Source organism: Euprymna scolopes, chromosome 46 (genome assembly GCF_053919585.1).
Source record: "Euprymna scolopes isolate OS-2025 chromosome 46, ASM5391958v1, whole genome shotgun sequence".
In the NCBI taxonomy this organism is placed as follows: Eukaryota; Metazoa; Mollusca; class Cephalopoda; order Sepiida; family Sepiolidae; genus Euprymna; species Euprymna scolopes.
This window is the reverse complement of record NC_136527.1, coordinates 170,300,211-170,372,299: the sequence shown is the minus strand read 5'-3', so window position 1 is coordinate 170,372,299 and position 72,089 is coordinate 170,300,211. Positions and strand designations below refer to the sequence as shown.

Sequence of the window (72,089 nt, the reverse complement as noted above, 5' to 3'; positions counted from 1 at the left end):
TCATCCGAAAATGTCGAATTTCAACTGCAAAGCCCGGACGTCAGTTTACACACGTACAACACTAGGCTACCACGTGCGATGTTAAAAATACTGCCCGTTCAACAGAGATATGTTCATATTCTGAAGTTACAATAAAGGCTTACAGGAAAAACTTAACACTGAACCTAAGTTCAGGACAGGGCGACGTACCATAGACATGAAACAAACTAAACACGCTTAACAGTAACGATAGGTGTGTCAGAATTTGGGGGGAATTTTTGACACCCCTAACAAAAAACTGCGAATAAAATATTAAAAAAAAAAAAAAACTCGTAATTTCTCTTTATAAAATGGGTTGTTTATTTTCTTTAAGAAATATACTTCCACAATAAACTCTTAAAGTCGTTTAAAAAATAATAGAAATATTATTCTTTATTTTCTCAAAAACAGTGTTTTCAAAGTGCCTTCGCGCCTTTATGCAGCCATTTTGTTTACGTAATGACATTAATTGAATTTTACGAGTTAATTTTTTTTTCAATTTGAAAATTTATCAAAATTTTTCTATTGGTTCAATTTTTACGATATTTTCAGGTTAAATGTGAAATTTTATGCTCTTTCCAATAAAGTGAATACAATCTTCTAGACAAGCGTTTCTTTTTAATTCACCCCCCCCCCATTTGGAAATGTCTATTAAAATGAAAATAATTCATTTTCTCACCTCCAATTTATAAATCACAAATTTAAGATAAAAGATCAATAATTTAAAACAAAACAAACAAAAAAAAAACAGTTATTTGCAAATTTACCTGTAAATTCCAAAGTTTAAAACCTTTTTTAACCACGTTGATTTTTTTTTAAGTGAAACCTTTTAATATTCTTATACTGCAGAGAAAAGTTTTGTTTAATTACGACAATTATTTCTATTTCATTCAATTTTATTTTTTAGATATTAAAAAATAATTCACTCCATAAAGGAGAAATAATATGTATCAAATCAAAAACTCATGTATTGCTTTGAGAAAAGACAAAAAGTCCTCGACTCGTTTTTTTTAGGCAAAAACACACATGTAAAATGCGACTAGTTTTTACCTATGGTGACACATATTTCTTAACGCACACGGTTAGACGTGTAACATGAACATGCAGTTTTTATGTCATTCTGCCCATCCGTATTCCCAAACAAGAACAAACATCACTTCCGGCGTTTCGCTTACAACGTAACAATGGTTACGTAATAGTGGGGTTATCAAATAGTTGTTTAAAAAATTCTTTTATTTAAAAATACATGGAATTTAAAATATAAACATGGGTAAATTCTTAACAATGAAGAATGGAAGTATCCTTAGTATTGTTTTATAGGTAAGTGATTTTTTGGAATTTATATATGCATATATTTATGAGAGCAAGTTAAAATACGTTGATTTTGTAAAAATCTTTTTTTAAAGAAAACCGATTTAAAAACACAAATATTGCATAATTTGCTATTAAGCCTGTTATTTTTTTAAATTTTGGTCTTTGCCCCTTTAATTGAAAAACAAGGGTCTGAATTACATTTTTCAAGTAGTTATAAGCTTTGAAACATAGGAGGTCGAGTTATTCAATTTTTTGCCCGCATTTATAATGTCGGTTTCTGACACACCTACAGTAGCGATGATAACTGCCGCACACCCAAAAATACCATAAAAATATCAATAGCTGTGGTAAAGAAAATTGCTGTAGATGTCGACAGCAAAATAGCTGCCATGAACCCTCAAATACCCGCACACGCGGTAGACAAAAAGATATCGGACAGCTTACTTGCCAATATTATGAATAATTTTCAACACTCAACTTGTCCAGCACAAGGTTAGAATATAAAAAAGGGTAAATGTGTCAAATAGCTGACCCTAATTGGGTTGCCAGTCTATAATAAATATTTGAAGCCGAACGTCCCCCAAAAAAGCCAAATGTTCACAAAGAAAAAAGCAAGAGTGAAAAAAAAAAGAATGAAAAATATATGTATTTTTCATGTAATTATTTGTGTTTTTCGTGGGCATATGTAGATTGGTGATGTTTTAAACCCACGCATTTCACACACACACACATATATATAATATATATATATATATATATATATATATATATATATAATATATAATATATATAATATATATGTGTGTATGTATGTATGTGTGTTTGAGTTAAAAACACCAACAATCTACTCATGCACATGAATAAATAACAATAATCGCGTGAAATGAAATCAGAAGCTACCAATCACATGACGACATAAGAGGTTAAACCGGCAATACACTCTCCCTTTCTTCATGGTTCCTGCTGACAGCACATCCCTTGTCATTGGAACGTGATAAACCATCCAAGATGGCTATCTCCACATGTGATACACAATTGTTTACCTCATCCATACATGGACGCACGCTCCAACTACGAACTTCAACACGTATCCACTGAACACTTTTCATCAATGTTTCTACACAGAAACACTTTTAACTACTAACCAGTTTCCTTTTTTATTGCGTTTTTACCCCAAACAAAGCAATTTTCATGTAGGGCTCAGTTCCACTTTGATGTAGGTTGGTTGGCTGTTTTTGTTTTACGGCATATCAACCGTTTTCAGGTTATTTAATGCCGAATCCAGTGATTCAGAAATTGTTTTTAATAAAATATATATTTTTTCAAGTCGGTTTCTATTTAATCCAAAGTTGGGACCCTAACAGGTACTACCACTCCGGGTCAGAGTGGACCTGGGAGCAATGGCAATTAAGGGGTGGCTCCACACTCCCCAACGCCCGCAAACTGGGGCCTTACTATCGGATATAGTTTAAGGTCATATCCAGGACCATTTGATGTAGGGGGCTACTATCTGGGACATAATTGCAGGGATACTGTGTAGGGAGTTGAGCAGTACAGTAAGGGTGGCATGCACCCGGGAAGGAATTCCAAAGTCTAGCAGTTCTGGGGACGAAACCATTAGAGTAGAAGTATTTCTGATATATGGGGAGCTCTACTGTGAAAGGGTGGGATTTTGCTGTTTGACGGGGGTATTTACGTCGAGGGTACAAGGGCTTGCAGTTCGTCAAAGCATATACCGTTAAGATACTTCTTAAACGGGCAGAGGGATGCAGCATTTCCTCGGTGGGATAGAGGCTGAATCTAGCTGAAATTTAGGAACCTATTAGGTTGGCGGCTCTCCTTTGAACCCTTCTAGGAGTAAGAAACTAGTAGTAGATGCACCACCCCAAATACTCCATACATGGACGAATTGTGACCGTGTAGATTTACAGGATACATTTAGGTTTAAGTATCTTTATAGCATGGTAAAGAGAGCCTAGTTTCCTTGGAGCAGCTGCGGCAATACCCTTGATGTATCTGTTCGAGTTCAGGTTCCCTTTGAACGTTAAGCCGAAGAGTTCGAACAAATTACTTTCAGGCAATGTCTCATCAGTCACAACTATTAATGGGTGAAAAGGCTTCTTGTAATCATAAAAGAAAAGAAACTTAGTCTTGCAAGCATTGAATGTTACTATCCATTTTTGTCCCCACTACAGTCTGGAGGTCTTCCTCTAGGATTTTCGACATTGGCGTAGATATGTGTTCGTACATTTTCCCTACGTGGTGTTATCAGCAAATATACCCATTCCAAAAACAATGTTATCATGGGTGTCGTTTATGATTACCACGAATAATAAAGATCGACCCTTGAGGTACACCCCATTTGCATCATATTGTTCGGACGACCTCGATTCCTCTCTTATGTAAAAAGGATTTAATTATGTTAAGTATTCGTCCAATGAGTCCATATGATCAGATTTTCCTGAGGAGAGCCTTGTGCCATACTCTGTCAAAAGACTTAGATATATCCTCTGGGATTTTCGACATTGGCGTAGATATGTGTTCGTACATTTTCCCTACGTGCCATTATAGAGCGTGGTGTTATCAGCAAATATACCCATTCCAAAAACAATGTTATCATGGGTGTCGTTTATGATTACCACGAATAATAAAGATCGACCCTTGAGGTACACCCCATTTGCATCATATTGTTCGGACGACCTCGATTCCTCTCTTATGTAAAAAGGATTTAATTATGTTAAGTATTCGTCCAATGAGTCCATATGATCAGATTTTCCTGAGGAGAGCCTTGTGCCATACTTTGTCAAAAGACTTAGATATATCTAGGGCTTCCACCCTACCTTCCCTGCCTTATCTAGTGCATGGCAAATACGTTCAGAGATTACAGTTAAGATATCAGCAGTAAAACAGGCTTGCCTAAATCCATATTGTTCGTCTCACTCTAAAGTGGTGGGCAAGGGCTTGATCAATTGTGGACTCATATTTTGACGAAAAGAGGGAGGGGATGAATGTGGCAAGAATTTATTGGGCCAGTTCTTTCGTCAGAATTCTTGTAAACTGGTACCACAGAAGCAGGTTTCCTGCAGTCAGAAAAAGCAAAATTTGTTAAGGCATTTGTTAAAGAGTTTGAAGAGAACTAAATCAATCTCAGCGGATCATTTCTTGAGAAGTAAAGCCGAAATGAGATCAGGTGCAAATGCTTTTGATTGTTGGATGTTGCTTTATATTTTTTCAGAAATCTCGACTTCCTTATTTCTATCCTTCAATGCCTTTTCTAATGATTTCTCTTAGCTGTCGCTATTTCTTTTTTGCAAATATTTCTATAAACTTTTGTCTGTGTGTCCTGGACTTGTGTCAGATAAATCTGTCGCATGCATGCCGCTTAAGCAATGGCAGCTACGCAAGTAGAAGTAAAGAGAGGGGTTTGCTATAGAACTTCTGTGTGCTTCAATTGCCGCTTTAAATCTGTGACATGCATGCTACCTAAGCAATGGCAGATGCCCAAGCTAAAGTATTTCATTGGAGATGTAGAGTTTGCTATAGAACTTCCGTGTGGGAACATTGATCTGCAAGAAGAGAACAGATTTTTACCCGATGGCTTTCCAATCAACTTTCTTCTTTGCCGTTTTGAGTAATGTCTCTTCAGCTTTGTGTTGAGAGTTTAAAGTGATTTCTACCATAATCACAGCATGATAAGCATTCCGACCTGGGCTATGGGCATTTCAAAGTAAGCTGTGTTATATCGAATTCATTTAAGTTTTATTCTAATGTTCCAGTAAGAATATTTTACTTGGTATAGTTTACAACGCTTATAATCGAATTTCATAATAAAGCAAATCTAAATTTATGCATTTTCATATTTATACATTACTAGCGGGGGTTACCCAGCGTTGCCCAGGTGTTTGGAGATGTGTGTGTGTTTAAAAAAAAACGTTGCAAAAGAGAAAAAGTTTTAGTAGGAAGGTAGGGTTAACCCTGAAGCCTTGATGCGAAATTGAAACGAAAGGGGAAAAAGCCAGCCACGTAATTATATCGGCCATGAGGGGAAAGGATTAGATAAGCGTGTTAAGTTAAGGGTTAAAAGTGAGTCAAAGAGGTTTAATTGACAGTTAGCCACTTAATGAGGACATCGCGGGAGCATTACGATGACGTGGCCGTTTTTTATTGACTGCAGGACTGCTTTTTGGTGTTTGTTTACTTTGTTTCAATGCTGAGCAGTTTTGGCTTCCCCAAGATGATGGGGGAAACTAGCTCCTCATTTAAAGGGGATTGTCCAAATTGAATAGCAATTGTCTGATATAAGGAGAAAGTCCACTTTGATCAAAGCTGATTGTTTTGGACGTTCCCGGCGATCGCGACCGGAACAATGACGCCAGCTCAAAATTAGTTTAGCTTTTATTATACGAAAAAGCCGAATTCACATGCGGCGGTCCAAATATTTAGATTTTCAAAGTTGGGGAAATTAAATAGACAGGCGGCCCCCGTTATTAACTCGTAAATATTATGATTTCAACGTGATATATAAAGTTGTAAGAACCCGCCGGAAAAAAGCCTTTTGTAGACATACACAAAAATGCACACACAAGCACACAAGGTTGAAAAAATAAATACAAACTATGTATATATTGAATATCTTTATGTAATGAAAACAAGGTTGAAAATAAAAATAAATACAAACTAAGTATATATTGAATATATTTATGTGATAAAAACAAAGGTTGAAAGTAAATACACCAAAACCAAAGTATATATTCTATATCTTTTTGTGATAAAAACAAAGGTTGAAAATAAATAAACCAAAACCAAAGTATATATTGAATATCTTTATGTGAGGAAAACAAAGTTGAAAACAAAAATAAATAAACAAAAATAAGTATATATTGAATATCCTTATGTAATGAAAACAAGGTTGAAAATACAAAATAAACAAAAAAATAAGTATATATTGAATATTTTTATATGATGAAAACAAGGTAAAAAAGCCAGAGCCAGGAATAACGTTTGTTAACGTTGAACTGATTTCCAATATGACACAATCTTTGCATAAACTCCCTACGTAATTTTTGGTTGAAGACGCTGGCATCACTACACAGTTTCAATCGACGTTTAATGAATTGTTTTCCTATCATGTTAAGATGAGAACAGTAATTGTATTGTTATGAGGTGTCTGTCAATGACAACATGAGCCTAACAGGAAGTAATTAGTGGCGAACTCCCCTGATGTATAAAGTATCAGCGATACGAGCAAACAGTAAATAAAACATGTTAAAAAATACTTTGAAATGAGTTAAAAACATATTTAATCTGAAAAGGAAACACTAGATAAGTGGATAGTCCTTAATCCGTGGAGTTTCGAAGAAATACATTCCTTCTCATCAGAGGGTAGGAATTAGCAAAATACGGGATCGGATTTTGCATGCAAAATATTTGATGAAACAAGTAAGTCAAAGATTTTACTTGATCACAAAAAAGTGAAGTAGAGGGAATATGGTGAAGAAAAAGTTGATTACATATAAATATATATATATATCGCAGACATTTGCATTTTGTTTGGAGCTGGAAGGATACCTTTTCTTAATGCACACTACCATTATAATCCACTACGAACTTTAAACAATTTAACAATTCGTGTAAATGACATTGGTCATATTGGAAATATTCACCACCAAAATAACCTGGGACAAGAAAGTGTGTTTTTATGGAAGCAACTTGTCGAGCGTCAGAAAGAAAACTTTGAATTAAGGAAATAGATTGTTTGCAGTCGTCCCAATATTATTTATGGACACCTGAGCTTGATACAAAGAGGTATGCAAATTGGAAGAAGTCAATCGACAGAAATTCCACTCCATGAATCAGTAAGTAATGTCTTATCGAGAGTGTGGCCAAGACAAATTTTATAAATTATGGATTATTTAAACGATATGGTTGCCAGGAAGATGATGGGCTTTAAAATACCGAACACCAAAGAAGGTAGCACCAGAGCAGAAGTTTGCACTGGCAGAAAAGTCAAATCTCCATTTTAACGATTCCACACACGCTACTAGGCTATCTGGTGTACAAAGGCCGAAGCAAGAACAGCATTTTGTGTTGAGCACAGCAGGAGGTGGAAGGGTACATCAGAAAGAAAAAAAAGAATTGGAGAAAGCGGTGAATTCAGTTAAGTGACAAAAATACATTATGAAAGTTGCAAATTATCTAACTTGATTAGAGTAAACTTACGTGACCTTATGGTTTCAAACGTAATCCTGTTAGGCGTATAAACAGAACCCAGAGAACAACAACTAACGTGTAGTATCTGTTCCTGTTTTGAGGTCTTGTGTGTGCCATGATTCGGGTTATCATTATTCTGGCGAGAAAAACGCAGTCGTTACTTGTCATGAAGTGCATTCTCCCATGCATTTACTTCTCCATTGAAATAAGTAATGTCAACGTGTCTTTCTCGGTGATTTTTATATGAGAGTGACCCCTCCATAAAGTAGTTTTTTTTCCATATAAAACGTGTTAAATCTTCGCAGAATTGTAAACTCGTAAAAACTACTTGTTTCTACTTTTTTTATTAGCTTTTATTCTTTATCAATAAATTCGTGTTTATGTTTTTATCTTTTTCATATGTTTCATCCTTATCATAGCCATTAACTTGTCTAAAAAAAGCTTTTTCGACAGTAAATTAAAATGAAAGTGTAGTACCTGTTTCTCGTTTGTGCTGTTATACCTTTCGTGTTTATGTACTCATAACAACCATGTTTAGCATTATTATTATTAGTATTATCATTATTATTATTATTATCATTATTATTATTATTATTATTATCATTATTATTATTGTTATTATTATTACTATTATTATTATTATCATTATTATTATTATTATCATTATTATTATTATTATCATCATTATTATTATTATCATTATTATTATTATCATTATTATTATTATTATCATTATTATTATTATTATTGTTATTATTATTACTGTTATTATTATTATTATTATTATTATTATCATTATTATTATTATTATCATTATTATTATTATCATTATTATTATCATTATTATTATTATTAATATCATTATTATTATTATTTTTATTATCATTATTATTATTATTATTATCATTATTATTATTATCATTATTATTATCATTATTATTATTATCATTATTATCATTATTATTATTATTATCATTATTATTGTTATTATTATCATCATTATTATTATTATTATTATTATCATTATTATTATCATTATTATTATTATCATTATTATTATTATTATCATTATTATTATTATTATAATTATTATTATTATTATCATTATTATTATCATTATCATTATTATTATTATTATTATTGCAAGTTAAATGCACGTTTTGCCTGTGGGAATGAAGTATAATTTGTCTGTGTCTCATGAGTTGCATTATTCCATACATTATTTCCTCCTTCAAAATGAATGCTGATGTTCCATTAATGTTCATAAAGAGTCATAAATATTCGAATATTCCATTAAAGTTCTTTATCTCTCAAACACTGAGTTAGTAAAGGAATGGAGAACATAATTTCCCTCTCCCCAATTAACTATTTTTATACATTGTAGTACATCTTTCATTTTGGTCTCTTGGTCTTACTGGATTCCAGAACAAGAATTTATCTAGTCTGGTGGAGTATCCAGCTTTGTGCTGTTACTTGAGGTAATATCACTTGGAGAAAGTGCACCATTCCTCGTAAAAGCTAATGTGGATTAACCATACTGAGGATATCTAATTTGGGCAGAGAATACTATGTGATTTTGAATATTTGGTCAGGGTTTACTTCTATTGAAATGTATCCTCATACCAGGTTGTTCTGACAAACCCCTGTACAGAGAGACCTTAGACATTCGAGGATAGTGTCTAGTAGGCATTCAAGTTCTCAGTGTGAGTTCTCATATGTTTCAGTAAATTTGTTTTTTGAATAGCAGAATATTCACATATTTTACAAGCATATGGTTTTTCACCACTGTGAATTCTCATATGGGTACGTAAATTTGATTTGAAATAACAAGAATATTCACAAATATCACAAGAATATGGCTTTTCCCCAGTGTGAGTTCTCATATGTCTCACTAAACTTGATTTCGCAGAACAAGAATATGCACACATTCTACAAGAATATGGTTTTTTCCCAGTATGAGTTCTAATATGTTTCACTAAACTTGATTTCGCAGAACAAGCATATGGACACATTCTACAAGAATATGGCTTTTCTTTAGTGTGAGTTCTAATATGTTTCACTAATTGTGATTTCCGTAAACAAGAATATTCACACATATTACAAGTATATAGTTTTTCGCCAGTGTGAATTTTATTATGCATCACTAAATCTGGTTTCCTAGAAAAAGAATATCCACACACTTCACAAGAATATGGTTTCTCCCTAGTGTGAGTTCTCATATGTGACTTTAAATATGATTTTCTAGAACTAGAATAACACACTTCATATAAATATGCCTTTTTCTCTGTGTGAGTTTTCATATGTGTTATTAAATTTATTTCATCAGAACAAGTATATTCACATTTTTCACAAGAATATGAATTTTCTGCACTGTGAGTTTCCATATATGTTATTGAATTTGACTCATCAGAAGAAATATATTCACATATTTCACGAGAATATGCACCTTCTGCACCGTGAGTTATTATATGTATTACTAAATTTGTTTTATTTGAACAAGTATATTCACATTTTTCACAAGAATATGAATTTTCTGCACTGTGAGTTTCCATATGTGTTATGAAATCTGATTCATCAGAACAAGTATATTCACATATTTCACAAGAATATGAATTTTCTGCACTGTGAGTTTCCATATATGTTATTGAATTTGACTCATCAGAAGAAATATATTCACATATTTCACGAGAATATGCACCTTCTGCACCGTGAGTTATTATATGTATTACTAAATTTGTTTTATTTGAACAAGTATATTCACATATTTCACAAGAATATGAATTTTCTGCACTGTGAGTTTCCATAAGTGTTATTGAATTTGACTCATCAGAACAAATATATTCACATATTTCACGAGAATATGAATTTTCTGCACTGTGAGTTTCCATATGTGTTATGAAATCTGATTCATCAGAACAAGTATATTCACATATTTCACAAGAATATGAATTTTCTGCACTGTGAGTTTCCATATGCGTTATGAAATCTGATTCATCAGAACAAGTATATTCACATATTTCACAAGAATGCATCTTAGCACCAGTAAATGTTTATAAAAATAATGATCAGTTCAAATACCTCTTTTCATCAGTAAATGTTTAGACAAATAATGATCAGTTCAAATACGTCTTTTCACCAGTAAATGTTTAGAAAAATAATGATCAGTTCAAATACATCTTTTCGTCAGTTAATGTTTAGAAAAATAATGATCAGTTCAAATATCTCTTTTCATCAGTTAATGTTTAGAAAAATAATGATCAGTTCAAATACATCTGTTAACCAGTTAATGTTTATAAAAATGATCAGTTCAAATGCATCTTTTCACCAGTAAATGTTTATAAACATAATGATCACTTCAAATCCATCTGTTGACCAGTAAACGTTTATAAAAATAATGATCAGTTCAAATACGTCTTTTCATCAGTAAATGTTTAGAAAAATAATGATTAGTTCAAATACCTCTTTTCATCAGTAAATGTTTAGAAAAATAATGATCAGTGCAAATATATCTTTTCACCAGTAAATATTTATAAAGATAATTAGTTCAAATGCATCTGTTTACCAGTAAATGTTTAGAAAAATAATTAGTTCAAATACATTTGTTGGCCAGTATATGTTTAGAAAAATAATGATTAGTTTAAATACAACACCAGTAAATGTTTAGAATAATAATGATCAGTTCAAATAATCTTTTCACTAGTAAATGTTTAGAAAAGAAATGACCAGTTCAATGTCAGCAAAATTGTTCAACCATGAATATCTGCAAATAAAAATAAATTAAATTAATTTTTTTTTGTATTTACATTCAGTTTGTTTTATTTTAAATTGTAAAATATTTCTAAAATTTCAGACTTTAAATTAATTCATTTTTTATGTTTTAATTATTCAAATAAAAATTGTCTCCGTTTACATGGTATTCGTTATCGCACGTTAATATGTTTTACATTGAATGAGAATTTCAAACTGAGATTTGATTCATTCTTTTGACTGTCATTATCATTTACATGAAATTGACTTTTTTAGTGAACGTTTTCTATCCAAATAACGAAAGACTGGTTCAATTATACTTTGATACGTAGAGCTTTCAGGAGTGATACACCTAGCGGACTGTACTCTAAAATAGATAGGATCAGGAAAATATTCATTAAAATTGTTATCAAGATCTTATAAAAAAGGGAGGTCTTAAATTATGCAAAATAAATATGTTTTTAAAATGTATACTTTATTTCAAATTACATTTTTGAGAAAAGTGTATAATTGAAAGACAGATTGTAAGTATTATCATAACTGGTTTCCATTTTGTTTTTACACAGGCATCACCACATTATCAAGGTCAAGAGGCAACTCAAGGATAGGGGTTAAAGAATGTACAGTAGAAATTGGACAATATAGTAATCGATAGTAATGAAAATTCGGTAAATTTGATAACTTATATGGAACGGTTCATCAAGAGCTTATTTACGTTAGACTTGAACACAACCATATTGAAGTCAGCCAGAAAGCAGGAAAACGGAAGACAATTCCACAGGCGTGCAGTTCTAAGAAAGAGGCTTTGTTCATGGAATCTACGTTTAGGTTTAGGCACAGATAAAGAGTGGGGGAATTATTGATAGTGTTTTCAGCTAGACGAGTGTTTCTTGTAAAAGTTTGGCGAATGGGGGGGACAATAGACTGAAGTCGAACACTTTCCATAAAAATAACGATACATAAGAGACAAACTCGCAACATCTCTTCTGAGATAGAGGTTGCAGGGAAGAGAAAAGGACATCTCCTACAAGGCTACGAAGTCTATTTTGAACTCTATCAAGGCAGGATAAGTCCTTTCTAGCAGCTCCTGCCCAGATGTAGCAACAGTATTCCATCCTTGGACGTACCTATCTCTTATATAGATAGAGAATTGCATCCCTTAAGTTTGGTATATACTATGAGACCTACCTGTCTTTTGAGCAAAGAGAGTGTGCTTTATATCAATTGCGGTAATGTTGTTTATAAGTTTAAATTCCAATGAGATGCTGATTATGTGGGGTGTGCTTTCATGCATTTAGAGAGTTGTATAAAGCAAAACAATCCATTTAAAATTAAAATGGATTTGCAGTCCCCCTTCGCCTTCGACTCAAAACTTTGCTATCGGTCAGCATTTGTTTGAAAGTCAATGCTGTGTCAGTAAGTATAATAAAATAAAGTTGCTTAAGGTCATACATTGAGCTGAATTTAACAAGGCCAATAGCCACTAGTTGCATGCTCTCGTGTAATGAATGAATGTGTGAATGTAGGATTGACATGAAATTCTTAAAGATAAACTAAAATGACCGAAAAATGGGCTGAAATGACTTCAGTAAATAAAAATTTCAGGAAAAACTAATGGACGGTTATCCGTCAATCATCCAGACTACGGACCCATTGAAAACATAGATCCCTCTTTGATAAATCGGGAGAAAAAAATGGTACTCCATACCCCTTGCTTAAAAAAAATAAAATGTAAATCTGTTATAGACCGACATATGGAGTGACTTGCATGTGACTAAAAATGCCTTAGCATGGAAGCGTTTCCCCTTCCATTGCAAAGGAAAAGTTACAAATGTAAGTGCAGCATCTGTTAAGAACATATACTACACTTTAATCTTAGCCATGTGGCCAAGGTACAGTTGCAAACGTAAGTACAGCATCTATTAAGAACAGATACTACACTTTGATCTTAGCTATGTGGCCAAGGAAAAGTTACAAACATAAGTACAGCATGTAGTAAGAACAGATACTACACATTGATCTTGGCCAAAAGGCCAAGAAAAGCTTCAAAAGCTAAGAATAGCATTTATTAACAACAGACCTTTGATCTTAATCAAAAAGGCCAAGCACAAAAGTGTTATGGACTGACCGACTGACCGACAGACAGACCGACGGAGTGATTTATAGACTTGCTTGCACGCAACTAATTCCTGACAAACCGCCCCCTTAAGTAAGACACTCTATCAAATCTCCAATACTAATGATTACTACAATACTATCTCATTGATTCCTGTACACGCAATAACCCTTATCCCTGAGTGGCCTCCAGGCCTTGATAAGTAGTGATCTACATGTAAAAAAATTGAAAAAAGGCTCCTAAAATTCGTACTAGAATTGTCCGCAAGGACTTGTGGCGCAGTGGTTAGAGTACTTGGAAAAATCAACTGTAAAAGTGATATTCTCGTGAAGGTTGAAGGTTCAATCCTCAGTGTGGGCGACCGAATATACATTTGCGAATTACTTAGGACTTCAAAGTAATGGCTGACAGAACAAGACCATGCTATCCACGTGAAGTAAATAAAGGTTTCCGCTCGAAATTCCGTCCAAATTCCCGAGTTCGACAGAAAGATTTCCGAGTTCGACAAGACACACCTGAAGAAGGAAACGTTGTGAAAATCACACACAAGATGAGAACAATAATCCGATGAATAATAATACATATAATTAATTACTTCTATGTCAATCATTTTTATATTTTAATATTTTCATTTATTTCATGATCGTTCATATTTATTAAATTGTATCAGATTTAATTACTTTATTTCAATCATTTTTATATTTTAATATTTTCATTTATTTTATGATCGTTCATATTTATTAAATTGTATCAGATTTAATTACTTCTATTTCAATCATTTTTATATTTTTATATTTTCATTTATTTTATAATCGTTCATATTTATTAAATTGTATCAGATTTAATTACTTCTATTTCAATCATTTTTATATTTTTATATTTTCATTTATTTTATGATCATATTTATTAAATTGTATCAGATTTAATTACTTTATGTCAATCATTTTTATATTTTTATATTTTCATTTATTTTATGATCGTTCATATTTATTAAATTGTATCAGATTTAATTACTTTATTTCAATCATTTTTATATTGTAATATTTTCATTTATTTTATGATCGTTCATATTTATTAAATTGTATCAGATTTAATTACTTCTATTTCAATCATTTTTATATTTTTATATTTTCATTTATTTTATGATCGTTCATATTTATTAAATTGTATCAGATTTAATTACTTCTATTTCAATCATTTTTATATTTTTATATTTTCATTTATTTTATGATCATATTTATTAAATTGTATCAGATTTAATTACTTTATGTCAATCATTTTTATATTTTTATATTTTCATTTATTTTATGATCGTTCATATTTATTAAATTGTATCAGATTTAATTACTTTATTTCAATCATTTTTATATTTTAATATTTTCATTTATTGTATGATCGTTCATATTTATTAAATTGTATCAGATTTAATTACTTCTATTTCAATCATTTTTATATTTTTATATTTTCATTTATTTTATGATCGTTCATATTTATTAAATTGTATCAGATTTAATTACTTTATTTCAATCATTTTTATATTTTAATATTTTCATTTATTTTATGATCGTTCATATTTATTAAATTGTATCAGATTTAATTACTTTATTTCAATCATTTTTTATATTTTCATTTATTTTATGATCGTTCATATTTATTAAATTGTATCAGATTTAATTACTTCTATTTCAATCATTTTTAATATTTTCATTTATTTTATGATCGTTCATATTTATTAAATTGTATCAGATTTAATTACTTTATTTCAATCATTTTTATATTTTCATTTATTTTATGATCGTTCATATTTATTAAATTGTATCAGATTTAATTACTTCTATTTCAATCATTTTTAATATTTTCATTTATTTTATGATCGTTCATATTTATTAAATTGTATCAGATTTAATTACTTCTATTTCAATCATTTTTATATTTTTATATTTTCATTTATTTTATGATCGTTCATATTTATTAAATTGTATCAGATTAAATCACTTCTATTTCAATCATTTTTATATTTTCATTTATTTTATGATCGTTCATATTTATTAAATTGTATCAGATTTAATTACTTTATTTCAATCATTTTTATATTTTCATTTATTTTATGATCGTTCATATTTATTAAATTGTATCAGATTTAATTACTTCTATTTCAATCATTTTATATTTTCATTTATTTTATGATCGTTCATATTTATTAAATTGTATCAGATTTAATTACTTCTATTTCAATCATTTTATATTTTCATTTATTTTATGATCGTTCATATTTATTAAATTGTATCAGATTTAATTACTTTATTTCAATCATTTTTATATTTTAATATTTTCATTTATTTTATGATCGTTCATATTTATTAAATTGTATCAGATTTAATTACTTTATGTCAATCATTTTTATATTTTTATATTTTCATTTATTTTATGATCGTTCATATTTATTAAATTGTATCAGATTTAATTACTTTATTTCAATCATTTTTATATTTTCATTTATTTTATGATCGTTCATATTTATTAAATTGTATCAGATTTAATTACTTCTATTTCAATCATTTTTAATATTTTCATTTATTTTATGATCGTTCATATTTATTAAATTGTATCAGATTTAATTACTTCTATTTCAATCATTTTTATATTTTCATTTATTTTATGATCGTTCATATTTATTAAATTGTATCAGATTTAATTACTTCTATTTCAATCATTTTTAATATTTTCATTTATTTTATGATCGTTCATATTTATTAAATTGTATCAGATTTAATTACTTCTATTTCAATCATTTTTAATATTTTCATTTATTTTATGATCGTTCATATTTATTAAATTGTATCAGATTTAATTACTTCTATTTCAATCATTTTTATATTTTCATTTATTTTATGATCGTTCATATTTATTAAATTGTATCAGATTTAATTACTTCTATTTCAATCATTTTTAATATTTTCATTTATTTTATGATCGTTCATATTTATTAAATTGTATCAGATTTAATTACTTCTATTTCAATCATTTTTATATTTTTATATTTTCATTTATTTTATGATCGTTCATATTTATTAAATTGTATCAGATTAAATCACTTCTATTTCAATCATTTTTATATTTTCATTTATTTTATGATCGTTCATATTTATTAAATTGTATCAGATTTAATTACTTTATTTCAATCATTTTTATATTTTCATTTATTTTATGATCGTTCATATTTATTAAATTGTATCAGATTTAATTACTTCTATTTCAATCATTTTATATTTTCATTTATTTTATGATCGTTCATATTTATTAAATTGTATCAGATTTAATTACTTCTATTTCAATCATTTTATATTTTCATTTATTTTATGATCGTTCATATTTATTAAATTGTATCAGATTTAATTACTTTATTTCAATCATTTTTATATTTTCATTTATTTTATGATCGTTCATATTTATTAAATTGTATCAGATTTAATTACTTCTATTTCAATCATTTTTAATATTTTCATTTATTTTATGATCGTTCATATTTATTAAATTGTATCAGATTTAATTACTTTATTTCAATCATTTTTAATATTTTCATTTATTTTATGATCGTTCATATTTATTAAATTGTATCAGATTTAATTACTTCTATTTCAATCATTTTTAATATTTTCATTTATTTTATGATCGTTCATATTTATTAAATTGTATCAGATTTAATTACTTCTATTTCAATCATTTTTAATATTTTCATTTATTTTATGATCGTTCATATTTATTAAATTGTATCAGATTTAATTACTTTATTTCAATCATTTTTAATATTTTCATTTATTTTATGATCGTTCATATTTATTAAATTGTATCAGATTTAATTACTTCTATTTCAATCATTTTTATATTTTTATATTTTCATTTATTTTATGATCGTTCATATTTATTAAATTGTATCAGATTAAATCACTTCTATTTCAATCATTTTTATATTTTCATTTATTTTATGATCGTTCATATTTATTAAATTGTATCAGATTTAATTACTTTATTTCAATCATTTTTATATTTTCATTTATTTTATGATCGTTCATATTTATTAAATTGCATCAGATTTAATTACTTTATTTCAATCATTTTTATATTTTCATTTATTATCATATTTTTATATTTGTGATTTCAATTTTATATCCTTTACCTTATTTTTTGATGGTTCATATTTATAAATTATATTACATTTAATTACTTCTATTTCAATCATTATTGTTTTTTATTTCGTGATTTCACTTTATAATCCTTTAATTTAATTTTTTATCGTTCATAATTATTAAATTATATTAAATTGAATTATTTATATTTCAATCATTATTATATTTTCTTTATTTCGTAATTTAAACTTTTAATCCTTTAACTTAGTTTTTAATTGTTCATGTTTAGTAAATTATATCAAATTAAATTATTTATATTTTGATTATTATATTTTTATATTTTGGTATTTCACTTTTAATCCTTAAACTTATTTTGTGATATTTATAATTATATATTTATTAATCAAATTGTATAAAATTGTATTCTATTTTAACTATTATTCTATTTTTATAGTTTGTCATTTAGCTTTCTAATCCATTAATGTATTTTTTATCGTTCATATTTATTAAATTATTATATTTTATAGTAATATTGTTACTATTATAATAATCAGCATACAAATATATTCTTATCAATGATATTCATATGATAGATAGATAGCATAACGTGTTCATATATCATTCTGTTTATAGGTTCAATATTATTTATATCTAATATATTTACCAGCAAGTTTTCATATAGTTTACCACATACATTTTAAATTACTCATATAGAACAAGGTTGGAGAATAAAGTTGTTGCCGTAGAAAAGACGATATGATTCCATTTCCCTTTGATAATAACAAGTTTTCTTTTTTTGTTGCAAACCATTTACTAGTTGGCCAGTTGTGTAAAAATCCAAAGGCCAATAGGAACCTTCTATTATGTCTGAAAGTGACATAAGGTTAAACGAATCTACATTGAGGCAATAGGACTATATATATATATATATATATATATATATATATATATATATATATATATATATATATATATATGAACAAATGATTAATAAAACATGTTAAAAGACATTTTGAAAGAGAGTTACAAACATATTTAATTTTAAAAAGGAAGCACAAGATAAGTGGATAGTCCTTAATATATATATATATATATATATATATATATATATATATATATATATATAACTACTTCATTTACTCACATAAATTTAATATACGAAAGTATAGATTTATGCGTAAACTTTAAGTATTTACTTCAAAAGTGCTCAATACGTAGGTAGAGCTAGTTAGTATATATATATATATAGTTAGTATATATATATATATATATAGTAATTTATAAAATATATATGGCGATTAAGCTATTACTATATATATATATATATATATACACATATATATATATATATATATATATATATATATATATATATATATATATATATATTAGTTTTAGATTCCGAATATCGAACTATACTGATTAGTTTTTTTAATTGATAAATTATTACTATTTTGATTATATATTAATTTGATATATATTATTTATTTTTCTTTCCTAAATAAATTTAACGTAAAATGAGCACCTACTTTATGTCCAATCAGCGCTCAACGAGACATGTAATCGTTCACCATTTCAAGTTTTGAAAAAAAAAGGGAAGGGGGTTTATAATTAGTTTGGCTTTCTGACGTATTTTTTAAGCAGATTAGAATTCATCTATCGTTAATTATTCTGTAATTTCACCAAACAATTTAGTAAATATAAAATACCGTAAATATCTTTATTGGCTTTCATGAATATAAAAAAAAAATCAAAATTAATATGTTTTTAAAGTGTCATTCTATTTATTCATTTTTATATAGATATATATGTATATATAAAACGGGGGTTGTTTAATTATTCTGAAATTTTAATGTTAGATTTGGGTGGGGTCATTTTTTACTCATCCATTTTATTTTTTGTTCTGTTTCAAATGAACACAACCTCTTTTAATTAATAATGTTATTATTTAGAAAGCCATTCTTAGTATGCACCAAGTGTTTTTGTTAATTAGCATTGTTTTGAAGCGTTTATTTTGAAATAAATAAATAAAAACTAGTGCCGGATCTTCGTTCGAACAAGAAGAAAAATAGCTGACATGCAACAGTTACCTCGGGAATCTTATCAATCTCTCCAAAATTGAAAATTAAACACAATACTAGTATAATTCCACCCAATAAAATGTAACAGTGACACTCCTTTGTATATTTAATTGTGAAAGTAAAGAATAGTTTTAAAAATGTAAACTTTTTTCTCCACAAAAAAAGAAAGACGCCAGAAACCAAAAATCAATCGGACGTCCCCTCCTCATCGTATGACAGATTTAGAAACTGGGAATGATTACGTTTTGTTGGCAATTGTCTGGCAATTAAATCGGAGTTCAGTTTACATTAAATTTATAATGGAAAGTGATACCCTACTCTAAAATCTTAAATATTTATTACGGTTTTATTTCCCTTTTGCAGAAAATATTTGAGACATTTGAAACGTAATAAAAAAAGATTTTAAATTCTTAGTGGGAGTAAACTACGGTTGCAAATATTTTACAACAATGTTTTTCTACATTAAATTTCTGTTAATTTGTGATGGCCAATAAATGAGTATTCATTTCATGTCAACTTTATAAAAGAAAGTGATGTATTGTTGCCTGTGCATCTGTTACCGCGCGATATTTTAAATAGTGTGTTTAAGTTAAAACCATCCCCTCCCGATGTTAAGAAAGGATTTTTAAATAATAGCATGATGGTTTCAATACGGAACATAGATTCATACGTATCGTGATTTCTATTTTTAAATGTAAAATACTGGATAAAGCATAAAAGCTCAAACGGAATTCTTTAACGACAATTAAAAAAAAAATATTGTGTTGATGGTAAACATTATTATTTTAACAGAAAATCACATAAGTTTTACTAAAATAAACACAATTTTGACAACAATATAAATCTCAGATTGAAGAATATATTTTTAGGAGATTTTTCAAATCGGAAATTCATATAGTTTATTCACGTTTGTTATAAAGCAAGGCAGAAGCAATATTTTCATAGGATTATAATAAAAAAGTAAACTTATTTTAATGTTTAAGATTAATTTAAAAATGTACTAAATACTAAATACTCACCTTTTATTCCATGAATTCAATACGAAAAAAAAAAGGCGGGATGAATTTGTTTTTTGTTTTGTTCTTTGTGTTCAAAACAGAATTTTTTTTCCTTGTTAGGATTTCTTTAGTAAATTCATACAACTTTTGTTTCGTGTGTCCAATTCATTAGGAAATGAAATATATGAAAATATAAAAGAATAAAAAAATAGAAGATGAAAAACACGATTTAAACGTGAAGTTATTTAAAGAGAAAATCAACTGAATTTAAAGGTCATCGTAATAACACGGTGTCATCATTATTTCGTTCCTCGTGTAAAAATATCTGTTAATTAGTTTAATGTTCGAAATGTTTTACTAACAAGTTTAGATTAAAACTTGTCAATACTCCATGCTTTATTAAATTTCTCTTTTCTATTTAATTTCTTTAGTAGACCTATTCTTTGTATTTCATTAAAATATACAAAATACATGAAGCTTGTGTGTCATTTCTTAGGATGCCAACGGATTAAACACAACACAACGACCGATATGTGTGCGTCTTTATTCTACTCTGTAAACATAAGTCGTCCCAAGGGGCTTAACTCCAAACGGTGAACACCCTGAATAGTTCCTCATGCAACATTCTCCCTCTTCTCAAAGACAAGAACAAAAATTGATAAGAATTAAACTAAAACATATATATAAAAAGAGAAGTGACCTACGTATTCATTTGTCTGACTACCCTCCGCATAACAAGGATTATTCTGCCCTTTTCACTTTTTTTGTGAAATCCTAAAATCTCACAGTATCTCTTACTATTCTTCCCGACCGTGTTGTCCGCACTCTTTTCAGGCTTGGTTTGTCTTGTGCTTATTATTATTGGGCGTTGTGTCGGGTTTCGTCTTTCTTTTATTTTACCTTCATATTGAGGTTAATCTGTGTTATATGCCTCTTCTGTACTGTGACCATTATTCCTGTATACTTCGCTCTGCACTTCATATGAATCAATCATCATCTCCGTCATCCGATTGCCTTTTACCACTTTCTGACCCTTTATTTGTGCTTTCATCCCTTCTACATGCTATAGGTGTATCAGAATTTTTGGAAATTTTTGACACCCTTAACACAAAACTGCGAATAAAATATTAAAAAAAAAAAATATAATTTTTGTTTAAAAGTGGGTTGTTTATTTTCTTTATGGAATATACTTCCAAAATAAACTATTAAAGATTTTTTTGAAAAATAATAGAAATATTATTTTTTATTAAAAAAAAAAAGTGTTTACAAAGTGCCTGCGAGCCTTCAGGCAGCCATTTTTTATGTAATGAAATCAATTGAATTTTACGAGTCAAATATTTTTCAATTTTTAAACTTTAAAAATCCATAAAAAATTTCTATTGGTTCAATTTTTACAATATTTTCAAGGTCAATTTGAATTTTTATCACAAATTGAAGATAAAATATTCTCAGACTATTTTTAAACTATGGGAACGCATATTTCTTTACGGACAAGATTAGATGACTAACACGAACGTGTGGTTTTTTCTTCTTTCTGTCCACCCGTAGTTCAAAACCATAAAAAAAAAATACTTCCGGTTTTTGATAAGAACGTAAAATGCTTACGTTAATGGCGCCTTTTTCAAATAGGCATTTAAAAGTTCTTTTATCAAAAAAACAAAAAACAAATGGAATTTAAAATATGAATATTGATAAATTCTTTACAGTGAGGAATGGAACTACACAATGATTAGTAATTATTATGGGTAAGTGATTTTTTGGAATTTATATCGATTTTTTTATAATCGACACAAGTAAAATTTCGTTGATATTCTTCAAATCTATTTTAAAGAAAACCGATTAAAAATATATTTCATAATTTGGTATTAAACCTGTTATTTTTTAAATTTTGGTCTTTGCTCCTTTAATTGAAAAAAAAAACAGGTTTTGAGTCACATTTTTCAAGTAGTTATTAGCTTGGAAAGATAGGAGGTCTAATTATTCAATATTTTTCACGCGTTCTTAAGGTCAGTTTCTGACGCACCTACTACATCTCCATGGTGAAGTGGTTTTACTATTTGGTTAAAGGACTGTTCTTGTTTCCTGCTGTCTCGCTAAACAAACTTAAAAAATTTTTGGGGCACTTCTGGTTTGAGTAACTCCTCTCTAGTTGGGAGAACTGTTTTTGTTCTTCTTGACATCAGCTACTGGGCTGATGATTAGAGACCTTTAGCTAGTGTATTTCTGTGATCCAACATTGCTAGGTATGGAACTGCCTTATCTTCCATCACTTTCCGGAAAAGGTTCTTTGCCATCTTTACCGCAGATTCCACTTTGCTATTCGCCTTGCTTTTCTATGGACTGACAAGTGTATGTATGAAACACCACTTTTTTGCAAACATAGAACATCTCTGGTTACTAAACTGAATCCCATTATCAGTTACCACTGATCTGGCATTCCATGTCGTGAAAAATGGTGCTGAAGTTTGATGATTACTGTCTTTTCTTCTGTATTTTGAAGATGATTAATTTCGCAGAAATTGCTCATATAATCAAAAGTACGTAGATAGTCTCTATCTGCAAACTTAAAAAGGTCCACTTCCCTTTCGCTCAGAGTCTGTCAGGAACTTCATGTACCATTAGTGGTTCGACTGGATTACCTAATTAGTATTTTCTGCATGTGGGACATTTCGAAAGAGTCTATGATCTGACTGTTCATGTTTGGCTAATATAAGCATTCTCTTTCCCCTCTGCAACATCCTTTTATTCCTACGTGTGTGGAATGCAGCTTTTCTTTTTGGAACAGCCCGCTGGGTCATCGGAACCACTACCCGGTTTCCTCTGAAAATTAACCCATCTTGTACCGTCATTTCATGGTGCATGCTAAAGAATGGTCTCACCTCTTGGTCAAGATGCATTTTGTCTTCTGGCCATCCTTCGACAATTACTTACTGCAACTGCTGGATGCTTTTGTCTTCCTTTGTGGCTGAGCGAAGTTCAAGCACCCTTCTCTCTGTTACAGGAATACATTCAGCTTCCTTGAAATCATCTTCATTGCCCATATATTCGCTGTTCACTCCCTGGATGTATGCTCTTGATAGTGTTTCTGCAAAGAACATCTTACCCGGATGGTACTGAACGGTAGCATCATAAGCCTGTAGTCGCATCAGCATGTTTTGCAGTCGTTTTGGGCATTTTCCCAATTCTTCTTTCATGATCGCTTCTAATGGCATATGATCGCTCAGTACTGTTATCCGTCGACCAAAAGTATACTGAAGAAACCTTTCACTAGCAGCTCTTTTTCAATTTGTACATATTGGGTTTCTGTGTCGGTCAGCGCACGACTGATATAGGCTAGGGGTTAACGTTCTTGCAGAAGTGCAGCCCCCATACCCTTCTCACTTGCATCACATTGAATGATCAAAGATTTGTTGGGGTCATACTATCTCAGCACTGGTGCCTGACTCATTAACTTTATAATTTTACCAAAAGCCTCTTCATGAATTTGGAATCACGTCCATGGCACATCTGCCTTCACAATATTTCGAATTGGGTCCATCACCTCAGGTATGTTTTTTACATAGGCGTCACCACTTATCAACGCCGATAGGCCACTCAAGGATAAGGGTTAAAGAGTATAGAGTAGTCAAAAGGACAATATAGTAATCGATAGTAATGGAAGTTCGTTAAATTTGTAAACTTAAGTGGAACGGCTCATCAGAAACTTGTTCACGTTTGACTTGAAGACAACCATATTATAGACAGCTGGAAAGCAGGAAAACGGAAGACAATTCCACAGGCGTGCAGTTCTAAGAAAGAAACCTTGATCATAGAATCTATGTTTAGGTTTAGGCACAAATAGAGTTGGGGGATTATTGATAGTGTTTTCAGCTATGTTTAGGTTTAGGTACAGATAAAGAGTGGGGAAAATTATTGATAATGTTTTCAGCTAGTCTAGTATTTCTTGTGAAAGTTTGGCGAGGGGGGACCATAGATTGAAGCTCAGTTGAACACTTTCCATGAAAAGAACGATAAAGCAGAGACAAACTAGCAACATCTCTTCTGTGAGATAGAGGTTGCAGCGAAGAGAAAAGGACATCTCCCACCAGGCCACGAAGTCTATTTTGAACTCTATCAAGGCAGGAAAAGTCTTTTCTAGCAGCTCCTGCCCATATGTGGCAAGAGTATTCCATCCTTGGACGTATCTGGCTCTTATATAGATACGGAATTGCATTTGCAGTGAGATATCTACTGGATCGATAGAAGGATCCGACCATTTTTCCAGCGGCCCTTGCAACAGATTGTATGTACGTATTCCATTTAAGATCAGGAGTAAAAGTCAAGCCCAGAAGCCTGTCAAAACTTGAGGCCTCTCCAAGACGAGAGCCATTCATTTTAATTGATGCCAGATGGGGATCAGAACGTTGATGATGTAAAGATAGAAGCTTGGCTTTAGATGCATTAAAAGTAACCAGCCACTCCTTTCCCCATTGTACAACGTGATCAAGATCAGAGGAGAGAGAATCAGAGAGAACTTGGTCGTTTACTGTCTTAGATGTGCTACCATAGATGGTAGTGTCGTCAGCAAAAATGTCTACGAATGATGGTATGTGTGGCAAAAAGGTATGTGTGGCAAAAATCTTGCCAGGTAATTCACGAATCCAACCAATCGTCGTAGTCCTTAAACATCTGTAGGGCATGGCATCTCTTTTATGACATTTACCTTCCCAGGACCAGAAAGTAAAACCTTACTGGTAATCATGTGACATAGGAAAGATATATATGTTCGCCGTAGCTTCAATTTGCCAGTATTTAATCGCATCCCACGATCACGATAACTCTGCCACAGTTTCATGAGTTTTATTCCATGGTCAACTGTTGATTCTTCCATTGTTTTACCCTTCCCAATCACCAGAAGATCATCTGCTTTGATAATCACCCCTTCTAAATCAGATACATTGTTAAAGAGGGCCTTTTTAAATATCTCCGGAGCTGGAACAATCACAAATGATAATACTTTCCACCAAGACCGATCAAATGGTGTAGTAAATGTTGTCAAGCGACTGCTTGTTTCATGCAATTTTATCTGCCAGGATCCATTTCGTAAATCCAGGGTGAAAAAAAAATGAAAAATGTTTGAAGTGTTTCTAACGTTATCGTATTTAAATTTTCTAAATTAAAATTTCCACTGTGTAATCATAGCTAAGCTAACAAGTCTTAGGGACAACAGTCCAATGAAAAGATTCTAATGTGATTGTATGTAAAATATATTAAAACTTTTCAAATAGAATTAAACAGTTTTTTTTCACTGTGAAATCAGATCTCAGTTAATAAGATCCTAGTAACAATGATAAACTTCTTATTAATAATTCTGCAATTATTTCATAGAAAATAAAAATCTTAATTTGATACAAATAAGAAAGTATGTTTTAATCGTTTGGAAAGTTGAAATCTTACGAGATAATAAAATGAACAATTTTATACTTAAAATATACTTAAAATAGAAAATACAACTGCAAGAAACGATTATTGGTTTTATGAACACTTGGTTAACTAACATAAAAATGATTATTAATAAATAATTTAGATGAATATAATACAGCATAATCACCTTGACACACCGGTTCATGATATGAATATCGTGTAGGACGACACATAACGATAATATAAAACGGGGATGAATAACAATAGAGGAAAATACACTGTGATGACGACGACGATGACAATTCTAATCATTCTTAGGGGATTCATGCGAATGTGAAATGGACAGTTCTTGTTACTCACTTCATTATTGAGGGTGGGGACAGACAGTTGAAGAAGGGGTGAGACCGTTAAAACTTTGGAAGAGTGTTACATATGTTCATTTACCAAGATGATAGACTAAATCACATTAAATTTACTTATAAAATGATATTTACTCTTACGGTTGGAAGAGATGTTTAAACTTTGTCTTAAGGAGAATTGCTTCCCATCACCCTGGAAAATCTCACCAGTATGTCCTGTATTTAAGAATTCAGGTGATCGTTCATTCTCCTCTCAGTATAGGCAAATAAGTCTCCTGTGCGTCATTAGTAAGTTGCTGGAATCTGCGTTAAATAGAGAAGTAATCAACCATCGCAACAAAAATAACCTTCTTAGTGACATGCAATATGGTTTCCGTTCTGCTAGATCTACAGCAGATGTGCTTACAGGATTAGTGAATCTCTCGACGGAGGCAACCAATTGCTCTTGACATATCAAAGGCGTTTGATAGGGTATGACATAAAGGTTTACTTCACAAAATCTCCAGTTATGGTATAGCTGGAAATGTCTTCTCAATTATTAAATCATTTCTCTCTGATAGGTTCATAAGAGTAGTAGTTAATGGGCAAAAATCAGAAGCTCACAGTATTAATGCTAGAGTCCCTCAGGAGTCTATCCTGGGACCAACTCTTTTCCTGATCTACATTAATGATCTTCCAAATCACAGCTTTACATCATTCGTAGAGCTTTATGCTGATAACACTACCATATATGGTAGCATATCTAAGACCATAAACGACCAAATTCTCTCCAATTCTCTCTCCTCTGATCTTGAGCACGTGATATAATGGGGAAAAGAGTGGTTGGTTACTTTTAATGCATATAAAACCAAGCTTCTATCTTTACATCATCAACGTTCTGATCCCCATTTGGCATCAATTGAAATGAATGGCTCTCGTCTTGGAGAGGACTTATGTTTTGAAGCTTCTGGGCTTGAACTTTACTCCTGATCTTAAATGGAACACGTACATCAAGTCTCTTGCCAAGGCCGCTGGAAAAATGGTCGGATCCTTCTAACGAGCTAGTAGATATCTAACTGCTGATGCAATTCTCTATCTATATAAGAGCCAGATACGTCCAAGGATGGAATACTCTTGCCACATATGGGCAGGAGCTGCTAGAAAAGACTTTTCCTGCCTTGATAGGGGTCAAAATAGACTTCGTGACCTGGTGGGAGATGTCCTTTTCTCTTTGCTGCAACCTCTGTCTCACAGAAGAGATGTTGCGAGTTTGTCTCTGCTTTATCGTTCTTTTCATGGAAAGTGTTCAACTGAGCTTCAATCTATGGTCCCCCCTTCGCCAAACTTTCACAAGAAATACTAGACTAGCTGAAAACATTATCAATAATTTTCCCCACTCTTTATCTGTACCTAAACCTAAACATAGATTCGATGATCAAAGCTTCTTTCTTAGAACTGCACGCCTGTGGAATTGTCCTGCCTTGATAGAGTTCAAAATAGACTTCGTAGCCACGTAAGAGATGTCCTTTTCTCTTCCCTGCAACCTCTATCTCACAGAAGAGATGTTGCGAGTTTGTCTCTGATGTATCGTTATTTTCATGGAAAGTGTTCAATCTATGGTCCCTTCATCGCCAAACCTTCACAAGAAACACTCGTCTAGCTGAAAACACTATCAATAATTCCCCCACACTTTATCTGTGCCTAAACCTAAATGTAGATTCCACGAACAAAACTTCTTTCTTAGAACTGCACGCCTGTGGTACTGTATTCCATTTTCCTGCTTTCCAGCTGACTACAATAAGGTTGTCTTCAAGTCCAATGTAAACAAGTTCTTGATGAGCCGTTCCACTTAAGTTAACAAATTTACCGAATTTCCGTTACTAACGATTACTATATTGTCCAACTGAATACGGTAAAGTCTTAACCTTTATCCTCGAGTCGTCTCTGGCTTTGATAATTGGTTACGCCTATGTAAAAAACATTGTCTTGTCACTCCTTCTTTCGCTTCCAAAAGGGGCTCATCAAACTCTTCTCTGACTGTTCCGAACTTAACTTAACTTTGACTGAAATATCCTTTGAATCCCTCTTAACTCGATATGTTGTTTCTAATTTTCTTTGTGACGTCAGAAGCGTGTTCAGTTATATCAATGTTTCTTACATTAATTTACATACGTATATGTCCAACACGTTTTTGGCAAAACAAAGACATTGCTTAATTTACATCGTCTGATATTTGACCTGACACACTGGACAGTAGGCGCTCTACATTCCTAAAATCGTATCTAAATAGTAATATATATTCTTTTCAACTTCTGAATACTGGGTTCGATTCTAGCCTTTTCCTTTAATAAATATTATTTTCAAACTTTATTTACTTTGTTTCTCTCATTACCGGGATATGTACCATTCCATATATAACATGAGGTGATTAAACAATTTTTTCATGATTTCAGGTTCAAATAAACAGATACAGCAGGGGATGGGCTCCCACTGGACTGACAATCAACAAGGAATAATATGTTCAGGTTTTAAAGAATTTCAGGAAGAGATAACGTCGAAGATGTCAGCCCTCTTCAAATCGTGCCATTGGCATTTCCACCAGTCAACAATGCAGCACCCAACAGTTCCATTCTTGTTACAGACTATTTAATCGAGATGTGCATCAATACAGTTTTTTATCCTCCCTTTAGTCTAGACCTTTCTCCATGTGACTGTAAGTTATTCCTTAGGATCAAGGAAAACCTTACAGGCTGGCATTATTACATGATTGAGGAGATGAAAGATGTTCTGACAAGGGTCACTGACACGCTCACATAAAATAGATTTCATGGGACCTTCCTAAAGGTGTAAGAACAGTATAACAATTGGATTGCAGCCAAAGGAGATTACATTGAAAGGAACTTGTTTCATGTGTTTACTATCAATAAAAAGTGAACTCTAATAAGTTTCTAATGTCAATATTAAATGAAGTTACTTCATTTGCTTTATTATATTTAGTTAATGCATCCTTTTACAGAGTTAATCAAAAGTTCATTAATAATAATGCAAAAAAAATATTTTAGTTTAGTTTGAAGTTGTTGAAGTCTTATCTTTATTTTGTTTGTCTCAGGCTGATCAAACAAAAACTAAAAATATAAAAAGACCACAGATTTCATGAGAGAGCTCCTATCCAATACATAATATCATGAGGGTAACTAATATTTATTAATAGACACAAAATATAGTTTAGTTTATCTTCTAAAAGTTTTGCTACAGCTTGGTTTAGCAAAGATTCTGTCTAACGTTAAATATTATTTTTCTTACTTGGGACAACTATCTCTACCACAACAATTATATTATTTAATTTAATAATCGTAGAAAATATTTTATGTGAAAGTGTGTTTTGCTGTTCAAAAATACACTGTTAATTTTTTATTGTTAAGTTACTGATGTCATAATTAAATAAAGTTACTTCGTCTGGTTGTCTATTTATTTGATGCTTTTACTGAGTTAATCAAGAAAAATAATTAATAAAAATGACAGAATTAAATTAAAATATACTTTTTTGAAAAGAAACATGTTTTTATTAAGTCATTTCATATTGTGACACATATTTCAATTATTTTTTGTTTAGTTTGTTCGAATATATTAAATGTCTCTTTGTCTGGTTTAACACTCAAACATAGAATAAACAATGAAACGAAAAATATTAATAAATCGTTGATGATTTATAATTATCAAGTTTGTCTCCAGCTGATCAATCAATAACTAAAACTATAAAAAGACATCAGATTTCATAAGAGAGATTCTATCCAATACTTAATATCATGAGTGCAACTAATAGTTATTAACAGACAAAGAAACACATGATAAAAAGTATAATATATCCAATACTTAATATCATGAGTGCAACTAATAGTTATTAACAGACAAATAAACATATGATAAAAAGTATAGTTTTTCGTCTTCAAAAGGTTTTGCTACAGCTTGGTTTTGCAAGGATTTTGCCTTATTTTAATATTCTTTTTAAAATAAGGACAATTGTATCTACGACAACAATTATATTACTTTCCTGCAAGTTTACTTTGTTTTCAAGTCATTTAAAGATATTAAGAGTTCATTTGTAGCACTTGTTTCGCTATGAGAACAATTTAGATCCAAGAGATTATTTAAGGCCAGAATACATTGTTGTCATATTAAATACGGGTTGTCTTTATATTGTATGTTGGTAAATTACATTGAATGCACTTTATATATTATCCGTGAACATTATTTCTTATTATCCGATGCTCAAGCGTTTTTAAATGAACTTACTCCAATAGAACAGTTGATTAACTCTGTTGACGATCTTGACTCAGGTTGAAAGTATTTTAGAAGTGGCAGATTTTTTTGACAGGAAAAATAGCACAGAAATGTTGTTTATTATAAAAGGAAACGGAATGTATTTTTCCAGACTTTTATAATATGTTTTGTCATATCTTTAGATTGTCGGATGGATAATTCGGGGAATCCTAGTAGACACGATTGGGACATATTATTATATTCATTTCGTTAATGAATCCAAGCCATGCTTAGATTTGCTTGCTTTTTTCTAAAACGATCCATGATGGTCGTGTTAATCATCAACTTGCTATTGATACCAACACTTATTCATAGATGGTCATAGAACAGAGAAGATTTATATGTCTCACTTGTTTTGTTTGTAGAGTTTATTTATCGTTATGTAAAATTTAATGCATCGTTGTAGACAAGGGTTGGCCACATGATCTTTTATTTTACAATGTTGACATCACGGACTGTTGTTGTTGTTGTTGTTCAATTTGTGTTCTGAGTTCTCATATGACTGAGTTTTTATTAACTAAAATATCCTCACACTTTACAAGAATGTGGCTTTTCCTCAATTGAGGTACTTGCATACTTTGTTGTGACGAGCAGTATAATGGCCATCTGCCAATAAGATTGGGCATGCAGACATTAGATGGCCTGCGCTTTCAATCGATGAATGGCAAAACCTACACTCGCCATTTGTTTGTAGGCCAGCCACTTTTTGAATCCATTTGTAAGTTAGCCCTGATCTTGCCCAACTACAATAAGCCTTTCCTCATCAAGTGAGTCTCCCACTCTTGAACCATTGGAGTGAAGCATCTTTGTCTATGTACTGCTGGTTCAGCTCCTCTAGGAACTTCCCTGTTCGCTTATTTTGTTTCCATCCTTCTTTTCTTGTCTCTATCTCTATTTCTGTGTATTTCTTTCTTTTTATTCTTGCAATCTGTGTCGGTGGTTTATCGTGTACATCGACTGTGTTCTCCAGTATGACTTGAAAGTTTTCAGCAAGCTTTGTGATTGAGGTTTGTTGTGAAAGATGATTATGATGGTCTTTCACCATTTCCATTGTCACGTGCGTTGAACTTTTAATATATTGGGCCATGCTTACTATAGTGGCTCGATATGCATGGTTGTATATATATATATATGTAGGGATACTTGTTTCCTGGTCTTTGTATCGAGCCTGTTTTTTTTTAATATTGAGGCCAGTCTATAATACCGAAACCGTACGTGATCACATGTATTGGAAGTTGGTTTATAGCCATAATTTTGTTTTTAGGGGTTAGTTCAGATTTGAGGATCTTTTTCAGACGTACTGTATATTCTTATTCTGCTCTACGTCTCATGTTTTCGTGTTCCACATTTATGTTTTCCTCAATGCCAAAGTATTTGCACGTGGAATCCTCTTTCAAATCTTCAATGAGGCTGTCCTTAATCTGAAGATGTTCGGATGATGTTTTTCCCCTTTTTTATTGTGCATTTAGCACATTTGTCAAATCCGAACTCAATGCAGATATCCTCTGAGAACGTTTTCACAATTTCTCTCAGGGAGACAAGGTGTTTTTCTGTCTCTGCATAGAGTTTTAGATCGTCCATGCAAAGTAAATGATTCACTCTTTTACTTTTATCTTTTTTTCTGTCTCTACTGAGATTGTACCCAGCATCACATTTTTTAGAAGCTTGCTGAGTGGATCGATTGCAAGGCAGAATAGTAGTGGTGATAGGCTATCGCCTTGAAATATGCCTCGCTGGATGCTAATATTTAAGGACTGTATTGTCCCTTCCATGTGGCGTAGGGAAATAGATGTTTGCCACATTGTCATTTGTTTTGTAATAAAAGATCTTATGTTCTCATGGACATAATACAGCTTCAGACACCACATTATCCAGGAATGCGGCACACTGTCAAATGCCTTTTTGTAGTCAATCCAAGCCATTGACAGGTTTCTTTGTCGCTTCCTACATTCTTCCAGGATTGTTTTGTTCAGAAGAAATTGATCTTTTGTCCCAAGCTTGTTTTTGTGCACCCTTTCTCCTCCTTCTCAAGGTATTCACCATCAGTCAAATGCTGATGAATTGCATCGGCAATTATTCCAGTAAGCCATTTGTATGTGGTTGAAAGGCAGCAGATAGGCCGGTATTTATTTGGCAAATGTGTTTCCTGGCTCTTGGGTATAAGAGTTGTTTTGCCAATAGTGAGCCATTCTGGTGGTTCTTCTTTGCCACCAATAATTCGGTTGAATGCCAGGGCATAGTGTTGATGTAGTGCCGTCAGCTTTTTCATCCAGAAATTTGGAATGTTATCAATTCCTGGGCTTTTGAAGTTGTTGTAGTGGATTATCTTTTTATTTAAAGCTGCTTTGGTAATTTCCATTTTTCCTTGCCCTTGACTGATCCTTTTATTGTGCCTATCCACTCCCTCTCCCGATGTTGTTTTGGGTCCTCATACACTGGCCTCCGGAATTTATCGATCTGTTCTTGTATTGGTGGTGATGTTACTTTGATATTATTTCTGATGAGATTTCGGTACACTATCCTTAGGTTTCTGTCAAACAACCTGTTTATGGACCTGGACTCAATTTTTTGTTGCTTATTTTTTATTTGTGCAGGTAAGCCCTTCACTTTTGCCTGATTTTCTGCTATATGGGCTCTTAGCTGGTTCGTTGTTTGAAGGGAGTATCGAGATTTTAAAGTTCTTACCTTCTTCTTTAAGTTTTGTCCGGGATTTTTGGTCCGCAGGAAAGAAGATATCTGGGGTATTTCTTTTCTAAGACAATTTATTCTTTTTTGGAGTTTGGTTTTCCAGACTGGTTCATTTGGTTTAGGCCTCCTGTGTACTCCTTTCTGATGTTTGGGGAACGAGTTTTGTTTGGATAAACAATGCAACCCCATATTTTGCATGGTTGATTTCTGTTAACGGAGCATCTGTTGCTACTAACTTAGAGAGGGCGTCGTTCACTTTTACAGCGAGATTTTTGAAGGCCTCGGTCATCTTTATTTTGACCAGTCTGGGTCGGTCTTGTAGTTGTAGATGCCTAGTTCTTTCAATTTGATTGGCCAGCAGGTTCTCTAGCTCAATCTGCTCTGCATCTACCAGTAGATTTTGAGGATTATTTTGGCTCTGTCGTCTCAGAATCTGGTGGTCTTGTTTCTTTGATAGGCCATTAAATGATGAGGAGATTTTGGTGGGTGCTCCTTCTTTCAGTGGAGATCTCTCCATTGTGTCACGTGCCTGTGCCACAGGGTTTGTTGCTGGGCTATATATATATATATATTGGCTGTCTGGTAAGGTTCCTGCATGGGGACGGGGTTGTCGATTGAGCACTCCCCGTTTGTCGCCATCTGGTGGGTGCAGCGTTTTAGTTCTGCAATCTGATCATATGAGAATGTTCCACTCATCAAAAAGTTGGATTTCTGGGAAGTCAGTCTTCCCTTTAGGATGTAATTTTTGTATGGGCAATGGTGGTAGAAAATTCTTTGCCTTCTGCACACCATTCTTTCAGCCCTGTATATTTGGCTTTGGCATACTCCATTGCCCATATAAGGGTCCACTTTTCTTCCCGGCTCCACTGTGTTTCATGGTGTTCTCCCTGGTCTTTTTGGGAATTGAAGTCAGTTTCAGCCACTTTTATGGCTCTCTGTTTTTTCTCATAAATCTCATGTGGATGTATATATTTATCAATTTGTGAGACTATAGAGAGTAATTTTTTGGTTGTAGTTGCCTCAAGTTTTTCTCTTAGTAGATCCGTTTTTTCTATTTAACCTTCGGCTATTTTGTCCTTGCACCTACCCCATTTTTCAAATCTTGAGTAGTTGAAGCAGTGAAAGATTTTGTTCTTTTCCGTAATCGACAAATTCACTGTTTTATAATTGCGTTTTCTTGTGGTCACCAGTGTGAGTCCTCATATGTCTCACTAATACATATTTTTCAGAACAAGAATATTCACACACTTCACAAGTATGCGGCTTTTCACCGGTGTGAGTTTTCATATGTTTCACTAAATTGGATTTTTGAGAACAAAAATATCCACACACTTCACAAGAATGTGGCCTTTCCCCAGTATGAGTCCTCATATGCCTCACTAAATGTGATTTTTGCGAACAGGAATATTCACACACTTCACAATGATGCGACTTTTCACCAGTGTGAGTTCTAATATGTGTCACTAAATGTGATTTTTTTGAACTAGAATATCCACACACTTCACAAGAATGTGGCTTTTCCCCAGTGTGAGTTCTCATATGCGTCACTAAATGTGCTTTTGTGGAACAAGAATGTCCACACACTTCACAAGAATATGGTTTTTCCCCAGTATGAGTTCTCATATGCGTCACTAAATGTGCTTTTGTGGAACAAAAATGTCCACATACTTTACAAGAATATGGTTTTTCTCCAGTGTGAGTTCTCATATGTCTCACTAAATTGGATTTTTGTGAACATGCGTATTCACACACTTCACAAGTATGCGGCTTTTCACCAGTATGAGTTCTTGTATGTGTCAGTAGGTCTGATTTTGTAGAACAAGAATATCCACACACTTCACAAGAATGTGGTTTTTCTCCAGTATGAGTTCTCATATGTGTATATAAAGATGATTTTTTGGAACATGAATATCCACACACTTCACAAGAATATGGTTTTTCCCCAGTGTGAGTTCTAATATGTGTCACTAAATATGATTTTGTAGAACAAGAATATCCACACACTTGACAAAAATATGGCTTTTCACCAGTGTGAGTTCTCATATGTGTCATTAAATGTGATTTTGTAGAACAAGAATATCCACATACTTCACAAGAATGTGGTTTTTCCCCAGTGTGAGTTCTCATATGTCTTACTAGACGATCTTTTCGATGAGACGAATATCCACACACTTCACAAGAATGTGGTTTTTCACCAGTGTGAGTTCTCATATGTGTAACTAAATATGATTTTGTAGAACAAGAATATCCACATAGTTTACAAGAATATGGCTTTTCCCCAGTGTGAGTTCTCATATGTGTCACTAAATATGATTTTGTAGAACTAGAATATCCACATACTTTACAAGAATATGGTTTTTCCCCAGTGTGAGTTCTTATATGTGTCACTAATGTTGATTTTTGATTACAAGAATATCCACAGACTTCACAAGAATGTGGCATTTCCTATCGGTATACTTGCATGTTTTACTAAATTTTATCCTGGTCGAATATTATAAATTTCGTTATAAATACTACAGAATATCACTCTAGCATTATTTTGAAAAGAACCTGTTACACAAGAATACACTATTTATTTTATGAATGTAAGATATTTTAATGGAATCGATCTTTGTAAAATCCTGTTTTTGCAAATGTTGCATACTTTTCAGAAAATTGTGATTATATTGTTTATACCTTTTCATTCATTTGAGCATTAACCACATATACCATATATGTGAATATTATCTTCAAAGCGTGTGTGATTTTCTACACTATTTCAAATATATAATTTTGTATAATAAAACATACTGATCCATAAAAATGTAATAACAGTCATCAAACAGGAACATCTGTAAATAAAAGAAATAAATGAAATTCAATATTTTATTATTATCGTTTAAATATTGTTTGTTATTCAATATTATTGGATGGAACTCATAAAATCTTATTAACTCAAAACTTAATATTATACACAGAAGAAAATAATCGGATGTTTTATAACTTAACACAGGAAGAGTCGATACATGTATTTTCAATATATACTTTAGATACAGTTATACCTAGAATTTTTATATGATATGCATCATAAGGAAAACATAAGAAACATTGATATATATATATATATATATATATATAAGTATATATATATATATATATATATGTATATATATATATATATACATATATTTGACACAGAAAGAGTCGATACAGGTATTTTCAATATATACTTTAGAATCAGTTATACCTAGAATTTTTATATGATATCCATCATAGGGAAAACATAAGAAACATTGATATATATATATATATATATATATTAATATATATATTGATATATATATATAGATAGATATTGATATTGATATATATATATATATATATATATATATATATAGATAGATAGATAGATAGATAGATATTGATATGTATATAGATACAAAGAAATCACTTCCCATAATTCTTGCTATCTTTCTGTCTCTTTCTAGATGATTTTTAAGGAAGAATTATTCGAGCGAATTCTTTAATTGAAGGTTTATTTGAAATTGGACCATATGATAGGGATCCCTGAAATATGACTGAGGACTATTTACGAAAAATTGAATTAATTCTTAAGAAGAAAAATGTTTCCACAGTCTAGAAAGATCTCTCTTTAATTGAAACTTTAATTTTATGAAGCTGTTAACTATACAGAACTGGTCGTTAACTAATGTAACTCCTAGGTGTGGCGGGAGTTTATTAATTCGAAATAATCTTTGTGAGTGATCTTAGGAAGAGGGTTGTTTTTTGTAAATAATAAACTAATTACTTTTAAAAAAAGTTAATTAACGTGAAAAGTTTCTGAATTCGAAATGACCTATAAGAAGAAATAACTTTAAATTTCTTTTAAAAATAATAATTACGAAATGAAAAAGTTGGGATGTCTCTGAATCTCATTGTGAAGGGTTAATTGATTCAAAATTAATTTTCTATGATCTTTTAAGAAACTTAATTTTAATAATGAACCAAATGTTATGAATAATTTTTGAATTTCATTGTGAAAAATAGGTCGATTTTAGATTTATGCTCTTTCGAGAAGATTGTTTTTAAAATAATAAATGAATTACTTTGGAAAAAAGTTAACTAACATAAATTCGGAATTTTTAATGACCCTTTGGGAAGAAAAATCTATTTTAACGATGAAACAAAATTCTTGAGATAATTTTTAAATTTTGGAATGAAATTTTAATGATCTTTTGTAAAGAAAAGTGTTTTGAAAAATAAATTACTTTTTAAATGTACCCCGAAATTTGGGAAAAAGTTATTTATGAATGTAATAACTTGAAATGCGTTTGCATTGTGTAAACACATTCTAATTATAACTGAGGTACTCTGAAATGATTTTTTAAAAATGTTAACACCCTATTTCATTGAGTTAATGTATACCAGGTTTCTGAATTGTTTATTTTTTTAAATTATTTTGCTTTAATTGAGTATTCCAACTCATGAAGCTGAGTGCCCTTCTTTAATTAATTCTTTATATAATTAATAAATATTCCGTGGTACATAGTTTTTATTAGTCGTTCAGAGGCAGACTCCTTGCTCTAACAGAATTAAATTGGACTAGAACCTCTGAAGACTGAGGTTTAACTAAATCCATATAGGTCAGCGTGATGAGGTCACATAACCCCGATTTATTTAAAATACATTATACTAGTTGCCGAGGAGACCATAAGTCTAGTTACTGAAATAATAACTTGAAATACATATAGGTCGGCGTGATGAAGTCACGTAAGCCAGACTTGGTTAAAATACATTATACTGGTTACTGAAGAGAGCCTGAATCTAGTTACTTAAATGATGTTATAAGTTGATGCAGAATATATTAAAATACGTATAGGTTGGCGTGATGAACTCACGTAAAATCCAGCTTTATTAAAAAATATTATACTGTATTATAATATATAAGTGATCGTAAATCCAGTAACTGAAATCATGAGGTCACTGCCTCGATGGAGGGCGAGGATGATTACCCTCTCTGGTATTTGAAGCAGTATACCAGTCTACCAGGTGACTGGCGAAAAAAATAAATTGCTTTACTGAGTTCCTGACAAGTCGTTGAGCATGGGGACATTGATCGCTGACGGCTGGTTGACGCACCATCAGCGGAAAATTAGGAAATTCTAAATTTTATGAATACTCATAAATTTAGGATTGCGTGGGGAGGGATGTGGCACTATTTTCCATGCCACTGTTTCTAACACGCTCTACAACATGCCCGAGCGGTAATTTGGCCATGAGCGTTGAGATACAAAGAAATCCCTTCCTATAATTGCCACTTTTTTGTACAAAGCGGTCATCATTATCAAGGCCCGGAAGCCACTCAGGGATAAGGGTTATTGTAAGTACAGTACGTTAGTGTGGATATTTTAGAGTGTCTACTTAAGGGGGCGGTTCATCAGGAATTTGTTTACGTTTGACTTGAACACATCCAAGTTGTAGTCAGGAGGGAAGCAGGAAGAGGGAACAGAGTTCCACAGGCGTGCAGTTCTAAGAAAGAATCTTTGTTCATGGAATTTACGTTTTGATTTAGGCATAGATAAAGAGTGGGGAAAATTTTTGACAGTCGATTCAGCTAGACGGGTGCTTTTTTTGTAAAAGACTGGTAAGTGGGGACCAGAGATTGGAGTTCAGACAAGCAACTGACATGGAAATAACGATAAAACAAAGATAGGCTTGCAACAGAAGAGAGGTTGCAGGGAAGAGAAAAGGGCATCCCTCACTAAGCCACGAAGTCTATTTTGTACTCTGTCAAGGCAGGATAGGCTGTTTTTAGTTGCTCCTGCCCAGATATGGAAGCAGTATTCCATCCTTGCGCGTACATGGCTTTTATATAGATAGAGAATTGCATCAGTAGTGAGATATCTTCTGGAGCGGTAGAAGGATCCCACCATCTTTCCGCGACCTTGGCAACAGACTTAATGTACATGTTCCATTTCAGGTCAGGAGTGAAGGTCTAGCCCAGAAGCTTGTCAAAACATGGGGTTTCTCCTAGACGAGAGACATCCATTTCAATTGATGCCAGATGGGGATCAGAGCGTTGATGATGTAAAGATAGGAGTTTGGTTTTAGATGCATTAAAGGTAACCAGCCACGCCTTTCCCCACTGAACCACTCGTTCGAGATCAGAGGAGAGAGAATCAGAAAGAGTTTTGTCATTTACAGCCTTTGATGTGTTGCCGTAGATGGTCGTTTCATCAGCATAGATGTCAATGAATGATTAAGTATGTGTTTAGGGAGATCATTGATGTAGATAAGGAAGAGTTGGGCCCAGATCAGAGAGAAATGATTTAATGACAGAGAGAATATTTCCAGTTATACCATAGCTGGAGATCTTGTGAAGTAGGCCTTTATGCCATACCTTGTCGAAGGCCTTTGATATGTCAAGAGCAATTGCCCTGGAAAGGAAACCTTTGTCAAGAGATTAACTAATCCTATGAGATTTGCTATCTGTCTTTTTCCTGCACGACCAGCATGAAGTGAAGACGCATATTCTGACTCCCCGTAAATGGGGGGGAGCGCCCCCTCCCTCAATACTAGTTAGGTTGGTTAGCTTTGAAAAGCTTATTGTCCAGTTTTTAATTGTAAAAGTTTTTGTAAAATATATTTTTTAAAATAAAATAGTTATGCTTTATATATATTACAATTGTGTTGCGTGTCATTTTTCTTGTGTCTGCCATGAATGCCTTCATAAGTGCCTTTATTGAAACAATGAAGCAGTCCAGAAAATGAAGAAAGAAAATTCCATTTAGATCGTCAACAAGGGTGAAGAGGTCAAGATGTTTCCTGGGAGAAGAAGGAGCCACACAACACATTCAACATCTCAGGTATGATTTTCTTGCTACAAAGACCCTAATGACTGGCCCATCTTTACGTCTTCCCGAGACCACTTAAAGACATTTAATATAACATGTCTGTCAGTCATACACCTCAGTGACCGGCTGATAGTAGTATAAGAGCAGCATATCGGTTGCAGCTTTTTACAATCATTTTTTATAAACAAAACGTTTGTTACATTGTTGGGTGATTAGAGTCTACATGTTGTTAACTATTCTGTACTTTCATCTAAGAAATTAATAAACAAAGGATGTGGTTGTTACGTTGTTGGGAATTAGAGTCTTCATGTTAACTTTTCTGTATTTTCATCTAACAAATTAATGAACAATTTAAAAGTCAAAGTGAAAATTCGTTGGATTGTTTATTGTTATCACACAACAAACGTATTTAAAAAATATTCGGTTGAATGTTAAATGCACATTTAAAAGTCAAAGTGAAATTTCGTGGGATTTTTTTATTGTCATCATACAACAAACGTATTTAAAAATTATTCAGTTGAATGTTAAATGCACATTTAAAAGTTAAAGCGAAAAATTGTTGGATTTTATTATTTTCATCATACAACAAACGTATTTAAAAATTATTCGGTGAAATGTTAAATGCATATTTAAAAGTCAATGTGAAAATTGGTCATGCTGTAGATTTTATATACATATTCAAAAGCTGCACTTTGAAAAAAAAAATTGATGCTATTGAGAAGTTAAATATGCATTCAAAACTCGATCTTGTGATTATTTGTCGGACTATAGCGAATTTTGTATTTGCATTTGCAAGTCAAAATTTGAAAATTAAACATTCTATTGAACTTACAATGGTAATCTGAGTGCCTGATGCTGAAATTAGGTTGTATTTGAAAAAAAAGTCGCTTTTGTTAAAAGAACTTTCAATGCGATTCAGTTGACTTTTATCGAAAACAGTCGTCGTTTTCAAATGAGAAATTTAAAAAGAAATTTGGTTGTATTAGCTGAAACAAAAGTTGTTGGTCTTAAATGAAGAAGTACAAATTTGTCGTTCTAAAATGAAGAATTTTGGAAATGTGATTCAGTTTTGTTGTATTTAGGCGTCGTCACTTTTAAGTGAGGACTAGCTGTGTCTAGCCGAGTATCGTGGAAAAGCAGGGATATCTGAGTGGGTTAGGAAGTGAGATTAACTTTGATATCTGAGTGGGTCAGTCAGTGAGACGAGCAGGGATGTCTGAGGCGGCTAGGGATCAATACTAGTGGAAATATCTGAGTGGGCAAAGAAGTGAAACTATCAGAGTTATCCGAATGTGTTAGTCAGCGAGACTAGCATGGATATCTAAGTGGGCTATGAAGCAAGATTTGCACGGTTGTATGTTTATGAGGTGATTTTGAAGGATCAGGAGGGAATGTGGTTTAGTGTGATTTGCATATCAATGAGGCTAGACACTGGAATGAGAGACTATAAGGCCGGCAATCAAGATGGTGGCAGCTGAGTTCTGGAGAACAGGAATGAGCATGATGGAACTTAGAATGTCATCTGAATGTTGACAAGATTCCAGTTTTTTTTAATTAGAATTATGTGGTATTTTTCCACTATAGAGCATCGGTTATCTTAGGTTTGCCACAATGGATTGTTGTTACTTGTGCCGTAGGTAACACAAAAAGTATAACCTCACTGGTCTGGTGATGTTAGAAAAGATTTCATCTCCACTGATCACAACTTCAAAATGATTATCCACACCTTCAGTCTGATCATGTGACTTTTTAAACCCAAATTATCCAATCAAATGAGTCGGACGTAATGGCTACCTCAAGCATAAAAAGAATCAACATTCCAACAAACATTGTCTTTGCTTTAGCTCTTCCAAACAGTCGCAAATAAATGTCGTGCATCACTTTTTCTGACAAATAAATTGTTAGGTGAAAGTGGAGAATAGTTAAAAACATGTGGGTTTTAATCCTACCTTCGTAAAATCAAAACAAAAATCGATACAAGGAATTCCCTCTCCTTTTTCCTGCCATAAAACTTTGAAACTGCGAACGATTACATGTCTCTTTGACTGAAATTTGGACATGAAGTAGGTGCTTTATTTATGTTAAATTTATATAACAAAGTCTTAAATATTTATAATTTTTTTTAATTCTATTTTTCGTGATATTCTTATGGCTTTTCAGACGCAATTGCAAACAAAAAGTAGATTTTCATTTTTTTTAGGATTAAAACTATGGTGGCTTCGATTGTAAACATTTACCAATTATTTTTTTTTACATTAAATTTTAGTTAATTGGTGATTGTCAATAAATAGGTGCTCATTTTTATATAAACTTTATTAAAGAAAGTGTTGCCTATTCTCTAACCTTAAATATTGAATAAAATGGTACTAGTGCACTTATTGATCCGTGCTGAAATAATAACGTTATTATTTAAAAAGCCATTTTTAGCATGGGGAGGGGAGGGTGTTTTGTACCTATTTTATACTTTAACCTCACAATTGAATAAAAAACATATAAAACTTTCATTAAACTTGGAAATACGATCTAAAAAAAATAGCGCGGATCAGTAAGTGCACTATCACCAATAAAACATTACAATTCACATGGAAAACGATTGATTGGAAAATGTTTTTAAAAATTAAAAAAAAAAACAATTAAATATCGAAAAAATAGTTTAAAGCAACTTAGAGTTAAATTATTTTGTTTATGGTAAACATTCTTATTTTACTAGAAATCACGTAAGTTTTACTTAAATAAACACATTTTTGACAAAAAGATCTAATAGTCAGATTGAATACTATATTTTAAAGGGAGATTGGTAAATATGAAGAATTACTCCACTCTCGAAAATTCCTTTAAAATTACCACTCTTATAGGTTTTCGAAGTCGCAGGGTTTCGGGGTTGCTGAAAACGAAAATAATGTTTAAAATTAATTGTCAGATTGAATACTATATTTTAAAGGAGTATTGGTCAATACGAAGAATTACTCTATGCAGTTTAATTAACCGTTTTAACGTAGGTAACACGTCGATATTAACCGAGCAGAAGAACTGTTTAATATTTTACAAAAATTCTATTTGCATTTGGTGAGAGGCGGCAGAGCCACAATACACCTCGCCTTTCAACCGCCTCCTGCCAAATGTATATAAAAAAGAACGAAAAACAAACCAGCAGTCTCCTATCTCATTAAAAAAAAAACACAAACGGTGACCATAAAGTGACTGCATTTCTTCATATCTTGGAAACTACTTGTTTCCTGGAATTTTAAAAGTTAGTGGTAATTTTAAAGGATTTTCCGAGGGTGAAAAGAAAGTCTTCCCGCCATCCCCCGAAAAAAAAAATCATGACCACAAAGTGGGTGCTCATTTTACGTAAAATTATTACAGAAAAGTGATACCGGGTATCACTTTTCTGTAAATGTAAAAAAAATGTTAGTTTTAAAAAGAAAGTAGGGTATACCGGGTATACCCTACATTTTTTTAAAACTAACATTTTTTTTTATATCTTGGAAACTACTCGTTTGCCGTAATTTTAAACGTTTATTTCGTTTTCAGCGTTCCTGGAAACTTATAAGACTGGTAATTTTTAAGGAATTTTCGAGGGTGAAATAATTCTTCATATTTACCGGAATTTAAAAAAAAAAATTATCAGCAATTCATAAATTTTTTTATTCAAGTTTGTTATAAAGTATGGCGGAGTCAATATTTTTATTAGATTGCAATAAAAATAAACTTTTTTTTAATGTTGAAGATTTTTTTAAGACTCAATATTTCGGAGGTGCAAAAAAACTGCTTTTCTGTTTCAGATTATTTTTAAAAGTTATTCAAAGCGAATTTTTAAAAGCGTAAAAATAACTTACCATTCATATTGGATTGCAATAAAAAATAAACTTATTTCAATATTTAAAATTATTTGTAAGTTGTTAAATGATATTTTTAAACATTAAAAAAAGAAACTTACCTTTCATTCAGGAAATTAGATACGAGAAAAGTGCCTCTTATCTTTTGTGTTCAAAACAGAAAATTTGTTTGTTCTGATTTCTTTAGTAACTTGATACAACTTTTGTTTTGTGTGTCCAATTCATAAGGAAATAAAATAAATTAAAATATAAAAGAATCAAAATTAAAAGTTGAAAAACACGAGTTAAACATGAAATTACTTAAAGGAAAAAATCAACTGCTTAAGAACAAAGAAATTAAGGTCATCGTAATAACACGGTGAAATCATTATTTTGTTCCTCGTGTAAAAATGTCCGAATTGTTTTCCTATAAAGTTTAAATTATATTTGTCAATTCTTAAACCTTTTAGGGTATTTCTATTGTAACTTTATATTTCGTATTCATTAAAAAACAAATTATGAAGCTTTAAAAATCAGGTTAATTTTTGTAGATAAAGCATTTCATTATTATTTGGATTAGTCGAATTACTGTTAACGTCCGAAATGAGAACAGTATTCCGAATAATAATCCAAATAATGCTCATATTAAAAATTGTAAAACTAAATATTTCACATAAACAAATTCAATAAGAGGAAGGAATTGCACAAACAGTGAAGTCAGTCAAATGACAAAAGTAGATTTGGTTCAAGAAATTAAACTATGACGTCATGATTACGTAATGGGATTTGCAACTTATTGTTATCAAACTTGATTCGGTTAAACTTGCGATGACCTTCACCTTCGCTCATTATTCCAGACTTAAACCTAAAAATTATTAGTCTGCCTGTTTTACATAAAATCAGCATTAAACGAACGACGATGAAAGTGTAGTACCTGTTTCTAATTTGTTTGCTCATTTCAACCATGTTTTGCGTTATCATCATTGTAGCTAGTTCAAGAGAGGCTTTATTTGTCATGGGTTGTGCCATCCTCCCATGCATTACGTGTCTTTGATAGATAAGTAGTTTAATGTGGTAAAATGATGCACCGGCTCCCGGGTGTGAATATGGTAGAGAATAGAAAAGGACACAAATCAATATTTTACAATCAACTGCTCGCCGTGTAACTTGCTCAAACGCTCTTTTATTTACCTTATACATTGTTTCAGGGGAAGGTAACTCTTCTGGGAGTTATGTCCCTTTAATTGCAAACATGGGTCATCGGATATACAAGAAGAGAGATCCTCCCTGAACTGAACACAATAAACACTACACATTGTCTCTCTGTTAATACATCAATAAACTTTCCTTCTTTTATTTAAATGTTCAGTACATAGTCATCCCTTTATTTCATTCACGGAACACTGTTTCTTGATTATTCCTATATTATCGCAACCACAGGATATATAAGATGTTTTCTAAAGATTAAATTGAATAAAGTTTATTTTTCAAAAATCTTGGATCAAGTAAAGATTAGATACCCCGAAGCAGACAACAAAAATAAGCGAACAATTCAAGAGGCACCGTTTGTTCGACCTTGTTGTAAACAGGTCAAATAGCGGACATATTCGAATGTTCACGAGCAAGATTTTTTAAAAATATATTTACAAAACTTTTAAAGATTTAAAGGAAAAAAATATATTCACAAAACATTTTCTTTAATATTAAATATTTACAAAACTTTTAAGGAAAGACCATGGAGAAATACAACGCAACGAGTGTGGGTGCTGGAATGTCTCCTTGCTTAACACAATTTTCTACTGAGATAGGATCAGCCAACTTTTCCCCAACGTTGATCACAGCCTTCATATCATCGTGGAAGAGCTTTAAGATGGTTACAAACTTGTCAGGACAGTCAAGCTTTTTCAGAATCTCCCAAAAAGCATCCATATTGACTGTATCAAAGGCCTTAGTTAAATCGATGAACACCTGATACAGTCCGTTTTGCTGTTCTATACAGTTCTCCTGTAGTTGCCTGGCTGTAAAAATCATATCCACTATCCCTCGACAAAATCTGAAACCACACTGCGACTCAGGCAAAACATCGTCAGCAATGTGCTCCAGCATTGTGTCTAGCATGATCCTACAGAGCACCTTACCGACTACTTACAGCAAAGAGATGCTCCGATAATTTCAACATTCATCTCTGCTACCCTTCCTCTTGTATAGCACTACCATCAATGCATCCCGCCAATCCTGCAGCATACACTCATCCTGCCAAGCAGTCTGCAACAAGTCCACTAAGCGTTGCATCATCTTGAGTCCAGAACATTTAAAGATCTCCACATGCAAACGATTCAGGTTAGGCGACTTTCCATTTTTCAGCTTATGGACAGCTGCTTCAACCTCCTGGAGAGAAGGAACCTCTGCCAAGATATCCTTGACCAGATTGCTAGGAATCGACCTAACAAACTCCTGATCAACATAAGTAGGTCTGTTCAGGTCATCTAAATGCTCCCTCCATCTATGAAGAATGTCGTTAGGGTCTCGAAGAAGATTCCCATCATCCCCCGAGCGCAGAGGAGTGATAGGTGATCTGGATGGTCCGTAAACGGCACACATGAGGCTGTATAAGACCTAAGCGTTGTTCTAATCTGAGGCGAGCTGTATTTCCTCAGCCTCCACCATTCATCCTGCATGTTACGCAACCTCCTCGGCACCTCATACTTGGTTGTCTTAACTTGTCCCTCAATCGATCTTGCTCATCATCTGTCAAACCACCCCCGAGATAAGCGTGCAATACCCTGGCCTTTGAATCAAGCAGAGCCTGAATTTCAGTATTATTCTCATTGAACATATCCTGATGTTTATGCTCAAAATAACCTAATACTTTCTCACATACCTCATAGACAGATTCCTTAAAAGCAGGCCAAGTGTTTTCACAATCAATCTCTTCCTCCTTAACTAGTTTCTCCCTCACAATATTTTCCCATAGACTGGCAACAGTAAGTCTGTTTGGAATAGCCACACTAGCTCCCCTTTCTTGGGCTTCACAACACACTTAATCTTTGCACGCACCAACAGATGGTCGGTCCAGCACTCTGCACCTCGCATGATACGAACACTGCAGATATCCCTCATCTCACGGTTTTTGATTAACACATAGTCTATCAGGTGCCATTGTTTGGAACCAGGATGCAACCAGGTCAACTTGTATTTGTCCCTCTGCGGAAACACGGTGTTACCGTTTTTAAAAGCCACCTCTGAACAAAACTGCAACAACATCAAACCATTACTATTACACTAGCCCATTCCGTGTTTACCCAGCACATCCCAAGTTTCAAAATCTCTTCCCACCCTAGCATTAAAATCTGTAAGAATGAAGATCTTATCAGCAGAGGGAATGCGTCTAACTACACTGCACAAAGCAAGGTAGAAAGCAACCTTTTCATCTTCTGTTGCATCCATAGTGGGTGCATAGACACTCCAAAAAGTTGTATAACGACCATTTACCAGAGGTAACCTCATAGTCATGATCCGGCCAGTCACACCACAGGGAAGTTCTTCCAGGCTAGAAAGAATTGATGCCTTTATAGCAAAAGACACGCCTGATTGCCCCTTACATCCATCCGCTCTACCACTCCAGAAAATGGTGTAGGCCCCAGCCAACTCAGAAAACTGACCCTCATTAGCCAACTTGGTCTCAGACAGAGCAACTATGTCCATATCATAACGTTGAAGTTTCTTAGATACAAGAGCAGATGTATGCTCTGCACGCATTATTGCTGACGGCAAGTCAAGCAGTGTCTGCACATTCCAACAGCCGATGGTCATATATATGTATATATATATATATATATATATATATATATATATATATATATATATATATATATACATATATATATATATATATAATTTAAAGGAGATTAGAATAATAGTCTAAAGAGCTAAGTGTATTTTAATGTAATAGTGAAATTACTAGTTTAATTAAAATACAGGAAATGCTCGTTGTAATTTAGATATATAATAAGCTCGATAGTTAAATGTCCTAGAGCTAATTCAATATTAAGTAATGTGATTTATAATTTAAAATTTTTTAAAATTTTTAAAATTTAAAAATCAAAATTTAATTAAATTAAAAATCAGTTTCCTAAGAAGGAACAACAACAAAGTCAATTATCTGTACGATAAAGTAGTCATTTAGATGTTTGCTATAGCTTTTTATTTTATTGAATGATGAATTTTAAAAGGGTGACGCTCGTGCAGTAAATTTTAAATATGAAGATATAAAAAGCACAACCAAACTAATAAATTCAAGACACGAGCTTCTATCATGTAATCATAAACGTTGGTTTAAATTTAATAAATATAAACCACCTTAAATCATTAAAAATTACTCATTAGTAAAAATAGCTTATATTTTTTTTTTTTTTGATAAATTAAGTTAAACCAATTACCGCCCTTAGACTCGTAAATCAAATAATAAATAAAGCCATGACAATTATCTCCCCTTAAAAACTTGCAAAATAAATACTCTCTCTCTCTATAGATATTAACTGTAGCGTCTTTAAATCAAAATACGCTAACGGAAACAATTTACTGCACGAGCGTCGCCCTTTTAAAATTCATCATTCAATAAAATAAAAATCTATAGCAAACATCTAAATGACTACTTTAAATGCAGTTCCTGATTTCAAAAAAAGAAAAACCAAAAGGTAATTATATATCTATATATTTTTAAATCAAATTTATTATGTAAATTCAAAAAAATATATTTTTTTCTACTCATTTCTATCTCTAACCTATACCAATTTTCTTATTAATTTTCTTATAAATTTTAAATCCAAACCTTTTACTTCAATTTTTCAGATTCATCTGCCTTACTTTTAATGCTAGATTTATTTTTGGTGTCTTTTCAATTCAATAGAAATCCTCCTAAATTTGCTGATGAGGAGACCGTTCTTACCAAAAAAACTATGTATAATTGTTCTACGTGACTTCATGTATACCACAAATAAAAAGCACGGATTTCCGAAACGATCGTACAGATAATTGACTGTGTTGTTGTTCCTTCTTATGAAACTGATTTTTAATTTAATTAAATTTTGATTTTTAAATTTAAAAATTTTTTAAATTATAAATCACATTACTTAATATATATATATATATATATATATATATATATATATATATATATATATTCTGAATAAAGTTATCTAACAATCAGCTGGTATGGAAACCTGCGATTACAAGATTTACAAAATATTACTAGCCGTAATATTCTATATTATTATCCTATCTAAATAGAAATTGCTCGATATACAGGATAGAGCAAATAAAACAAATTATAGTGATTCAATGAAATTAAAAAAAAAAAACTTTTTATATGAAATAATTTTATACTTTAGAAATTTTGTCTCCTTATCCTATATAGATATTATAGGAGTTAGGCGTCTACTATCTCTATCATCTAAAATTTCTAAAGTATTATTTGTCTTACTTAGAATAATAAACATATTTGATATAAGAAAAAAATTTTTTTATTTCATTGAATCACTATAATTTGTTATATACATAAAACTACATTATTTATTTAAAACAAAACAAAACAAAGGGGTATGTTAATTCATTGGTGCAATAATTTGGTAGTAACATAAGAACGTGTGATAATGGCTTGTACCTGTTGACCTCTGTGGAAATGTGTACAAATGTTATAGTCCATATTTTATATGAGCAATATATATAATTACAGTCTTGAATTGTTCCTTATGTGTTAGCTCTGCATGTAAGAATATTACAGGTAACAAGGTTTATACATAAAAAAATGCAAGTCTTACCACACACGATAATGCATGAAGCACACAAATATTTACGTGTGCAGTGTTTGATGCCAAGCAAGAGAGAGAAGATGAAACGGAAGGCTATGCCAAAGGTCACAGGAAATGCACGCGTATCAATTAGTCAATGCATGTGTATACTACTGCACACATCTTGCTCTGTGTCTGTGTGTTTGATCTACACAAAGCAAATTTGTAGCAGGTATAAACGGTTCGCTGTGAATTTACTGAAGCCAATTTTAAATGAGGTTCATATGTTTATTTTATTCAGAGTTCATGAATGAATAAAGTAAAATAAATGTAAATATTAATAAATTGATGAACACTAGTCAAAAACACACTACATATATAGTTTATCTACATTATTTTTGCTACACTTGCAAATATTTTTCATTAGTTGAAAAGGATAATGCACACTACATATAATATAGTTTATCTACATTATTTTTGCTACCCTTGCAAATATTTTTCATTAGTTGAAAAGGATAATGCACACTACATATAATATAGTTTATCTACATTATTTTTGCTACACTTGCAAATATTTTTCATTAGTTGAAAAGGATAATACACATGCCATATAATATAGTTTATCTACAATAGTTTTTAATACACTTGTAGATTCTGCCTAATTGCAAATATGTTTTCATTAGTTGAAAAATCAAAACCACACTACATATAATATAGTTTATCTACAATAGTTTTTAATACACTTGCAAAGATTCTGCCTAATTGCAAATATGTTTTCATTAGTTGAAAAATCAAAAACACACTACATATAATATAGTTTATCAACATTATTTTTGCTACACTTGCAAAGATTCTGCATAATTTCAAATATTTTTTTCATTAGGACCCCTATCCCAACAAGAATATTTCTTTCGTCATAGTTTACTTTGTTTTCAAGTTATTCAGAGTCCTTCGGTAACACTTGATTCACCAAGATAAATTTATATACGTAGATTCTTTAAGGCACATCTTCTGTTAAGTACAGATTAGTATTACATTTTATATTGATAAATGATATTATGTTGCGGCTACAATTTTCAGGTTTTTCTGTGAAGGCAATATATTTAGCATGTTGCTCAATCAATAATGAAACATCCATAAGAAACGACAGCTTTTGTCAGTTAATTGATAGCATTTATTTTAAGTGATATTTTCGATGAGAGACTTTAAGGCGTTTTATATATTTTCACGAACTTTTATTTCTAAACACGCGAGGCTGATAAAATCTCTCTGAACCTTGAAGTATTCTATTAAGTCATCCATAGACAGCAAGTGATGGAGCTTCTTGTTGCTTTTCTTGCTTCCGTCTCTACTCAGATCATACCCAAGTTGAGTTCTTTGAGGATTTTGCTGAGTGGATGTAGGGCGAGACAGAAGAGGAGAGGGGACAAGTTATCGCCTTGGAATATTCCTTGTTGTATTTTGATGTTTCTTATATTTATATATATATATATATATATATATATATATATATATATATATATATATATATATATATATATATATATATATATGGCCATTTGCATGGTTCAGATAAGGAAGTATTACATAGATATGATTTGACATCCTCGTGGATGTACAGGTTTAGGGATTAAATTGTTCTGCTGTGCGGTACACTGTCAAATATCATTTATAGTCATTAAAGTCCATATTGAGATTCCATCCTTTCTTTTTGCAGTTTTCAAGGATGGTTTTGTTGATCAATAGTTGGTCCTTTGTTCTTACCTGTTTTCTTATACATCCTTTTTTTTACATTATCGAAGTATGTGCGAGAGCCAAGGTGGTTATGTATTTCATTTGTTATACCTGTGAGCCATTTTTAGGTGGTACATGCACATGTTATTGGTCTGTATTTACTATGGCGATGGATTTCTTCGGTTTTGGGGATGAGATTTGTGATGCCGCTAGCCATTCTCTTTCTCTTTCTTTTGGATTCTGCTGAAAGTTAGTAGATAATGTGGATATAGCGATGTTACTTGTTTTTACCAGGGGATTTGAAATTGCAGAATTTCATAATTTTTGTCTTTTATTTATTTCCAAAGTAAAGAAGTTCTGGCATCTGCTGTTTTTTTTATTTTTTTCACACTTTAAATCCACTGTGATTTTTTATGTTGTTTTGGCCCTTCATACACTAGGCTCCAGAATCCTTCTTCATCTTCTTTGCTTGGCGGTGATTGCATTGCGATGCTCGTTAAATTCCAGTCCACTAACTGGGGAGGGGGAGCAAACTGGTCATTGATTTATTTAGCTCTAATTTTCTTGTCTTTAGCTCTGATCTGTTCAGCTAATCCCTAAATTAAATTTATTTTCTAGAAGCACGTGATCTTCAATGTTATACTTTCTCTTCATTCTATTCATTGTTCTTAGGATATATGGGGATCTGGTTTGGTTCACAGTATAGAAAATTATTTGAGAGGCTTTTTTTTGAGAGTATATTCTTTGAAGTTTGATCTTTCAATTTGGTGTTACGGTTTTGACTCTCTGCCTTATCATTTCCCATTTTGGTCTTTTAGTGAGTTCTGGGGCTTGCTTACTTTGCATATATTATGTGCACAGGCATTAGCATGGTTTATGTCAGTTAAGGTGAAATGACGCGATGTTATTTAAGCAAGTCCGACGTTAAATTCCTTCTCGGTTTATACATTCATTAATTTGGGTCGCTTTTCTATCTCTATTGTTTTAAATGTATTTTGCAAGCTTTTATTTTTCGATTTTTGCCAGTGTGAGATCGCATATATGTCATTAAATTGGATTTATTGGGAAAAGAGTATCCATACGCTTCAAAAGAATGTGACTTTTCCCCTTTTGTCTTATTTAATTTCAGTTTTCCCAGTGTGAGTTTTCATATGTTTCCCTAAATTTGATATTTGAGAAAAAGAATATGAACAAACATTACAAGAATATGGCTTTTCCCCAGTGTGTGTTCGCATATGTTTCCCTAAATTTGATCTATTTGAAAAAGAATATCCACACACTTGACAAGAATGTGGCTTTTCCCCAGTGTGAGTTCTCATATGTGTCGCTAAATTTGATTTCTGAGAACAAGAGTATCCACACACTTTACAAGAATGTGGTTTTTCCCCAGTGTGAGTTCTTATATGTGTCGCTAAATGTGATTTTTGAGAAAAAGAACATGAACACTCTTTACAAGAATATGGTTTTTCTCCCGTATGAGTTCTCATATGTATCACTAAAGTTAATTTAACGGAAAAAGAATCACCACACACTTCACAAGAATATGGCTTTTCACCAGTGTGAGTTCTCATATGTCTCACAAAACTTGATTTATCAGAAGAAGTGTATCCACACACTTCACAAGAATGTGGTTTTTCCCCGGTGTGAGTTCTCATATGTGTCAGTAAATGTGATCTCAGAGAAAAACAATCTCCACACACTTCACAAGAATGTGGCTTTTCCCCAGTGTGAGTTCTCATATGTCTCACTGAATTTGATTTATTGGAGAAAGAGTGCCCACACACATTACAAGTATATGGCTTTTCACCAGTGTGAGTTCGCATATGTGTCACTAAAGGTAACATGTTAGCAAAAGAATACCCACACACTTCACAGGAATATGGCTTTTTTCTTTTCTCCCCAGTGTGAGTTCTCATATGTGTCACTAAACTTGATTTTTGAGAACAAGAATATGCACATACATTACAAGAATTTAATTTATCAAAACTAGAATAACACACTTTAAAAAACTGTGGTTTTCCGCCTTTTTGTTTTATTTTACTTCTGTTGACATTCTCGGAAATCAAGTCCTGTGGGTTTACATTTGAACTGTTTATGAGATACATAGATATTTTTATGTTCCATTAAAGTTCTTTATTTCTCAAACCCTGAGTTCGTCAAGTAATTGGGAACACAATCCTCCTTTCCACAATCAACCATTTTTATGTTTTCCTATATTATTTTCATTTTAGTCTGGCCGTCTTACTTTATTCTGCAACAAGAATTTATCTAGTCTGGTGAAGTATCCAGCCACGTCGTTTTACTAGTAGGCATTCAAGTTCTATCTAGAAGGCATTCAAGTTCTGTAGTAGGTTTCAATTTTTATCAAGTAGGTTTCAATTTAGCTCCAGTAGTTTGAATATGTGTCACTAAATTTGATTTTTAAGTAAAATTCACAAGAATACGTTCTCATATGTCGATGTTGGCTTCCATATACAGCTATACGTTTCCATATAAAATGTTCTAAGAGAATGATTCATGAAACATTAAATAAATGCGTTCAAACACGAACATCTGTAAATAAAAATGAATAAAAGTCAACATTTTTGGTATTTACATGCATGTGTTAGAATTTTGGTATATGTTGTCAGTATTATTTGATTGAACTCACAACCTCTTGATTAACGTAAAAACATGGGAGACTAGGAAGCTAACTGAATATTTTCTACAAATGGCAAAGAAGCAGTCGACACAAATGTTACGTAAATCATCTGAAGTACTTATTTATTATTTTATATTGGTGAAAAATGAAGAAACATCGCACTTTACAAACTTTAAATTTACTATGTTCATTGATTTTAGCAAATAAGGTGTAAACCATTTATGAAATTTTCCAAAATTTGTCCTCTTTTTAAATTCCTAAATTATACATATATATATATATATATATATATATATATATATATATATATATATATATATATATATATATATATAATTTAATTTTCACCCCAAACGAAGCACATTGTCACTTTAATGTAAGGGGCTACTATCAAGGACAGAAGCTACAGGTGTACTCTATGGGGAGTTGGACAGCAAGATGTGGGTTCAGGTAACACTTGACCTTCTGCATGTCCATATAGTTGTGGAACAGGAACCCCGAAGGGAATTCCAAAGTCTAGCGATTTTGGGGGAAGAAACTACTGGAGTAGAAAGCTCTTTTACATCAAGGAATCTCAACAGTTAAGGGGTGGGATTTTGCTGCTTGTCGAGTTTATCGAGGGTATTTACATCGGGGGATAAAAGTGCTTGCAGTTTGTTGGAGCATTCACTGTTAAAGTACTTGTAGAAAGGCAATGGGATGCTACATTTCGTCGATGAGACAGAGGCTGAAGCTTAGATAACAGTTCAAGACCTATCAGGTTGGCGATTCTCTTTACAACCTTATCTAGGAGGAAGAGACTAGTAGCAGATGCACCAGTTCAAATATGACAACAATACTCCATACATGAGCGAATGATGGCCTTATAGAGGTACAGGATACTTTCGGGCATTAGTAGCTTTCTAGCACAGTAGAACGTTTCTTGTAGATATTGAAAGAAACACGTTTAGTCTTGGCAGCATTGAATGTGACTATCTATTTTTGTCCCCATTCCACTACGGATTGGAGGTCGTCCTCTAGTGTTTCTGGCATTTCTTCAGATATGTGTTCATTTGTTTTCCTGTCATGTCGGTTATCGATTGTGGTGTCATCAGTATATATACCCATCTTTTTTTATTAATTTTGTCAGAGAGGTCATTTATGAATATCAAGAATAATAGAGGTCCAAGGATCATTTTTGATATGAGTACAATACAGTAAAGATATAATTGGATATAAATTATACGCTATGACGTGTTCAGTATGCATAATAAAGTAAATGGGCAGATTTCCAGCAGATGCGAATATATGGAGGTTGTACGTATTAAATATGTTTCCACTTCTAATGAAGATATCTTCAGTTTTCGTTTAAAAATCAGGAAGTTGTATTTTGCATTAGAGTATCGATTCACTTTTTGTATTTATCATTGCAAAACAAAGGAAGAGACAGCTATTGCTATGATGTATATCTAAGTACACACTATAGCCAGTAAGTATCTATTTGGGTAAGAATAAACTAATGCATGCCTTAGAGGTAGAAATTTATAGATATTTAGTAATAATTACTTCGATCAGCATTCGAAAATTAAGGGCTGAAAGCTAAGGACCCCCTCTCCACATAATGTATAAGTTTTAGTGGCAGCTTGCAGAGTAGAGTAGACTGTTAGTTTTTAGGAGACAATTAAACTTTCAGAATACAGTAGAATTAATAATTAGAATTTAGAGTCAAGTAAAGTTTAGTAAAAGAGAACATTTTTTTTATTTATTTAACATGCAAATCAGAGAAAGGCAGTCGTCTTGGAGGTAAAGTATATATTGGATGTACATAGCAAGCAAGAGAGGATGTTTGTCCCGTAATGAGAGAAACTATTAATACATGGCGCATCGGAATTCGTAGTTAAGGACAGTCAAAGCATTGTGTATCTATTCAGAAATAGTCCTAGTGACGTATCTAAGATCACGGTATATTTCAGGTACAAATATAATTAAAAGTAAGACAAACTATATTCCATGGTTTGTTATAGATAGCAAGGAGGCCATATTTTCAATACACGTTAGCTTATAGTAAATGTAGATATTAAGTATATTACTTAAATAAAGTCCTATGGAGTAAACAAATTCGAGTTTTTTTTACATGGATGTCACCACTTATCAAGGCCCGGAGGCCATTCGAGGATAAGGGTTATTGCGTGTACAGTAATCAATGGGATAATATCGTAGTAATCGTTAGTAATGGAGATTTGATAAAGTGTCTTACTTAAAGGGGCGGTTTATCAGGAATTTTTTATGTTGAACTTGAAGACATCCAAGTTGTACTCAGGTGGGAAACAGGCAAACGGAAGAAAGTTCCACAGGCGTAGACTTCGAAGAACGAAGCTTTGTTCATGGAATGTACATTTTGATTTAGGCACAGATAAAGAGTTGGGAAAATTATTGACAGTGGTTTCAGCTAGACGGGTGTTAATTGTGAAAGATTAGCGAGGGTGGACCATTGCAGCTCAGAGGAGCACTTACCATGGAAGAAACAATAAAAAAAGACAGGCTTGCAACGTTTCTTCTGTGGGGTAGAGGCTGCAGGGAAGTGAGTAGGGCATTCCCTACTAAGCTACAAAGTCTATTTTGTACTCTGTCAAAGCAGGATAGACTGTTTTAGCAGCCCCTGCTCAGATGTGACAGCAGTACCCCATCTTTTGGCGGATTTGGCTTGTATATAGAAAGAGAATTCCAAAAGCAGTAAGATAGCTGGCAACAGATTTGATGTACGTGTAAAGGTCAATGCCAGAAGCTTATTAAAACATGGAGCATCCTCAAGACGAGCACCATCAATTTCAACTGATGCCAGATGGGGATCAGAGCGTTGATGATGTAAAGATAGAAGCTTACCCCATTGCACAACATGCTCAAGTTCAGAGAAAACTTTGTCATTTACGGCCTTTTAATGCGTTGCCATAGATGGTCGTGCCATAGTATAGATGTCAACGAATAATTTAAGTGTATGTTTTGGGAGATCATTGATGTAGATCAGGAAGAGAGTTGGTCCCAGGATGGACCTCCGAGGGACTCCAGCATAAATACTGTGGACTTCTGATTTCTGCCCAGTACTCTTATGAACCTATCAGAGAGAAATGATTTAATAATTGAGAAAACATTTCCAGCTATACCGTAGCTGGAAATCTTGTGAAGTAGGCCTTTATGCCAAACCTTATTGAAGGTCTTTGATATGTCAAGGAAGCCTTTGTTGTGAGATTCACTAATCCTATAACAATTGGCACATCTACTGTAGATCTAGCGGAACAGAAACAATATTGCATGTCACTAAGAAGGTTATTTCTGCTGAGTTGGTTGACTACTTCTTTATTTAATATGGATTCCAGCAACTTACTCATGACACACAGGAGACTTATTGGTTAGTACTGAGAGGGAGATGACCTTTCAATACAGGGCATACTGATGTGGTGTTCAAAGGTGTCGGAAATCAGGTCTCCTGAAGACAGCGCTTAAACAGTTTTGTAAGTATGGTGGCAAGTTCTGGTTGAAGTTTTACAACACTATAATTGGAATACCGCCAGGGCCAGATGCTTTGCTGGAATCAAGGTTCTTCACTAGCTTGGCGACATCGTGCACAGGTATTTGTATGTTGTATAGCGTGCTGTCTGTTATAAGAGGAAATATAGGGAGTAGATGGCCTTCATCGCATAGGGTAGAATTATCTGCAAATAGATTGGCTTTGTCTGATGCTGACGAGATAACCCCAGGTCCTTTTTTTACATATCACCACTTATCAAGGCCCAGTAACCACTCGAGGATAAGGGTTAAGAGTGTACAGTAGTCAATTGAATAATAGAGTAATCGTTAGTAATGGAAATTCGGTAAAATTTGTTAACTTAAGTGGAACGACTCATTATTAACTTGATTACGTTGGACTTGAAGTCAACCATATTGTAGTCAGTAGGAAAACAAAATACAGTTCCACAGGCGTGCAGTTCTAAAAAAGAAACTTCGTTCATGGTGTCTATGTTTAGGTTAAGGCACAGATAAAGTGTGAGGGAAAATATTGATAGTGTGTTCATCAAGACGAGTGTTTCTTGTGAAAGTTTGACGAAGAGGGATCATAGATTGAAGCTCAGTCGAGCATTTACCATGAAAATACCGATAAAGTAGAAAAAAAACTCGCAACAAGTTCTTCCCTCGTCTATTGAAGAAAAGGCTAAGAAAATGTTCAGTCTTTTTTTATTTCTTTGTCATTAATATAAGTTCCAGTAAAAAGTCACTAAAGAAAGAAAGGTACGTTTTCTTTAATTACTTCATAATACACTAACAACAGTTATTAATTTCCCAACCGCTTATTGCTTTGTAAACTGAGAACCAGAGAAAACAACGAATTTGTGGATTAGTTTTTACAGTAAAACACGTTTGACTTAACAGTTTAGTCTTTGTATTCATAGCAATTTTACTCCCTCAATAGAAGCAGAAAGTCTCACCAATTTACTAGATAATGAATGATTCACAACAGCAATTAAAGAACATGTTCCTAAATAGAATTTTTAAAGTAAACCCCATTCTCCTAAATGGTTTACTTCTACTTTTGCAGCTGCTATTGCTCAAAGGCAGCATGCATATCACATTCTTAAATAATTGAATACCCCTTCCAAAAAAAAAAAAAAAAAAAAACAGGACGAAAACATAGAAATATGTTTGCGTAAACTGCCCATGAAAACTTTAAGATCAATTAAAAGCCATTAAAAACTACTTAACAACAACAGCAAATACAACAACAACAACAACAACAACAACAACAAAAATGGACCACATTTTCAAAAAACAAAAGATTATTTCAAATCACTGCTAAAAATTCCTCCGTGATGTGAATGTGACAAGTAACGTTACTACGCGCGAACGCATTATATAAGAAAAACACAAACTAGAGTGGTCGGGGGGGGGGGTTACAATGAAAATATTATTTTTTATAAATCACCTTTTTTTCACTAAAACTGACAAAAATCTAAATGTGAGATTGAATAATAATTTTTAAAATCCTTAATTCATACTTTTTATTCACATCTCTTATACACCATGGCTGATTTTTTTTTTTACTTATTCATTTGCAATAAAAATAAACGTAATTTACTATTTTAAATTATTTTTTAAAGATATTGAATGATAATTTGTAAATGTAAAAAAAAAAAAAAAAAAAAAAAAAAAAAAAAATGAAACTTACCTTTCATCCCAGGAATTTAATGCGAATTAAAAAAAAAAAAATCAGGTTGATTTCGATTTTCTTTTGTGTTCAAAACAAACATTTACTTTGCTTTTAAATATTTCTTTTCTATTTTTTTTTTTGTGTTCAAAACAGAAAAATTAGTTTTGTTTGTTATGATTTCTTTGATACAAGTTTTGTTTGTGCATTCAATTCATTAAGAAATAAAATATATGAAAATATAAAAGAATCAAAATTAAAAGACGAAAAATATGATTTTTACGTGAAATTATTTAAAAAGAAAATCAACTGCTAAAGAACAATGAAGTCAAGGTCATCGTAATGACACGGTGAAATCATTATTTCGTTCCTCGTGTAAAAATGTTCCTTCATTAAGTGTGTCGAATTGTTTTCGTGTCACGTTTACAATATATTTGTAAATGTTTGGAATTCTTGAGTGAAATCCTCTTTTGTGTATCAAATTAGAGAATAACTAAAATATACGAATATATAAAAAACAAGTAAGGTTTATGTTTTAAAACTGAACATTTCATTATTTTTATGATTATTCGAACAGTTGCAATCAAAGGGATATAACTCCCCAAAGAATTACCTGCGCCTTAATTTCTGTTACGGCTTTATCGCACGCGCACCTCCTCCTCACCCCTGCGAGCCGGGACATTTACAACATTTCAGATAGTAGTCTCAATAATTCAAATTATTTTCATATTAATAACATGCAAAACTGAATATTTCGCATAAACTGAATATTTGGTGAACCTGAACGAGCGTCCCGCCACGGCCACCGAGATATAGAAGGCCAGTTAACTGAAAAAATGGCTGCAGGCAATGTAAGCTTTGTAAAAATGTCACTGTTATTATTATATGACGTACTTAAAAAAAATAAATAAAACAACAGAGTTATAACATGTTAAAAAGAAAAGAAATAAGCCTAATTCGATTATTAATGAAACTGAACTTTATTCAATAGAAAATATAAATATTATCTATGTAAAATTATGTAATTTTAAAGCAATATATAATCTAATACTGATAAAACTGAATTATGAATTTATGAAAAAAAAACAATTAAAGAAACATAAAACACAAACAATTTTTGACCTTCAGGAAAAGATCACAATGTAGTATCTGTTCTGATGCTACAATTCACCTTTTCTGTCCTCGGCCGGTGGAGGAGAAATTCTTCATGACTGAGAATAATTTCATTTTTGTTCCTATCCAGACTGCCCCTCATTGGGGGGGCTGGACTATCCCCACAAGATTATATGTTGAAATATTTAAATAACTATTACTTTTAATACAGAAATTATATTTAAAGTTTTGCTTCTCTGTTCTTCTATGTCCATTTTTTCTCACGTTTTCCATCAAAATGTGTAGAGTATTTTCATCAGTTACATGGTTAGGAATCCTATACTCCGTTATAGTCTTCATTTTCATATCAGTGCAGAAAAATGAAGTCCAAATAACTAAAATAATCTAAAAATCAGTCATACTATAATGTTAACATTGGTTAAAAACTAAGAAAATATAGTAAACATCTACGATATTAAATCAGGGTGGTGCTGAATTTTGAAGAGGATATCATCATCATCATCATCATCATCATTATTATCGTTATTATTATTATTATTATTATTATCATTATCATTATCATCATCATTATTATTATTATCATTATCGTTATTATTATTATTATTATTATTATTATTATTATTTCATTCACTTGGAGTCGTCTCACAGGCCATGATCAGTGATCGCTCATTGGCAGTAACCTGTGGTATTCGCTGGAGACCGAGTGGCAACAAGTCTCACAGATTTCCAGTGTTCTCCACGTCTTGACCACCGGTACAGATGATTGCACGTTATCACAACAGCCGTTTGCCATTGATTTCTCGTTGGCATCAGTCATTGGTGTTTCCTGGAAGTTGGGTGACAAAACGCCTCCCCAATATACCAGATTTGAACTGCACTCTTCCAGTGGAGATCTGGTTAGTACTCTCTCCCTTCGGACTTTTCATCCTTCCTGACTCTTCACAACTACAGTTTTTTTTTGGGGGGGGGGGATTTCACGGGGAACGTGAACCCTGCGTGAATGGGTTTTAATTTGATCGCTGCTCCGTGAGGTTTTCTTTAAATTTCTTTGTTTATATCTCATATTTGTAATCAAGCGTGTATTTGTTTTTTTATTTTTTTAAATTTTTTATTTCTTTGATTAAATTTGATTCATACTTTTATTTCGTGCTTGTTTTTTTATTTTATTTTCATTTTATTTTAATTTATTTTATTATTATATTTTCCACACAATTTAAAATCTTTTTTTTTTGCATTTGTTTTTTCATACATATGCAAATAATGCTTTTGGCCTTTTTTTTCTACCTCAAATAGTACCTTCCAAAATTTTTTCTTGATTAAATAAACCAATGAAAACCTTTTGTTCCCACTGAAGAACCTTTTTTTATTATTGTTGTTGTCGTTAATAATAATAATAATAATAATAATAATAATAATAATAATAATAATAATAATAATAATAATAATAATTGTGCAGTGTACGCCCTGTGCTATATTTTAGATAGTACTGTGCTATATTTTAGATAGTATTTCCAAGTTAAATTAAATTTTCATGGTGTCTTTTTTTTCATCAAATTGTTAGGTGCATGTGCAGAATAGTTAGAAACCTCCCTACTGTTCAGAAGGCTTTCTAAATAATAGCATTATCATTTCAGCATGGTGCGTACACAGCACAAATATTAAACAATATTTCTTTATATAATATACGTATGAAAATATGTTAACTAACATTTAATGTACTCTTTATTTTTAGCTCATATCAAAACTTTAATTAAAAACTGATTAGTTAATGAATTTTTAAGATGGATTTGTGTTTGTATGTCTCAAGAGAGAATAGTAAATTTCCTATTTTATTTTCCAATTCATCATGTAAATTATTTACTAATAAAATGTTATATATATATATAAAAAAACGAAAAGTTTTAAATATATTTCAAAGAAATAAATTATACCCGGTGCTAAAATATTGAATTCATCGATCGTTTTAGTTTTAAAATAACAAAAACAACAAAAATAAAACAAAAAATAACTGCCGTGAAAAATGCTTCTAACTTTAAAATATTTGGAAATACTCACATGTCTATTATTAAAAGAACGGACTGAAGAATATTCTCATATAAAATTTGTTTCTTTTGCAGTTTTAAAAAATAAATAAAATGAAATATTCGACTTTCTTCGCTAGACATAAAAGTTAAAAAAACAAGTTCATTTATTGTTATATTTAAAATGATCCCAACATTATCCAAATGGAGAATTTTTTTCTCTTTGGGAGAAGAAAAAACATGCACGTTTGGACTACCTTCATAAAATTACAACACTCATTTTCTAAGGCAACGAAAAATATTTTTTATGGGCACGTGGTTGAACACAGGAAACGTTAGGCACCCTTTACCTACATGTTGATCTCGTAATGATGTAACGCTGTCATGTTCACCAGCGTCCTCTCTCAGTAGCCGCGCTTATGCCCCATTTTCTTTCTCATATTTCTGTTTCCTTAAACTGCAAGATGGCCAATTGATATTGTTATTCGGTTAAGCCAGTCTCATGTTTTCTTTTTTTTTTTCTTGAAAATTTTCCAGTACTTACGTATTTTGGATGCGCGCTGAAATAATGAGGTTATTATTTTGAACGCCATTCTTAACATGGGGAGATGAGGGTAATAAAAAAACGATATCGTGAAACTTTAATTTAACTTGAAAAAAACCGCAGTACCAAAAATAAATTAGCACAATTTTTCAATATTTACAATTAAACATTTTAAATTTATCAGTTGCTGATTCTTTAACTGCCCCTCCCCCCACCCTATGATGACCATGTAGCATCTACCCCGGAACTAATTTTGACAATGACATTGAACATTCACCGTTTCCGGAGAGCTCCAAAAAATGACAAATACAAGCCGTGGCACTAAATTCGAGGAGTCTCTCGCTCTCTTTTTGCTCGCGAACACCAGAAGAGTAAGACGCGTTACTGCCACGCTCTGTCGCTCGTGCGTGACACACCCTGTGCCGGTTCCAATGGTGAAACCACACCAAAAAAAAAGAAAAACATTCTTATTATCTATTCACTCCACTCCTTACCCGAACGGGTTTTCTAAAGAAAATTAATTTATCGTTTCTTTCCAACTTAACGCCAAAAACATTTGACCAGTCGGGAAGGATTTCTTCTTCTTTTTTTTGGACTCAAAATAAACAGGAGTGTGATACACCAGGGCAAATAAATTTACACCTCTTACAACAAGCCAAGTCTGATTATTTGTTTTTAATTAATTTTTCTAAATATTTGTTTTCTTATTAATGTTTTTGAAAAATTAATTTTAAGTGAGCTGTTTGTTGTTTTGCCCAGCGAGCACCTCGCTTCACTGGTAACCCCTTTTTTTCGTGAGAATTTGGCAGCACATGCAAGGAATTGTGGATATTATCAATAAGGAAGAATTACCTGTAATCACACAAGGGAAATTTCTCAGCGACCACGCGCATGCCGAATGACGTACATGTCGACCTTAGCGGCACATCGGTTTTTCTAGGCGTAAAGGATCTCATGGAGATTTTCTGCGGTCATCGTTCTCTTCAATGCATTCCCCACGATGGACAGTGAGGCGCTTCCTTCAACGACGGCTACTCAGGCTATTTTGAGGATTCCTCCTTTTTGGACGCACGATCCAACATTATGGTTCGCACATGTAGAGGCCCAGTTCTACACGCAAAGGATCCTGAGCGATGTGACGAAATTCAACCACGTGGTGGCCACATTAACGCATGAAGTAATGGCGGAGGTTTGCGACCTGATCATGTCACCCCCTGGATCGATCAGCTACGATTATTTCAAATCAGAATTGATTCGTAGGACAACCGATTCACAGCAGAAACGCCTTCGTCAACTTCTCGTAGAAGAAAAACTCGGAGATCGGAAACCGTCTCAGTTACTCAGATGTATGAAGCTGTTGATGGGTGAGAACTCACTACCACCGGACATACTTAAACAACTTTTCGTCAATAGACTGCCATCGAGTATTCAAATGATACACGCCTCTTCGAATGACTCCACAACCGTTGAGGAGCTAGCAGACCTAGCCGACAAAATTATGGACGTGACTGTTTCCATAGCCCCAGTTCACACGCACAGCTCTAACGATGACCTGCCTAATGTCGCAAACCTCTCCACGGATATACGCAAGGAACTAGAGCGACAGGCTCAAATGATTCACGACCTGAGTGAACAGTTACGTGGCCTCGAGCTCAAACCAAAAATGCATAAGCACCCCAATGAGTAAGTCCATCCCCGGCGATTTAGCAGCACTCAGAACAGCGGTGGGCTCTGCAAGTACCACGCGCGTTTTGGTGAAAGAGCTTACCGATGCCACCAGCCATGTTCATATACGAAGAAACGTCTCTCGGGAAACGCCCAGGCCAGGCAGTAGGAGCGGCAGACACTCCTGGCAAGAACAACATTCGTCACACCCTGTGAGATAGAGGTTGCAGCGAAGAGAAAAGAACATCTCCCTCGAGGCCACGAAGTCTATTTTGAACCCTATCAAGGCAGAACAAGTCCTTTCTAGCAGCTCTTGCCCAGATGTGGCAACAGTATTCAATGATTGGACGTACCTGGCTCTTATATAGATAGAGAATTGCACCAGTAGTAAGATATCTACTGGATCGATAGAAGGATCCGACCATTTTTCCAACGGCCTTGGCAACAGATTTGATGTTCGCATTCCATTTAAGATCAGGAGTAAAGGTCAAGCCCAGAAGCTTACAAAGATATTGTTTCAACCTCATTCTTACAACCAATCAGCCAATTCCCTCCTTCAATTATGACAGACAACACATCAAATCGATCATGGTCATTTGCATGTCATTGCTTTCCAGAGAATCTTCGGCTGCTGCTGCTGCTGCTGCTACAGTTATAATCAAAGAAAAGGCAAAGGTGGACATAACATGTTTAGTCTTTATCTACAAGGAGCTAATATAGATTGGATAAAACTCCAGTTCGAAAAGGGGATGACTGTTTCTGAGGGCAAAGATGTGATTCTGAATGAAGGTGACTGCGAACTAAATGAACTGTCAACACGTTGCCATTTTAACGTGCACCAGCTGACTAAACATATATATAGAACATGTTCCTGTTCCCCTGGCACGTATTTCATCGTCTACGACTCATCAGTATGGCTGAATCTAGCGTGGCTCGAAATCGGGACCCCATGAAAAACGCCTAAACCTCTACCACTGGACCATCGCACAAGACTGTTGGATCATCGCGTTTTTTTTCTGTAGATGTTTTATTTGTGTTTGTTTGGAATAATTTTCCAATAAATTCAAACAAAAAAAAAATAAACAAAATCTACATTTAAAAAAAACGCGATGGTAGAGATTTACGCTTCTTATAATGGGGGTGGTCGTGATTTCGAATCACGTTACATTCAGCCACTCTGATGACTGGTAGACAACCAAACGCGTGTTAGTGGATAATTATATTTTAAAAACAATATTATTCCCCACTCGCATTTTAGTAAAAATACAATTTTGTATAATTTTAATGCCCATGGTGTCGTACAGTTCCCGAAAAATCACGTCTCACACGTGGTTTTGAGGTGCGTCATGTCACCATGAAAGCAGGTTGCTGGGGGGGGGGAGAAGCGTTCAGAACTGTGTAGAGAGAACATCGCCAGATTTTTTCGAACTTGTTTACATTGGACTTGAAGCATGTACAACAGTTTAAAATGAACATCGTCGAGCGAATCGTCAGAGTTTTCCGATTCAAACATAATGTAGAAAGAACATCGCCAGATTTTTTCGAACTTGTTTACATTGGACTTGAAGCATGTACAACAGTTTAAAATGAACATCGTCGAGCGAATCGTCAGAGTTTTCCGATTCAAACATAATGTAGAGAGAACATCGTCAGATTTTTTCGAACTTATTTACATTGGACTTGAAGCATGTACAACAGTTTAAAATGAACATCGTCGAGGGAATCGTCAGAGTTTTCCGATTCAAACATAATGTAGAAAAAACATCGCCAGATTTTTTCGAACTTGTTTACATTGGACTTGAAGCATGTACAACAGTTTAAAATGAACATCGTCGAGGGAATCGTCAGAGTTTTCCGATTCAAACATAATGTAGAAAGAACATCGTCAGATTTTTTCGAACAAGTTTACACTTGACTTGAAGCCAACGATATTGTAGTCGGTCGAGAAGCAAACCAGCAGAACAGTGTTGCATAGGCGGGCAGTTCTCAAAAAGAAGCGTTCAGACCTGTGTAGAGAGAACAACGTCAGACTTTTTCGAACTTGTTTACATTGGACTTGAAGGCCTCGATATGGCCAAGCCAGTAGAACAGTGTAGAGTGAACATCGTTGAGCGACTCGTCAGATTTTTCCGATTCAAACATAAAAGAATTCATCCGATTTTTTTATTGAATTTTTTTATTTAAAATCAGTGACTCCAAAAATCTATACATGAATTTATAGAAATCAATTTGCTAAGAAAATATGTTCCTTTTTATTTTAATTTTATTATGAAAATAAAATAATTGTGTCTTATAAATGGATCTGAAATTGAACAAACATTAATTTAACGAACTTTTTTTTCCTTTCAAATTAAATTACAATTTCACTTCTTGGTACTTATACGAAACACGGACCGTACTGAAATAGTAACGTTATTATTTAGAAACACATGCTTAACATGGTGAGAGGGAACATAAAACATTATTCTGTCATTTCATTTAAAATTTAATAAACAACATAGACCATAAGTCGATTTCTCCAAAAATCTATACATGAATTTATAGAAATCAATTTGCTAAAAAAAATGTTCCTTTTTATTTCAATTTTATTATGAAAACATAAATTATGGGCATGAAATTGAACAAACATTAATTTAAAAAAAAACTTTTTTCTTCTTTCAAATTAAATTACAATTCAATTTTTTAGTACTTATACAAAACACGGACCGTACTGAAATTATAACGTTATTATTAAGAAACATATGCTTAAAAGACGGTTGCTTGGGGGGGTAGAAGCGTCCAGACTGGCGTAGACTTAACATCGTCAGAGTTTTCCGAACTTGTTTACATTGGACTTGAAGTCAACGATATTGTAGTCGGTCAAGAAGCAAGCCAGCAAAACAGTGTTCCATAGGCGGACAGTTTTAAGAAAGAAGTGTTCTGTGTAGAGTGAACATCGTCGTGCGACTCGTCAGATTTTTTCCGATCTAAACAAAATAGAAACCATCCGATATTTTTGTATTGAATTGCCAACAAAGAAAGGTAATATTTTTTTTCAATATTTTATTTGCTAACTTTTAACAATTCAATGCATTTTAAATCAGTGTAATTTTATATGTCAATCTCGATTTCCCCGTTGCCCGTAGACAGCCTTACTTAAAGAAATTTAAACGCTAAAATGTTTAGTTTTCCATTCAAAATTCCTGCAGACTGTTTTCTATTTTAAATTGGTGCGTTCAAAAATATGTACATGAATTTGTTGCTCAGCTCCCTACATAGTATTCTTTCAATTATGTCCCAGCTCTCCACGTCAAAGTGACACTATGCGTTGTTTGGGGAAAAAACGAAATAAGAATATTTTTTCAACTATAAATATATTTTTAAATATATGTATATGTATGTATATTTATAAAAATATACCTTATAATATATCTGAATATATAAATAAGTATATGTTTTAACACACACACACACACACACACACACATATATATATATATATATATATATATATATATATATATTAAAATATATGCAAATATACTGTACACATTTAATTTAAATACATATATTTACATATTTAAACACACACACACACACACACACATATATATATATATATATATATATATATATTTATATATATATATATATTTATATATATATATATATATATATATATATATATATATATATATATATATATATATATATATTTGTTAACCGTTAGCATATAACTAACGCAGAACAGATGCCTTAACGTATTCGATTTACCACCGTTATTCATCATAGTTTTATGATTGGACAATGCGTTCTGAACTTGATATGAAAACGTTTCCTCACACGTAATTAATGAACTTTTAAAAATTGACAACGTCTTATTATAATCTTTTATTTATTTTTTTGTTATCTTTTAATCTTTTTTAATCTTCATATTTTTATATACTCATTGTATCCTTACGTTCTTCATTCAGTTATTTTTTTAAATAGACGTTTGGTTCAATTTAGTAAAGAAATACAAATCGACCAAAGTTCATGTTTTGAACACAAAAAAAATTCATCCGATTTTTATTGCTTCATTTTTAATTTAGAGGTAAGATTTTTTTCGATATTTTATTTCCTAACTTTTAACAATCCAATGCCTTTTAAATTATTGTATTTTTTCCATAACTTTTAACGATTCAATGCATTTCAAATAAAGTTTGTTTTTGAAATTGTATTCCTATGAAATTCACAATTTCCTCTTTATCGGATGACAGTCTTGCATTGATTTAAATTTTTAATTTAAATTTTAAACAAAAAAATTTAAATGATGAATTCGTAGTTTTCCACTAAAATGTCTGCCGACTGAAGTCACAATGTTTTCAATATAATTGTTCCAACTCATGTTTCCTGTGAACGTTAGGCCAAGCAGTTTGAAAGATGTACTCTCGGACAGGGAGTTACTGGCCATTGCTATTGGTGGCAGAGAATGTTTCTTGTAATTATTGAAGGAAACCAGTTTAGTCTTGACAGCATTGAATGTGACCATCCATTTTTGTCCCATTTCACTACAGATTGGAGCTAATGCAGTAATCCGCTATTTTTAAAATCGTATTTCCACGTTTAATTAAAGTTTTATGGGGTTTTTTATTCAATTGTGTAAGGTATAGAATAGGCACAAATCAACCTCCCCTCCCCATGTTAAGAATGGCTTTTTAAATACTAACGTTATTTCAGAACGGATCACTTTCTGCATAAGTACCGAAATGTGTGTTTATGACCATTTTCATCAAATTCTATGTATTTCCGCTTTATTGAATGACTTGCATTGATTTAAATTTTTATTTTAAACAAAAACAAAATTTAAATGATAAATTCGTAGTTTTCCACTAAAAATGGCTGCAGACTGAAGTCACTTCAACGTTCGCTCCAAAAAAAAAAAAAATGTACATGGATTTATAGAAATAAATTTACTATTTGTAAAAAATGTTCCTTTTTATTTACAATTTTATTGGGAAAATAAAAATCTACTTGTTATATAAATGCATGCGAAATTGAACTAACTTTAATTGTATAAACTTTTGCATCTTTCGATTTAAATAACAATTTAACTATTTGGTACTTATACAAAACACGGCCCGTGCTGAAATACTAACGTCCTTATTTAGAAACTCATGCTTAACATGGTGAGCTGTGACAAAAAACAACAACAAAAAATAAAACTATGCCAACGTTTCATCTAAAATTTAATAAACAGAGGCCATAAGAATTGAATTTAATCTGAACATCATATCTAAAGTAAAAGGCAATATAATATGTAAAAAAAAAAAAACTATTCATATGAAAAAATGGTCCGATTCTGACTAAGTGTTTCGAGTTTGTATTACTGTACACATAGATTCGAAAAAGTTGTCAAACAACAAATATATAACAGATAAATGTTATTAAAGGCAAGATAAGTTACTTTTCTGCCAAACTGGATATATTTTTTTGTTTTTATTCAATGTAACATATTTATTCAGCTCGAAAAACATAGTGTTTACCGATGTATTCGAAAATTCAAGATGGCGTCTCACGCCTTCTTTAACACCGTAAGTATGGAAAAAGGTGTTATAAATAAAAAACTGTACAAAATACTATTAAAACCCCGCCGAATATATATCAACCTATGTCACGGTAACATATATTGAGCGAGTTTTTAACAGTATTTTATCCGGTTTTTTATTTATAACATCTTTTCCCACACTTACCGTGTTAAAGAGAGAATAAGACGCCATCTTGAATGTTCCAATAAATCGGTAAACACTGTATTGTTTTCGAGCTGAATAAATGTTACATTGAATAAAAACACGAAAATTATATCCAGTTTGGTAGAAAAGTAACTTATCTTGCCTGAAAAAAAAGAAGCACAACGTTTTAAAGGGGCCCAACATAATTTAAAAAAATAAATAAATAATACCATGGAAAAAGAAAAAAATCACACGATCACAGAATTCGAAAAAGAAAAAGAAACACAACGTTTTAAAAGGGTCCAACATAATTAAAAAAAAAAAAAATAAATAAATAATACCACGGAAAAAGAAAAAAAATTACACGATCACAGAAATGCGAAGAAAAAAAAATGATGAAAAAAAAAAAAAAATTGAACATACACGCACACAGAGAACAAAAGATACAAGAAATATTAAAAAAGAAAAAAGAAGAAAAGGCCGATATGCCGTAAAAAGAAATTCGTAGTAATGGAAAAAAATAGTAAACAAGTCACCATGCGTAATTCATTGATAAATGAATTGGTCTGTTAAAAAAAAAACACACACACACATACACGCGAAGGCAGAGATTGTGTCATCCATTATTATTGTTTTGAAATTTGTAGAAGTGTCATTAGAAAATCTGTCAATATGAAATCGTTTGGACGAATTGTTGAATTTAATCTGTCAATCAAAACAGGAATTTCAAAGGTCGCATGTACTCTCTATGAAACAGCGTGTAAATTGTTTTGAAATGCATTTTGTGTTCATAGTGAACTTTTCGGCTTTTGCGTGTTCATTTATTTTGTTTTTGAAAAAAAAAGGGACAATTGTTTTGGACAGACTGTTGAATTGTTGTTTGTTACAGATGATTTTTTGTTGTTGTTGTTAAAAAAAAGTTATAACTGTTGCAAAATGTTTAAATGTATTAAGGTATTTTTTTTTAAATGTTTTTATGATGTTGAACAAATATTGTAAATTGTCTTATGTATGTAATGTTATGATTTTCACAGCAAGAATTCAAAGTTATCCGTAAATATACATTAGATTAAAATGATCTAGTAGAAAATAAGTTAAGACGTATGGTTGGCTTACAGATTCAGTTAGAATTTTAGAAGGGGGACAAGAATTAAAATTACGTAAACGGGTATTTGGAGTTTTTAGATGTGATAAGCCGTAAGAAAGGTGTTTTGTTTTAGCATTTGGTTTTGTTGTTTTTTTTTAGAGATCCTAAAAATTTTTCTCCAAGAAAAGTTACTTGGTAGGGATTGATAAGCACAAGAAGTGCCCCTATACGAAAAATTTGGGAACCTGGTTAATTAAGTGCTTAAAATAAGCTGGTTGCACATTAACGACTCCAAGCAAAGTAGTAAGTCTTGGCTTAATTAATAAACAGGCGTTGGAAAGAATACGAAAATTCTTAAGGGGACCAGTAAACCGATGAGAGGTAGTCCCGAGGCAATCACATATAGCTTAATGAAGTAAGAGACAGGCAAAAATATGCCGTAGATTACGTAAGAAAGATATAACCTTGTATTTTTTTTTTTTAGAGAAGCATGAATGTGGGATATATCTGCTGGATCTTGGAAGCCCTGGTGAGAGAAAAGCAAAAATCACAAAAAAATCGGGCAATTAGATAGAATTTAGGCGCAATTAAGTTGTTGGTCGCAGGAAATGTGTTAGT

The 72,089-nt window shown here is 32.2% G+C and overlaps 1 protein-coding gene and 1 pseudogene across 1 annotated transcript; both read right to left on the bottom strand.

The window, feature by feature from the left end:
• Window positions 1-13,190: 13,190 nt before the first annotated feature.
• LOC145271751 (U2 spliceosomal RNA) lies at window positions 13,191-13,334 on the bottom strand (annotated as a pseudogene).
• A 20,757-nt stretch (window positions 13,335-34,091) lies between these two features.
• Window positions 34,092-53,273, bottom strand: LOC145270271 (uncharacterized). The gene is made up of 4 exons (XM_080125915.1): window positions 53,115-53,273; window positions 52,665-52,928; window positions 35,118-35,187; window positions 34,092-34,348 (listed from the first exon to the last, which is right to left on the bottom strand). The coding sequence occupies exons 1-4, from the start codon at window positions 53,271-53,273 to the stop codon at window positions 34,092-34,094; spliced, it is 750 nt and encodes a 249-aa protein (XP_079982041.1).
• Window positions 53,274-72,089: the final 18,816 nt, after the last annotated feature.

Excerpts from the sequence above, each read along its gene's own strand:
- LOC145270271 (XM_080125915.1), bottom strand. The coding sequence starts at position 53,273 with ATGAGAACTCACACTGGGGAAAAGCCACATTCTTGTGAAGTGTGTGGA. Across the intron at positions 52,929-53,114 it reads CTTCTGATAAATCAAGTTTT|CACACTGGGGAAAAACCACA; the intron begins GTGAGACATATG and ends CATATAAGAACT. Across the intron at positions 34,349-35,117 it reads TGGTGAAAAGCCGCATACTT|TCTCACAAATTGATAAATAT; the intron begins GTGAAGTGTGTG and ends TACTCTCTATAG.